General features: G+C 38.3%; 1 protein-coding gene across 1 annotated transcript; it reads right to left on the bottom strand.

Moving 5' to 3' along the window:
* Positions 1-14,339: 14,339 nt before the first annotated feature.
* On the bottom strand, positions 14,340-45,853 carry kcng4a (potassium voltage-gated channel, subfamily G, member 4a). Its single transcript, XM_082181955.1, has 3 exons — positions 45,472-45,853; positions 43,066-43,983; positions 14,340-15,706 (listed from the first exon to the last, which is right to left on the bottom strand). Exons 2-3 carry the CDS (start codon positions 43,813-43,815, stop codon positions 14,840-14,842), a joined length of 1,617 nt encoding a protein of 538 aa, XP_082038081.1. The 5' UTR covers positions 43,816-43,983; positions 45,472-45,853; the 3' UTR covers positions 14,340-14,839.
* Between the last annotated feature and the right edge of the window lie 17,729 nt (positions 45,854-63,582).

The following is a 63,582-nucleotide window of genomic DNA, read 5'->3' as shown; positions in this document are numbered from 1 at the left end:
AAAAAGTATTACCGATCCTGGTTAACTGCCTAGACTGGCAGTACATTGGGAAAAAAGATGAGAACTATTATTACATTGACACTAACATTATTGATTTCTACTAATGGTTAGAATTGAATTTATAATAAAATACTGAAAAGAATACATGCAGCGTAAAAGCATGAAAGCTTGATAATGTGAGTTATGAGTGAAAGTAATATTTATCTTGCATAGATAAAATTACATATTGGCTTGCATCCCTTTACTTTACAATGCTTTTATCTACCAGAGCTAAACCTGATTTCAGCATTGAAAGTCTCAAAACACGTGCATACAAATTGAATCGTCATAATAAACTGCAATTAGACAGTATCCTAATAATCAATTTTACACACAATTTATTTTAGATACTGTAGAATTAGTAACGTCTGACATAATGTCATCAGTAGTTTGTCAATGACTCTTAAAATGAAAATCTGCAAAAGTCAATAGTTGGTAAGAATTTATTAGAGGTCTCTTATGTTCACCAAGGCTGCATTTATTTGATCAATATACAGCAAAAATGTATTACAATTTTAAAATGTAATTTTTTCATGTGATGGCAAAGCGGAAGTTTCAGTAGCCATTACTCCAGTCGTCAGTGTCACATGATCATTCATAAATCATACTAATATGCTGATTTGGTGCTCAATAAATATTTCTTATTATCAATGTTGAAAACAGTTGTACTGCTTAATATTTGTGTGCAAAGTCTGCAAACCATAATATTAATTTTTTTAGGATTATATGAACAGAATGTATATGAAATATAAATCTTTTGTAACATCATAAATGTCTTTACTCTCCCTTCTGATCAATTTAATGTGTTTTTTTTTCTCCTGAAAATAGATTTTGATTTAAATTCCTTAAAAAAAATATTACTGACCCCAAACTTTTGAATGGTAATGTATTTCTATAGGATAACTATATCTAGAGAAACTGATCATTTTGGTTGAACAGCACTGAAAGATAACATACATCAGCTTTGGGGTTAAATGTTGCATGTCCTGTTTAAAGCTTCATTGGTTGCATGTTCTCCAGTCTTGGATGAAATCCAATTAAAAAGGACCAACTGTCAGCTAGTTAGTTATCAAATATTGTGCAGTGCCTGATTAGCTGTGATCTTTTACTCTCTGGACACGTATCAGACTACCCATGGTCAACAGACCTTGGCATCTTGTTTAATTATTTCATATTCCAGACATGAATATGGACGTGTCTCATAATATAAAAACGGCAAGTATCTTAATCAGAATGATTTTAAACTTACTGGATATCACAGCAGGGATTAAATAATGCAGATTAATCTCTGTTTGGGTGCTGTGACCTGCAAGGTGTTAAACAGAAGGTTAGCATTAGCTGAGCAGAGGATCGTTCATCATAATGAGCTCTTTATGTTCAGGATCCCTCTGATAGGATGAAAATGTGAAGACACACTACATGAAACCAATTAGATAATATGGACGAACAAGATTAGATACGTATTAATCCTCTGAATAGTTCAGACCAGTTGAGTTCTATGTTTTTACATTGTCATTGATAGAAGGGCATCCTCTTCTGGCAGTCCTTCCACTCCAGTGGCTTTCACCCAAAAAGCACAGGTGTCTTTGCACTTACCCAGATGGCTTTGCTGTTGATTACAAAACCTGAGTATCATAAAAAGACGAAAAGCCAGCCACACGGGATATCTTTGGAACATGAAGATCATCTAAATCACAATTTTACTGAAATTGCTTTGTTAGATTACTATCTCAGAAGCTTATGTTACAAGGCATATTCTTCCAGAATGAAGATAGAATGTACATCCTTTTTTTTTTCTTGGATACAAAATTGCTGGGCAATTTTGGATACAAATCAATGTAATGTAAATTAAATTGAGGTGTTATTCTTCCAGGCAATACTTCTTCCTTTATTTTTTGGATTAGCTGTCCTACAAGAGAGGAGCAATCTTATCTTAAAATTAGTATGGAACACATGATAGCTTGGAAAAACCTGACCAGTCTATTCAATCTAAGAAAAACTGGTTTAGAATAGTGTAAAACTGGTTTAGATATACATGCATTCTCTTTTTTTTTTTGCCAATTCAAATCATTCAAAATAATTTCTGTTTGTTGGAGTATGTTAGTTTTGATTTCAGAATTGAATTTAGAATTACTTTTAAATTGAATTCAGTTCCTTAATTCAAATGGAATGTAAATAGCATTCCATAAAAAGTAACTAACACAATATTTTAAAAGTAACTTTCCCCAACACAGCTCATATACTGTTACTGCTTGAAATGGACTTTGTGTCATTCAAAATAAAGTCGTCTTCTAAAAAAATGATCAAATAAAAAATTGATCTGAAGATTGTTGAGTGTGTCCTAATAATTACTATATTGCAAATGTGTTTATGCTTCTAACACCGATTCTGTTCTGTTGTTTTCATCTGTATAAGGTGTGACCCCTCTGTTATCCTCATGGTTATGTTTTGGTGTCCATGGTGACCATCTGTGCTCCTCAAGAGGATTTGGTGTCACAGCACCAAAAACATCCCTTCCCCCTTAACTTAACAAAGCTTAGCATTACACACAGATGGAAAAATAACAGACTTAAAGACTGAGCAAAGTTATGGGCTAACATGTCGTGCAGTATAGGAAAAAAATATGTCTTACCTGTAGCCATCAGGTGTGTTGTAGCACTAAGCCTCTGGTCTGCTGTGATGATGTCAAAACTCCATATAGGTTAAACAAGATGATGAGAATGGGTGGAGCTTATGTAAATGAGACAGAACACAAAAGTTTGTGGGTTATTATATGGCTGTATATTCAGAATACTGAGTGATGTAAGTGTTTGTTTTGCATGTGAGTTACTTATGTCATTTGTAATTCACAGCTTGAATTTATTTAGGGTTTGAATTTAGGGTTTCTACATATTACGAAGGTATAATTTACTAGAAGAAAGTAAGTTTTGATGTATACATGCATAAAACATTATATTCATCTCAGCAGCTAGTATCAAACTATATAGTTGTAATTGCTGTGTAAATGCATTTATGCCACCTTTCTTTGTTTGTAATATGTAATATGAATTACATCAAATTAATCACTTTTCTTTGAAAAACTTTCAAGTGTGCTAAAAAGTTAATGACTGATGTCACAAAATATGGTGTAAACAACACCATTTAAGGCTCAGTCTTACAAAACATAGCTTTTACTTTGGTCTTATTTCAGACTTTGCAATCGCTGCACACTTGTGTGTTTTTCGATGTCTCAAAAGAGACAATAACAAAATTAACAAACCAAAAAACAATCTTGGTGCCCTCCATCAGACCTGTGTTTGTCCAACCTTTCTTTCATATTCAAATATACAGTATTCTCAAAAGAATGCAATTGATAACATCTCAGCCAAAAAACAAGACAATGTGTCCAATTCAATATTGTAGTCACAACAATCGTTAAATTGAGCAATGATCTGACCCATGCTTTCAGTGCTTGCAGTTCATTGAATGTTCACAGCATCAACGTCTATAAGTCTATATTAACTGGTTTCCAGTTTGACACAATGCACATGCCAGCACAGCTGTAGCTGCAGGGCTAAATGCCTTCTTGCAAGTAAGATGTCATGCACTGTAATTTGCTCTGGCCCCCTTCCTGTTCGAAGGAGTGATGAGATACTTAGTAGACTGTCCTCACTCAGTGGCTGGCTCAAACCACACCTATGAATAATGAAGCTACTTCAGACAAACCCATTTTAGATTTGCGTCGGGCGCAAGAGTCATTTACCCCGCCGGTATAATAGCAACAGCGCCCAAGACTCGTCCACAAAGTTACTTGCGTTTCGCGCTTGATACTTGTGTTTCAGATCGTTAAAATAGGGCCCATAGTCTTAGAGATCCAACGCATTCTCATCCTAGGGCGTCGCTTTTGACATTTCGTCTACATCCAACGCACATGGCACCCTTTAGCGTCAATATGACACGCACAGAGCTTTGTTCGGTTATGGGTAGGTTTAGGTCTGGGAGGGTTAGGGTTAGACCGCTAGGAGGCGCCTTCTGGCCCATATCTATATGCGTCTCATATTGACGCTAAAGGGTGCCATGTGCGTTGGATGTAGACGAAATGTCAAAAGCGTCAGTATATGACGCCTTGGGATGAGATCGGGCTGTAGAGATCAAACATGACAATCTAGGGCTCAGGTCAGGAAGCAGACAGACTGGCTAAACCCACCGTCTGCTAGCTGTCTCACGTCACTGAGGTCAGATAAATTCCATCACATAGAGACTCTTTCACCTAGACAATAGATGTTTAGAAAAACAACTGTTAAGAATGAAAACTGAATGGAAAAATAACTTCTTTACCTCCTATTTGTGCAAGAATCTTTAATGAGAACAATTACAATGGCCATTATGTACCTAATAAAATGGTCAGCCGGATTGCCATATCTTGACTATCTGTCTAAAGCCATAGAATGATTTAAATTTGATCTCATTGATCTGCAACCCAGTGACAAGGGGAGGTACAAGTTTTAATTTTCCCTTGCAACAAAACAAGTGGCGCAAGTGGCGCAAGTGTTATACTCCTCTGGGAGTGTCAGCTGATCTTATCAGGGAAGTTATTTTACGGGACATGTGGAAATGATTCCTTGACTTATGAAGATCTGACCTGCCCGGAAAACCAAACATTCTGCTTGAAGGTGCCCGAGGACTTCTCAAAAGGTCAGTTAAACACCCTGGGGAGGACACAGATGTTTCCACAAAGTATAATGACACTTTCCACTCACACTTTTTGCTCATGCTGACCAACACAACAGACTTGGTGCAACAAGTCATTCTACAAACTGAATAACAACGCAACCAAGTGCAGGTGGAAGCAAGCCCGACCAAGAGGATCACAGACATCATGTCCCGCTGATGCAGCATCCACTCAGCACAGTACGCCTACACCTAAAGAGACTGTGTGTCACAGAGGTGCATTTTGCAGTGCTTTCATCTTCCATGTTCAACCTGTCTTAATGCTGTTAGTTCAGGTGAGTACTTGACTCCTGCACCCATCGACTAGCGCTGCTAACTACAGGTGTCAGCCCTATGAACACTCTGAAAATAACACCCAAAATGTGGACAGCGGAAATGTCCAAAAATGGCCCCAAGAGGCTAGAGGAGGCCTGTAAGACTTGATTTTCCTGCTATGAAAAAAGCTGAGATCAAACCCCCAACAATAAAACAATAAAACGCAGACCTGGAGAGAAGAACTCAAAGAAAGAGCACAGGACATCGCCTAGCCCAAACTTATCTCCTTGTTTATGCATCCCTCATCTCCCTACTCCCTTCCTTTCCCCCTGATTCAAGTCACTAAATGTTCACTGAGAATGTCTATATATCAGATATGATGTATCTAGTGTCTAAATTTCATTGCAGTCATTGGTATTATGAGAAAGATAGAAAACTTAGGATAATTCTGATAATTCTTTCCTCTCCCCCGAAAACAGGTGTGACCTGTTATTTCTGAATTGGCTTCTAGTTTACTTGTGTAATTGGCATGGTACATTTTTACCTGACAAATAAAATGTTATATTTGATTTATTCTGGACTCTCCTGAAATCATTATGACCAGTAGATTATGAGGAGGCTGGTGCTACCGCGGATAGTTCAAACTAAATGCGCATGTATAAACGGACCAGTAGGCACGTCATCTGAAGACCTTTTGATTTCTGTCTGACTTGGCAAGTTGTATGGAAGTGGCTAAATAAAAAAATTAAAAATTGTACGAGTGAGCAGTAGGCAACCGACTAAAGAGGTATTAGCTAACCCTGCACACTCTGACCAAGATCAGACTGGAGAGTTTGTAACCGTGAAATCCATATTACCCGGGGCGTGTGACTCTGTGCGGCATTGGGTCCTTGTTACGTCCAATGTTATCATTTGTCTGGATTTGTCTGGGGTCGTGTGGAGAAAATATTGTTTATTCTGGGCAGTATGGCAAGCCATGGCAAAAAGCAGGATAACTCGTAGGCTATAGCCAACTTGAAAGGAAAAAAAAATTGCAGAGTAAAAACAGAGTTTGTGTGTTGTTAAATCATTTTTTTTTTCTAGTAGGCTACATCTTAAAATATAGAGCTCATGACAAAAAAAGTTCCAGATGGACAAACATTAAATGCAAAAACCAGTGTGAATAACAATATCTTAAATTGAACTACACAGATACACAGATATGGCCTATTTATGAATGAAATTCATGCATTTATTTGTCATTTAAACTGATGCAAACAGGGAAAGAGAGTACAAAATACTTATTATCCTGTCGTCCCCTCTAGTGGACAGCATTAAGTACGGCCTTCATTGCTCAGATAACGCAAGTCAATGGTTTTTTTGGGGAAAGTAAGTCTGACCAGTTAGAAAAGATATAAGCGAGTCAGACCAGTCTGAAGGTCTGAGCTGAGTTTGGTGAAGCATTAAAGTACTAGGCAGAGTCAATTTCCCACAATAATAATAAATAATAATAAAGTTTAAATATATGCTGGCTTTCTCAAGCCAACATAATAAAGGAAACTCAGAGAAACATCGACCAATTCAGTATGTAATAAAATTGTATTAGTTTTATAATAAAACTAATAACATTTTAAATGTATGCCGTGCTCTTCAACCGACATGATATTAATTATTCCCAAATCTGGTAATTTTGTCAGTATTAATGTACGTTCACTGATTCTAGCTTCTCTCTTTTCTGTCTCTTTTTTTTTTTTTTTCATGTGAACTGAGTAGGCTACACATGCTTACATTCATAAATATAAAATGTATTTCTATTCAATTTTCTAAATTATTTATAGCCTATATTTCACACACGCCAACCTGCCTTTTGATGTAAATAAAAGACGAGAGTGGTAAATGTTACGGACATATTATCATGGTACAGTTCAGCCTATTATTGATTTTTTATTTCCACTTCCCTTTTATCCAAAGAGACAGAACTATTTGCACTGTATTTATCAATGGGAAATACATCATGCTAAAATAATCTGTCATATACTGTGGTTCACATTAATGGGGTCTCTTGCAAGTCGCAGCAGCACGAATTACGTGACCAGCAACATATTTCTGCTTCAAATATTGTGCGTAGTTAACAGTGAGTGGTGGTTTCAGACATTATTTTGTATTATTTTTGACCAGGGGTTTAGTTACCCTTTAAAGTGCATTTGTCAGTGCAGCACTCGTACTGACTCTTATTCTGCCTGACAGAAAGAAAAGCTTGTAGCCCACTGAAGGTAGAATGTTTTGACCAATCAGATGAAAGGGGCGTTTCAGCGCCGCCCACGTGTGCAAATGAAATATCGAACCCATAAACCGATTTGTAAACCACAAACGAAAAATGAATTTGAAATTTGAAAGTATGGGATACCAAGAATAATCAAATATCTAAATTAATCAATAACCATATGATTCGTTTCTAAAAGAAGCACAATATAAATTTGATAATCATTTGAAATTGGTGTCAGATTAAGTGTGGAGCTAAAGTAAAATTGAAACTAAATTCTAATAAATTAAGTGAACTTCATTGGAGCACTGAATAGACATAAACACATTATACCTCGTTGGATTCCACAGTTGGGCTAATGGGTGGCCCTTAAAGTTTACTCATGCAAACAATTTAAATTTGGGTTTTTTATCTCAAGGTTGCAACCGGTTGATATTAAATTTGAATTTTATATTCGTTTGAGCACCAAATGGTTATTTTAAGGGTGTTATTTTCACTACAGTCTGTGTGTTTCACTGATCTAAATTTGAAACCCTTGATTCATTACTCTGGAGTTCAACCTCACCATCTGCCTAGCGTCACAGATAGCACTCAAAGCCCCAAGCTCTCTAATTTACATGAGCAGAGAGATTTAGTCAACAAAAAACGTATACTATCTGTCCAATCAAAATGTCAGAGTGTGGACGTGCACACGGCGTGCATATATGCGTGCACAGGGAGACTAACACAAGATGATGGTTTTCTGTGCATTTCCACCCATGCGAAATGAAGGGCCCATCAGGGGCATATTCACAGTCTGTGCTGATAGTTGATGATTAAGACTCAATCCAGCCCTGTCACAGCTGAGAGGACACAAAGTCTTCTTCTACCGCTTTTCCCTATCTCAGGACTGATCAAGAATTACACTGTATATCTAATATAGGCTTTTGGAAGGAGGGAAGAGGGGGGGACAATTTTTATCCAATTGAACTACTTTCTTTTGTCCAACCATTGATATGTTTGAAGATAAATAGGGCAGTCACACTTTATTGGCAGGCTTGATTGATTCTGTGACATCCCTGTGGACAAGTTTTCTTGTTTTTTTGTTTGTTTCTTGAATGTGGCGTTCGATTTCTTGATTTTAGGCAAGCTAACATCTGGCAGGGATCCAGAGAGAGACTGATGATAGTGATGATATCTCTGCTGGAGCTGCTCAGGAGAGATGAGAGAAAGGAAATGAAAGCCAGTTCTGCAAGTATGATATCAGACTAGTGACTAAAATTGAACGGAATGACAAGATAGCATGATGTATTATAGTTTGTTAAAGTATTGTACAAACAGTTCCCAGACGTTATACTCAAACATGTCTGACATAAGGCATAGAAAGTCATTATATAGAAATAAATAATAATAACATTGTTGTTAAACAGAAAAAATTATAAAAATAAAAATATTTTTAAAATATTAAATATTAAAAATAATTCTAATATTTTAATTCATAATAAAGAAAGAAATACTGTTTTTTAGTACAAAAAAAACAAAACAGTAATCAAATATTTTCTAGTTTGCCTCTAACCATATCTTTTTAAACCAAAATGTCTCCTTATTGCAGCCATATTGCACATTGCAGTTTCTCCCATTCTCTTTTCTATGTATGATTGACTTTTCTCCAGTTCTAATGCACCTGCTGAAAATAAAAGGGAACTAGTGCGGAGTGTACAAACCCTTAGGCAAGGTGATTATAAATCATGAATGAAATCATCAGTCCATTTTTCTCTGGACATTTTATGGATTCACCACCATCCTTCATGAGGTCTCATGAAGCTCATTAATACATTACAGTCTCATAACTGATTCGGGGACATTTCTACATTCCCTGACATCACATCATTCTGGTCACCATGACCACTAGAATAGCTCATCCCTGTCTGTGGGCTATTTAGAGTGGGCTTTGATCTATTGGTTCTAGGACGTTAGAAGTTGGGACTAATTACCCATGGTGATGAGATGATTAACGTGGTCCTTTAATCTGCCCTTAAAGGCAATAATCATCAGTGTTCTGTGTCTTCTTACAATCTCTAGATAACCTCCACCTGTCTGATCTTGTTCATCGTCGGCCTCTGTAGAACATCAGAACAAGTTTGTTATAGCAATTACAGAATGTCACTGCACTTCCACATACACCAGAAAAGCTATAGTTTATGAAGTATACACCTGTACTACTTTAGCTTAAATGTACAGTTTACAACAGAGGGAATATGGAATATATGGGATTCAATGTAATGCACTCAACCTAACCTTCCATTTCCAGGATGATGAATGTATTAATATCTGATAATATCTTATTTAGAGATGATTTTAACATCTCTTTAAAAATGGATTGGATGTCAAGTTTTTCTATCTGAATTAAAATATCAAAACAATCATATTTATGTCAAGGGTCAAGAATTGTGAGGACTCAGGGAGCTTTGAAGGGCTTTATTTAATAAAAAAAAACAACAAAAAAAAACAACTTAAACCTCCCTAATGGGGGAAAACACAGTCCAGGGGAGCAGGCAGCAGGACTGGAGCAAGGCACGACAAACAGACAAGGCGTCCACATGAGGAATATAGATGACAATCTGGCACAGAACAGAGAAGAAAAAGAGAAGAAAATCAGAAGGATAACAAGAGAGAGCAGGTGAGGCAAATTAACCAATAATCAGGTAACAAGAGGGCGGGGCCAAGACTAGAGACTGACAAAAAAGCACATGGCACACAGAAACAAACAAAAATCATTTGGATCATTTGAAAAAAAAAAAAAAAAAAATCAGAAGCAAAGTGTGCACGCACAAACCCACAGGACAGAAGAGAACATGGCAGACATACACACCACAGAAAACAAGACACAAGACAGACAGAAGTGCACGGAGGATGGATGTCAGGACCCCGACACGAAACCAAACCAAGACTAGACCGAAGTGTCAGGATCCAGACACCCACGCCCCGAACATGCAAGACACAGACATAAGAGCGCACGGCCTAGAGAACGCTTACACAAACACATGAGTGTCAGGATTCGGTCACCAAACTAAGAACAAGGCCAATTAAGGTGACAGGACCCTGACAATTTATTTATGAGAGGTCCACTACCCGAATTAAACATGCAACTTGGTGAGGTCATGTGACAACAATGTAGTATATTATTGTTTAAAATAATCATGTTATAATGCATAATGTTTCACATATTTTGTAGTGTTTTCAGTATATACTGTGCAGAAGGCCTAAGATATAATTTCAATCTGAACATACTATAGCCTTTGACATTAAATCTATTTATGGGATAATATACTGAAATTCAATATCATAAATCATCCAGTTTAGCTATTTCAAGCACCAGAGTTGAGATTCAAAGCTTGCTGTCGTGCAATGGTGCAATACAGTGACATTGTGACTTTGCAGTAATTATAAAGTCTCTATTCTATTCTGTTCATATCATTGACTTTATCATATTAGTATTTACTAGCATTATTCATTGACTCTCTTCAACCTATTTCTGTCTCAAATGTCACAATACTTTTTTCTTAAAGAGGAATGTAGAACAACATATTTTGGTTTGCATCACCTTAAAGCAGTTCAGTATATTACAGTACAAGAGACAAAACCACACATTTTTCAACACAAATTACAAAAAAAGTCAAGTATATTGGTTTGTCTGTAAGATGGAAAGCTCAGTTCGAAATCCAACAGTTTGTTGTTGATCTCTGATGGACACAAAAAGACACTTTGTACTGGAGCAGAACATCAAGCAGAACACTCGCTACACAAGTGGATCATTTGATGGCAGGATTAAGACACAGCCACTATGCCCAAACACCTGCTTAAAAGAATAAGAAACCTTAATAAGAAAGAAAATGCACAAAGCATCATCAGCCTCTATATAATAGTAAATATATAAACAGTACTTTGCAGATAGTCCCTTTTTTTTGCGTACAGTGTGAAAGTTTGCAGATAGTCCCTTTTTTTTGCGTACAGTGTGAAAGTTACCATGCAGGTTTATGTACATGTCAAGTAAAGTCAAATTTATTTGTATAGCGCTTTTCACAATACACATTGTTTCAAAGCAAATCACGATGTTAATGTTTATAATATCTTCATGCCTTATGGTTGCAATTAGCAGATTAGAGCTGGGCGATATATATATTCATATTTTGAAAGGATACAATTAATCAAGCATTTCAGATATGCTAAATATTATATATCGCCCTACATGAGTGTGCTGTATGTATTTGGATAAAGTTGGACACACTTATATATCCAACTTTATATAAAGTGCTAGGTGATAATATAGATAAATTTTTCATTTAAGATTTGCTATACAGAATATATTGCTTTGCGTGAATGTACTGCATGTACTGTAACTGTATAATATAGCCTACATCCATATTTATAAACAGACCTGTGCGATAATGACATCACATAATTAAATCCAGCGAGTTTATTAACCAATAGCACATCATAGCACTCTTTAAATGAACTTGACTTATTCTGCATATGAATGATCATAGCATATGAATGCAGTGCTCAAACTGCCCTTCCTGCTCTTTCACTCAGGTTTGTGTGGTATATAAATAATACATGGATACTCGCTGTGAAGTAAGCCTAGGAAAAAAATGCTGAAAATGCCTCCTCCTAGAGTCTTTGATTCATTTTTAAAACTTTGCCTTTATAGAAACACTAGGAATCAATCACAGCTGTCTGTCAAAGACACTAAGGTCTCTGATGTTCAGTGAAACCTCCACCTAGACTGCAACTACTGCAATGATGACGCTTTTGTGATACAGAAAAGAGGAATGCTTTAACTTTCCAAGCGAGACCCTTTCCAGAATTTCATCGCCCTGCACTACATCTATGGTCAAGTTGTCAGCTAAGATTAATGGGAAGCTCACTGCCCCATTGAGGCTCTTGCTATCATGACAGACAGAGGGGGAAAAATTACACCGCATCGTAGCCAGGAGCGATGCAATACGTCTGTCTACAGTGGAAGCAAAAACAGCTATTTGAGGTCAATGAGGCTAAGTTTAGTTACATAACCATCGACCCTTTCTTTAATCTATACTATACCGACTGTGTATTTGAAAAAGCAGTGTTTATGTTTAAACCGGTGTACTTCTTAAAATGAGATTAGACAGTGCCATCTGGGTAATTCAGTAGCTGCTGTATATCTAGATATCTGTATATCATTATGTCAGCCAAAGTTCACAAGATCAAAGCTATTTACAAACAAACATGTTAGACAGACTGACTGACAAGCCAATGCCCAATTATAACCTCACTGACATATCAGATCCAAAGAGAACTGAATAGTGAGAACTCGAACATCTGTTCACTTCTAGCATCTCTGCCAACAGGCAGCTAAGTGCAGTGATAAAGCTAAACGTGATAAAGTGATAACAAGTCACATTAAGCCTGAAATATAGTATGATGACAACATCACATATATACTAATAATTCACTTTGCATATTATGACGTTAAAAACAAGTAACTGAATCTGAGTTAATTGATCATTTTAGTCTGACCTTCAACAGTTTATGTGTCATATTTCAGTGTGGATTCCAAGTGGCTGTTATTAAAAGATTTGCTGTGCATAAGCACAGAAAAGTGCTATTACTGACTGCTGAAATGCTCTGAAGTGTCAAAACACACACATACACATCATTGACCTATTGCTAAAATTGCACTGCAAATGGGTTTACTTGATGAGAGAACTAAATCTTAAATCTACCACAATTTGGAATCTAAAAAGCAACTTATTTATCGAATAGGAATCAATCTTACCATCATGTATATCTGATGGATGGCCTCTTAAACCCTTCTTGATGCTTTCTACATCAATCACTGGTGCCAGCAGAAGACACTTGCCATCTAGATCTGGCCTTCCTTGACAAATAATGGCATATGATACATCATTCAAGCCATCCTTCAACAAGATTTCTCAATAAGCACTGCGGCTAAAAGCATCTTTATAGCTGAGCTGATGGCATATCTCACGATGCTTCCCCCCATCTAATGCTGTTAAATGGTGCAGATGTTATTAAGTTCATATGAATTGTTATTGCAATAGAATATTCCATCAAAATAGTTAAGAATATGGTTTTCTCTTCCAGGTTGTTACATAACCGTTTAAGATCAGTATAATGTGAACACAAATTGAAGCACTAAACATTGGGACGCTGATGACTCAGTGACCTACAACACAATTTCAGTTGAAGCTCTTTACAAGTACAGTACCATTATGCAATATATTCTTATCCTCCTTTTCTGATGACTTGAGACATAGAAGAACATAATATGACATTTCTAGTAAGTAATAAAGTGATTTTAACAGAAATTGTTGACTATCTGGGTAATGTACTTACTAACTTGAGAGTGGACTAAGGCCTGATCCTGGCTCTGCTTGTGTCTATCATAAAAGAAAAACAAATGATAAACAGGTTTAACCTTTACATTAAGAACAAGCTGATGTCCATTTAATGATTCAACCAGCTGGTAAATCCTGAGAAAAGCTACACATGTAATTTGATTGGTCCATCAAATTTGTTTCCTCTGTACCTTTCCCGATTCATGACTCAGCCATCTGGGGCTTTCGGCACAGTAGCAATGCCATTTATGGAACAAATTTGTGATTTGTTGACAAAGCAAAGTCCGTCACAGAGTCTGACTCCAGAAGGACATTTTTATCTCTGAGTATTTATTGCATGTTTAATCCCCAGCCTCATCAAGATCCCCCATCAGCCCTGCAAGCACTGGGCAGTGGGACAATTTTGTGACCTTACAGAGAAGCTTTTCACCTAGAGGCATCAGACTTTCTTAGGGAGAAATCGGTAAGAAAAGGTGAAGACGACGAAAACGGAGTTGACCTCACTGAGGTCACGAATCTCAACTCCAGCAATAAAAACTAAAACAATCATAGATGTATTACTCCGTAACTGCTGCATGTCATAGATGGCAGATGGCAGGGACACATATGTGCTGCTTAAGAGAAGAGAACAGGGTGACTGTGTCTAATGATTGAGCGTTTCAAATAAGAGGATTAGAAAATCCTTCTATGAACCCTAAAAAACAGGACAAGACTCAGAGATTAGTGCTGTTTTATTTGGAGCTGTTCAAGAGCCATTGCATGTTTTATTATATTAAGAAAATCATATGCATTATGCACATTTTCTGGAAGAGCAATTCTTGCATTTAAAACAGTCAACAAAAAAAGCACATCTTTGGATCTGTTAAAAAATGACTGGTAATTAATTTGAGGAACGTGAATTTCTCTGCTGTATGTCTAACGGTGTGGAAAAAGGCTCCAAAGTTAAACTATGTAGCTTAATTTTTTATTTCTATTGCATGGATTTTCATAGAGTGCTAAATCTGGCACAGTGTAAATATGAAGGAAATAGTACTTCAATGAGATGACGTCAGCTTGTGGCTGATGGAAGACAAAATACTGTAGCGTCAAGGCCCTTTAACTCTTTAGACAGAGCCGTCCATGAAAATTCACCCTCTCCACTGCAAAAGGGTTCAGTATGAGGGCATGGAAGAACAGTTTTGATCTAGTGAACAGTACAATGGTTGTGCATCACTTAAAAGGCTCCAGCTGGTAACAGGTGCTTGTTATTCCCGGAAGTCTCTCCACCATTCCCGAGTACAGAAAGGTCTTCAACAGAGCCTGGCGTCTCTGTGTCTGGGGTAATAACTAGTCGAGGAGGAGGAAAGTCCACCCATCCTCCATCCTGCTCGTCCTCGGCTCCTGCGGTAGCAGCTGCGGCTGCCGCGCACTCCTCCTTAAAGAGCCTGTCGTGCTCCTGTTTCAGCTCCTGGTAGGAGCGGGAAAACATGTGGAATATGGAAGTGGCTGGGAAGGCCATGATTAGGATCCCGCTCAGAATGCTACTGAGCGCCACCACCTGACCGGGGATGCTCCTGGGCACCATATCCCCATAACCCACTGTAGTCATAGAGATTATTGCCCACCAGTAAGAGGCGGGAATGCTGCTGAAATCATGTACTCCGGTAAGCTCGCTCTCCGCCAGGTGCACCAGTGGTGAAAAGAGTGTCACCGCTACACAGAGAAAGAGCAGCAGCAAGCCAAACTCACGCATGCTCCGCCGCACCGTCAGCCCCAGCGTCTGCAAGCCCAGAGAGTGGCGCGCCAGCCGCATTACGTACAGGATCCGAAGGGCACGTAGGACCCGCAGTACCAACCCAAGCTTGTCCAAGTAGCCCTTACCTCCAGAGGGTCGCTCATTTTCGTCAGCGGGGGTTTCTCCCACGACAAGAGACACGTAGTAGGGCAGGATGGCCATAACATCGATGATGTTCAAAGGTCCACGGAGGAACTCCAGCTTGCTGTGGGCTTGGACGAACCGTAGCAGAAACTCCATGGAGAACCAGCCCACACACACCGTCTCTATGATGAACATGTGCTGGCATTTCTGGGAGCACACACCCTGCGGAGAGAGAGAGAGAGAGTGTAAGAAACAAATTTAATTCACAATCAATTATTTTTAATAAAAAAGCTTTGGCTCTAAATTTAAAATCAATGTGTTTAGGCTTAGCTTATTAGAAGTTAAAGTAGAAACAATTTTGCGAAAGGGAGATTTAAAATAAAATACCACAGAGAGCAAAAGGTTGGTCAGTAATGCAAAAAAAGGAGGAAGGGAAATGGATAAGATAAAGAGAGCGCAGATAACCACAACATCAAGCCACAACATCAAGAAAATCTTAGTGTTTACTTTTAGTATTCAAGTCACACTAACCGATAAGTCAAGCTGTATCAGTTAATTAGCCAGAGTCAGAGGTCAGATTGAGGCGGTGGGGGAGAAAGAGCTAACAGAAAAGAGAAAACATACCACTTTGACCTTGAAATACCTGAATTAAACACTCGATGTTCAGGCAACATGCTGTAAGAGACCCAAATTGGATTTTTCCCTTCATGTGACATGCCTCTAGATGTCCGAGATGTTTGTTTGAAAATAGGTTTGATCTTGTGAACTGGCATTGTAATAATCTAGATGTGAAACCCTTAAAACTCCCTGATGCAGTCAGATCTAAAATCACACATTCTGTTAACATACTGTATGCATATCATCACATCGTTTTATCATGTTGTTATCATTCAGTGCGAGCAAGCGCCTTGCTAAAATCTTAAAAACTGGGGGAGGAGCAAGCAGAAATACTGGAAAGATGCTGAGATAACAGATTAAATTAATATTTGGTGAGATGCATTAGTTCAAGCAAAACTCAAGGGAATGTATCACAGTCATTCCATATTAGCAAATTAGCCGTTCAATTTGCAGTTGCTTGAAAACACTAGGAGATGTAATGGTTTTGTTGTTGTCATGTGCTGTGTATGCTGGTAAAGCATGTGATGTTATTGTTTCTGTATATGCTCACTCACAGGTACGTTAAGGTCAGCTGTCTGTTCACAATGATGCATGTGTAATTTACAGTATAAACACAAATGTGAACAGTCAAAGAAAAAAGATTACATCTCTCAGCAAATATTCAAAACAGTCCGGTAAGATCTATGATGTGAAACATAGCCTCAGAGAACAAGATATGCAATAAATAATTGATGATGGACTTCTAAACTTCGGGTGTACCACATGTACATGTCTTTGTAATGTGTTTACCTCAAGACATCCAGTGGAAAAGTGGAAAAATGCCAAATATTTCAACCTTAATATTTAACAGGTGGGAAATAATTTTAATATGTAAATATTTAACATATTGGAATAAATACTAGCACTATTATTAATGATAAATAAAAATAGAATAATAACATTTAATGTAGACATTTTATTTTGTTGTAGTGTAATGATTTTTCATTTATTGTTTCAAAAATAAAAATAAAACATTAATTTCATCAGTATTGGTAACATAAAAACAAAACAAGGGAGAAAGTGAGAAACTAATTGAATTCCCAATTCATTTATTGTCAATAAAACCACTTTGCATCAAAATGTATTAAAATATGTTTAAGCCAGCTTAGCATATAGAAGTTAAAGTAGAAAAATGTTTGCAAAAGAGAGATTTAAAGGAACACTCCACCGTTTTTTGAAATAGGGCTTATTCACATTCTTTCATACATTTAGATAGGTGGGGCAAATGCATTTTTGTTTCAGTGCATGCATTGTTTTAGTTTGACAGGGTCGGCGCTAGCTTAGCTTAGCACAATGAATGGAATCCTTTGTTGCCAGCTAGCATGTCCTGAGTAAAAGTGATAAAAAAAAAAAAAAACCCACGTAATTACTTCTTGTGGCCTGCGTATTCACAACGAGTACAAATAGCAATGCAGATTAACACTAGGTGATTTCCTAGGCAGATATTGACTTGGGACTATATTATGGGGAAGCACAGGCGAAGCACAGCTACTTAGGCGAAGCACTGCTACTTGGGCGCAGAGATATCACGCAACACATGAAATCCCACGACTTCCGTCAACATACCGGTGTGAATAGTAGCTGCCTGGCTATTTTCCCTACAGTACATGAATGGCGATGAACATGGCTGATTTTGTGTGAGCCAGAACCATACCTATATGTACAAGAGTTTACAGAAAATGAGTGGAAATAGAATGACAGGAGGAGGTTGCGATCACTCAACAGCCTGTGTCAAAGCTACCGAGGATTTCACGGCGCTGATCCATCCTGCAGTACTCGATTTTTTTTTTTTTTTGGTGTGATAAAGTGAACTGGAAAAAACGCCCCACGCCGAATGGACCAATTGGACAGCTGTCCACAGAGTAAGTGATTATTTTAAACATGACACATGTATAGTAAACTGCTTGTAGCCTTCTCCTCTCTAGTAGTTATACTAAAACTCCTGAGTCAAAAGAACCAGGCTAACTCGGTGAAATATAGCTAACTCAGCCCTCAGTCATTTCATTTTACAGGTAACGATAACAGCGATTTTTATTTTAGTTCGGTTGTTCATGCTAAACAGGTTGAATTCAACATGAGGTTATACTAGAGGAGGCTAACGTTATTTGAACCGTAGTCTATATAAGTTACAGCTTCTCAGCATCTATTTTACAACCGAATAAAGACACAGATTAACATAAGGAAGAGTAATAAAAGACAACTTACATGTGCACTTTGTTCTGCCTGTGCTTTGAAAATAACGTTAGATGGGATGGGACAGCCGTATGTTTCAGACGTAGTACCGTCTTTCTGGGCCCATATTCCATTTTTTCAATGTAACTTAGTCCTCCGGTGCAAAATGCTCTTCGCAAACACGATACTGTTTGATTTTGTAGAGAGGCGTTGAAGTACAGATCTCCAGAGCAGCTAGCCATTTATTTCTCAGTTCCACATTCGATGGAATTCTGTGAAACATTACATTCGTGTATGTCCTTTGCTTGTTCTCACAACTTTTGCTACGCAGGTAATTACCATCTTTGCTATAACCGTAACTTCTCAAAATAAACAATCCAAAAGCGAAGACACTCGGTGCAGGTCACGCGTGTTGTTCTTCTTCTTCTGTGTTTTGACTCGTTGCAATGCACACCGGTATGTTGACGGAAGTCGTGGGATTTCATGTGTTGCGTGATATCTCTGCGCCCAAGTAGCAGTGCTTCGCCTAAGTTGCTGTGCTTCGCCTGTGCTTCCCCATAATATAGTCCCAAGTCAATATCTGCCTAGGAAATCACCTAGTGTTAATCTGCATCACTATTTGTACTCGTTGTGAATACGCAGGCCACAAGAAGTAATTACGTGTTTTTTTTTGTTAGTTTTTTTCACTTTTACTCAGGACATGCTAGCTGGCAACAAAGGATTCCATTCATTGTGCTAAGCTAAGCTAGCGCCGACCCTGTCAAACTAAAACAGTGCATGCACTGAGACAAAAATGCATTTGCCCACCTATCTAAATGTATGAAAGAATGTGAATAAGCCCTATTTCAAAAAACGGTGGAGTGTTCCTTTAAAATAACATATCCGTGAGAGCAAAAGGTTTGTCAGTAATAAAAAAAGAGGAAGGGGAAAATTGAAAATATATCAACTAAACAAAACAACAAAAAATGGGCCAATCTCTAGTTTCAAGTACAATCTGTGAAATACTTCAGCAATGCAGTAGAAAATCCTCACCTTGAAACAGTCAGATCAAGAAACCAACTGAAAAACTGCATACAAATGCTGCAAACCTTGCTCCACAAACACCCTGCCTTCCTATAAGAACGAATCACTCTGACACACTTACATCTTTCAAAATCCTTTCAAAACTCATTCATGCTTTTGCTTGTCAAGTCTGATAAGCCTTTGTAAATTCTCAATCTTTCACTGGAGCAACAGACTCACAGTTAGTGTGGACATATTATCAAACCGCACTAGCGCTGAGGTGATTCATTTGTGTAAATTCAGCAATTTTAAATGTTCAGCACACAATTTGTCCTCCTCCGTCCAGTACTTTGTCCCCTTTCCATCTCTCTCTCTTTCTGTCACTCTCCTCAGTTCTCAGTCATTCTCATTCCCTCCGTCTACTCCAACACCTTCCTCTCATGTAATTTCTCAGACTTTTGCTCCTCGTCTCCCTGCGGTGGGGAAGAAGTGGCTGTGACTGCAGGTGCAGACATTATGCATGTAAAAGAAGGATAACAATTTGCAACTCGTCAAGCTGATTGTCAATTTCTCAGTGCTAATGCACTTAGGGTGACCTTATCTCTCTGCTGCCACTAGAAATGTCAATGACATCCCCCCTCCTTTGTGCCCAAAACCAATCAGCGGCAGCCCCAGCGTCTATACAACCTGTACATTTAGAAATCACCTGCAGAGCGAACGAGCAGATTACCGAGGTTTATACCAGGGCTTTTGAGTTCAGCATTCACAGCATTGGGGCTGCACAATTAATCAAAATAAAACTGAAATCATGATGCGTCTTGTTCTTTTAACCTAAAAATCTAAGAAATATGAAATGTTCATCATTTAACAATTCACAACACAATCACAATAGGATTTTCTGAAAATCAAATAGGATGGTTGGAATAGGTTTGGCTCAACCCAACTGCTGCAGTCCCAGAGTAAAACAAAGAAACGAAACAACCAAACACAGAACTACCATTGAAATCGTGCCAGCATGCATTACAGTCGCAGTCTTTGTTAGCACTAAACAGGTTATATGAACTGACAGCCATCGTTGTGGTATGAATATGTGATTGAATGTTAGGTGGTCTGGCTGGGCTGTATGAATCTAGAGGGAGGGTCTGAGAATGCATAAATGGATGTATTGAAAATGAAATGCAGTTGGGATAATCCAATATGTGAGCTCCTTAGTGAATGAGATATGAGGACCAAGGAGTGGGGATGTCAGGAAGAGACGAGGGGTTGGACAGAGAGTTGAATAATTGAAGCAGTGCTACTGCCACACATACACACACACACTTTTATCTGACTGTACACAATTAGAGGGTCTGATAAACAACTCCAAACACATTACCGGCATGTGCAGAACTCAACACTTGTTAGGCTATAGAGCACATTCTCATTCATACAGCGGGGGAAATAAGTATTGAACACGTCATAATTTTTCTCAGTAAATATATTTCCAAAGGTGCTATTGACATGAAATTTTCACCAGAAGTTGGTAACAACCCAAGTAAGCCATACATACAAAGAAACAAACAAAAATAAGTTCAGAAATTAAGTTATGTGTAATAATGTGAAATGACACAGGGAAAAAGTATTGAACACATGAAGAAAGGGAGGCGCAAAAAGGCATGGAAAGCCAAGACAACTGCTGAAAACTTACAGTAATTAAAAAGCAATCCAGCCCCCTGTCAGTGGAAATTAATAACAGCTGGTTCAGTCCCAAATGATGGCCTACAAAAAGGTCTCATTACCAAGGTGTCACACAAGATACATCTCATGATGGGTAAAAGCATAGAGCTGTCTCAAGACCTTCGCAACTTAATTGTTGCAAAACATAATGATGGCATTGGTTATAGGCGCCATTCTAAGCTTCTGAATGGTCCAGTGAGCACTTTTGGGGCGATAATACGGAAGTGGAAAGACAATAATTTCACCATAAATTTGCCTCGACCAGTGCTCCTCGCAAGATTTCTGATAGAGGAGTGAAAAGAATAATCAGAAGAGTTGTCCAAGAGCCAAGGATCACTTGTGGAGAGCTTCAAAAAGACCTGCAGATAGCAGGTACTGTTGTCTCAAAGAAAACAGTAAGTAATGCACTCCACCGCCATGGCCTGTATGCACGCTCACCACGCAAGACTCCATTACTGAAAAAAAAGCATGTTGAAGCTCATTTAAAGTTTGCTGCACAACATTTGGAAAAGCCAGTGAAATACTGGGAGAATATAGTGTGGTCACATGAGAGCAAAATCGAACTGTTTGGATGCCATAATACACACCATATTTGGAGGAGAAATGGCAGTGCACATTACCCTAAAAACACCATACAATTTGGTGTTGGCTCTTGGACAACTCTTCTGATTATTCTTTTCACTCCTCTATCAGAAATCTTGCGAGGAGCACTGGTCGAGGCAAATTTATGGTGAAATTGTCTTTCCACTTCCGTATTATGGCCCCAAAAGTGCTCACTGGACCATTCAGAAGCTTAGAATGGCACCTATAACCAATGCCATCATTATGTTTGCAACAATTAGGTTGCGAAGGTCTTGAGACAGCTCTTTGCTTTTACCCATCATGAGATGTGTCTTGTGTGACACCTTGGCAATGAGACCTTTTTGTAGGCCATCATTTGGGACTGAACCAGCTGTTATTAATTTCCACTGACAGGGGGCTGGATTGCTTTTTAATTACTGTAAGTTTTCAGCAGTTGTCTTGGTTTTCCTTGCCTTTTTGCGCCTCCCTTTCTTCATGTGTTCAATACTTTTTCCCTGTGTCATTTCACATTATTACACATAACTTAATTTCTGAACTTATTTTTGTTTGTTTCTTTGTATGTATGGCTTACTTGGGTTGTTACCAACATCTGGTGAAAATTTCATGTCAATAGCACCTTTGGAAATATATTTACTGAGAAAAATGATGACGTGTTCAATACTTATTTCCCCCGCTGTATGTTAACAAACAACACACAAACCCCTGAGGTCAGCTGTTTTCTAAAATTCCAATTTGAACTCAGACCTCTAAACATTTTCACATCTTATATTTTCATGAAAATGCATCAGATATTCATCAAAAAAATATTATTCATGAGAAACGAAACTGCAGCAGGAGTCTAGCCCTAAATGCATAAGTACGGCACATATAGCGGAAGGCATGCTGGAAAACCATAAACTATATTACTTTCAATATCTAATATTAAATCATTTATAAAAAGATTCAAATTAAGTTATGGAAAACACTTGCAACTAGCTTTCTACACTTTCAGATATTAGGGCCCTGTAGGGCCTTGGGCAAATTCTTTTACTACTCTCAGAGTAAGAGCAACTGCATGATTGAATAATAAATGGACACAAGATGAAATGTCAGAAAATGTGAGGTATGGAGCAGTTCATAAAGTATAAACTGTGTAAATCTTGGCCAAATTTGTAAAAATTAAATCTTATTTCAGATTAATCAAAGTTGTCACCCTTTTTACATGTTTGGCACCGACTTCATGAGGTGCATCCTGGGATTATTTTCCAAAAGTATGGAAGGAGTTCCCATGTCTGGTATAGGCACATTTGTTCACTCTCTAGTCTAACTCATCCATTAATAAAAACCTTACCTATTTCAATAAATTACAATGTACCTTTGTAAAAGAAGATAAACAACCCATTGCTTCTTACAGAATAATGTTTTTCCAGTAGGCGACACCCTGAAACCTGCTGTGTCAGTGAGTAAGTGAGTCATCCAAGCTGATTCAATAAGGCCAATTCTCCAGTTGATTCATTAAACTGCACCAGATGAGCAACTTGTTGGCTATAACAATCTCAGGTCAAAGATGAAGGCGGCAGAAGAAGTATTTCCCAATAACAGCTAGATTTATTCAACAGAACATGACACCGTGTGCAACACACAAACAATAACAGACAATGAGTAATACAAACAGAGGAACTTAAATAGACAGAGATAATGAACTAAATGATAAGCAGCAGTGATGATTAATCAGTGTCCATTGAAACTAATGATTGGCGGGAAACTAAGACAAAGGAGAACATGTTACTAAAAATAACAAACTTAAAGTCCATGAAAATGAAACTAAGACGAAAACAGCATCCAAACAGAACAGAACTGTGACATTGAAAAGTGTGTGTTACTGATTGATTTATTGACTATTGATTTTTTGTTTTGTTCATTGCTTATGTAATGGCCAAGCTCACAGACATTCCAAGACTGATGTGTTGTCTCTGCTGTTTTTGAGCTTTGTCACAGAAGTGATAACATATGAGGCTGAGGACTCTCTCAGAGCTCTTTCTACAGGCAAGACGGACGAGTAATGGACAAAAAACACATAAAAACAATGAAACACCTTGAAATAGAGGTAAATGGATGTTTAACACGGTTCAGCAGTCCTGCAGTGACAGTAGCTGTATAGTGTGATATGATGTAATGTGATTAAGTCGTCTCCACTGCACTGCTGCTGTTCACTGTGTCTTCCTGCTCTAACACATCAGACATCAGCCTACACAATATGTCTCTTGTTCATAATCTAAGCCCATTATTTATTCTCTGTCTCTGTCTTTTCCACTTTCCCTTGGCAAAATATGTGTTGTCGAACATTCCTGGCGCAGAGTCAATAATGCCACGTCATTCTGAGATCTCCTAGAAAAAGGCCCCTGGCAGGAAATTGTTGAGGTCAGCATATTGCTTTCATTTAAATCGCTGTACTCTCGACTCCCCTGTCTCCTCTCTATTCAATATTCAGATTGAACGTTGTTTCAAAGACATAAAGGATAAAGTAAGCAAAAAAACCTGTAAAAGCGTGCACAATCTGTCATGTTGGGTGTTTACCAGGCTGTGTGTGCTGATGAAGGCGTATGTCAAAATGACCTTGAGGTCATTGCCAGAGATTGAGAGAGAGGCAGAGCCAGAGATGGAGTGATTGGGACATTGAAAGAACTATGCGTGCTACATCGCAGTAACCCAAAAACCCTCACCCTTCTGGTGTGCACTAATACAGTCACAAAGCAGAGACAGACAGGAACATGACAGATATATCCACTTCTGGGTCTTACTGGCAACCAACCTCTATTTTCCTCTCTGGAAAACACATACACGCACACACACAAACACAAACACACATGTGGCCTCCTAGAGAAAATAAAATTATACGTCAAAAGACTTAAGGGTGAAGGGTGAGATAAATAAATAATTTCTCCTATCTGAGCTTAACATGCATTTACATATATATAACTAAGTCTCTTATTGTCAGCGGTGGTTGACTGAACACACACTTGACTGAAAAACACACTTGATAACAACCATATAAACCTGATGAGAACAGGCAATGTACTTAAAGAAACAGAGTTTAAATACAAACAAAACTATCAACGACAATAATGACAGGTGAGCATGATAATCAAAATGTAATCAATGAGAAACCAACTGAAAATTGCCCAAAACAGACATAAACACAGAGAACTATTACGTTTGTGGATTCATAGCTAGAAACAAATAGATATTCACTTTTGTCTTGAATGTTTCTTTTAAAATTCTTTAGAATTCCACAGATGAGAAACAAGAGAACAACAGAAACATGAGAGATCAGATCATTTGGCCTTGGGAGAAATGTACGAGTTCATATTGAAACCTGGGGGGGGGGTTTCAAACTTACCAATGTGAGATTACCGCCTATGTTTTAGCATAAAAAACCCTCAGAAGATTTAAGTAGCAGCTTTCATTTGCTCTCCATTTTATCACACTGCCATCTAGACGAAACAGTTGAGATAAAGTCAATACAAAATCTAAATTAAACCCATTTCTTAATACATGTTTCTGACCTTATTATGCATCAGTGCATGTTTTTTCAAAGAAAGAATGTTTGTCATCATAATCTTTAATCAAAATGTCTGAAACGACTTTGCTTTTCAGCTTACATCAACTCGCCTCTTATTTTTTAAAGTCTCTGTCTCTTTCTTTATCTCATCAGACCTTTCTAAACAACACACGCACATACAGTTTTAGATGCTTTAATCTGTGTAATCCTTCAAAATGCACTCTACTCAATTTCTCCTCCTGAATAATTTCTCCCTCTTTCTCTATCTCTTTTCATCCTAGCCCATAAACCTAAAGTAAAGCACAGGTTTGGATGGTACGGTACAGCTCTGTGCTATAGCAAAAGTACACAGTGAGACGGTCTCAGAATCTTAAACACCTGCCTCTCCATCTCCTGCTTGCTAAGCACTCCATATTTTCAACTGAGACACACTCATTCTCTTCTCCCCACCTTGTGCTCCTATAATGGAGAGTAATGAAGAGATAAAGGGATGAATGAGGCCCTAATTTGGACCCCATGACATCTGATATATTTTTCCCCTAAATTCTGTCTTCCTTTTTATTTATTTATTCTGGAATCAATTTGAATGGTTTAGTTCAATTTTAATAATCAAAAAGGATGTCTAATCAGCTTAATTCATAAAACTTTAAGAATTGAATAATTTATACAAATTTTAACAGAAAACACCATGCACTTGAGTATGTGTAGACTAAACTGTCCAACTCCTTCACAGAGAGACATGAAGATTTAGTTTTTAAATAGCAGTCCTTTAGCAGTTTAATATTCACATACACTAGTCTATATAGTGGTTTGATCAAGTGTACAGCCCTACATTTGATTTATTCATCAAAATATTGGCAAATTTAGTGACATTCCGCTTTATACAGTAAATTCCTTTTATTATGACTGAATTCCGGGATTCCATCCATTCTGCCTTTTGCATCATGGAAATCATAAGATCGTAAATTGAGCAGCCTTTTCCACTCTGTGTGTCTTAATATGAGTGTGTGTGTGTGTGTGTGTGTGTGGAGACAGGCTGCAAAGAGTTGTCCACTGTAGGAGAGCAACTCACTATATATATCTAACACAAAAATAGATTCGCCTGCAACTACCTGTGACTGTTCCCACATGACCTTTGGAGGCACTGGTCGCATACCCACACCTTTCATCTAATGGCTCGTTTTCACCAAGCGGTACGGTACAGTACAGTACAGTACAGTACAGTATGGTACGCAATTATTTACGTTTCGATTGTCCGAAGTTGTGAATGGAACCAAAATACGAACCATACTGTACCACTTTTTTGGGACCCTTCTTTTGGGGTACCTAGCACAGTAGTCTGGTAGCTAAAGGGTGGAGCTAGACTCACTGCAGAATGTGGATTGGTTGACAGAGAATCTTCACTTGTGCGTGCCACAAGGGGAATGACAACACAAGAGGCGCCATTTTTTAATACAGTTGAAACACAATACCGTTGCAACACACATTTTTTTTGTGTCTGTGACAAACAGCCACATGCCAAGAAGCAAGAACAAAATCTGCTGTATGTTCTCCATTGTTGTTTACTGTGTCGCTTTCTTCTTCGCACGAGAATGATGTTGAGCGCTACTTTCTGGCATACACAGCGCCTATCAAGTAAGGGTCCTGCTGGCGTTGGAAGTACTTGTGGTTTAGTTTGGTACTGTACTGTACCGCTCGATGGAAACAAGCCATAACTGCATCATTCTCATTCTGTTCACTCTCTTCAGTGTCATCTTTCCCCCAGTCCCTGGACACCACTGCTGCACTCGGTCCATTTGATCTGTCCTTTATAGCAAGTTACAGCAAATCCTGTCAAGCGAGTTTTACTACCGTAGTCCTGCACCAGCAGTTTTGTGGTCTCCATCTGCCAGAGCATCTCTACATCAGACCATAGAAATCAGAGGAAGCAACCATTATAACTATTAGAAATGTATTAGCTCCAGCTTCCTCTGCTAATTTTTTAGAGATAGCCATATTTCATTTTGCTTGGCTGCAGTGAAAAAAAAAAAAAGCAGCTGGCCACTAAAACAATGACTTACGCACCAAATAGACATATTTATAGCTAGCTACCTGTTGTAGCTCTCTACTTGTTACCATCACAGTAATATAACGCATGAAAAGTATTTACAACGGAACAGTCTGCTTCCGCTGTTGACCACACATTCAAGTATGTTTCTGGCCTAAGTGTAAATGGCACTGTAACATCCTCTCCTTCCCTCTCAGAGCAGCATCTCTAGCTTTTAGTCAGGACCCAGGAGACATTGAACAGACATGGATACCTAACAGCCAACCCATAAACATCTCAGTGGAAAAATAACCAAGAGGTCAACAGATGGGTTTATTCATCATGCTGGCCTGTAAAGAAAAAGTCAAAAGAAAATGAGGGATTGGGGGAAATATACAATGTTTATTTAAAAAATGTTGGCACGCAAAATAAACAACCACATTCAGATTTACCAGCCAGGCATGACGATTATGGACAAAATCTGAAACCAATGCTACCATAATATTAGAACAAACTGCCTAAAAACTCCTGGTACATCCTGGGACTAGTTAATTCGTGGAAGCATTATGGTATGGTAGCCTGGTAACTTAAACGCTGCTTCCCAGAAAAATGTATATCAATGGATTTTAGCAGCTCTTGCCATTCAGACGCACACTATGGGGCAGTGATCTGAAAGAGATAAACTGACAGTAAAAATGTTCAAGCTAATGTTGCTATACTACCCCTTGTGGCTAGCCTAGAAATGTAGACGCACCTTAGCGGCAGCAAATTTTATTTTGCAGCCAGTGTCGTCTAGCAACTCTCCATTGGCTTGCGAGCTGGAAAAACCAAACTCTAGTCAGGCCAATCACATCGTGTATAGAGTCGGTGGGCGGGCTTAACATAATGGCGGCAGAGTTGTGATGGTTCTGCGTGAATTCCCTGCTACTTGAAAACAAAGAAGATGGCTGCTGCTGCTGGCGAACAGCGGTCTTTCGAATGGGCTTTGGCCGCGACTCTGGAAGACTTGGAGTTAAGCTTTTCTTTGAGAAAAGATCAAAGAACGGCACTGAAGTCATTCTTAAAAAAGGAAGATGTGCTCAGAGTTTTGCTGCCCGGATACGGCAAAAGATTAATCTATCAACTAGCACCGCTGGTGGGAAAACGCTCTGGTTGGTTGTAGCGCTATCCTTTTGTGTGTAGAAGGAATTTTAAAGACTACAAAACTCGGATTGAGCCCTACCAATGGTGTGTTCCCAGACCCAACATCCTGATGTGGGTCTGGATTGTCAGGCTATCTTGAGGCAACTCTGGGAATGCATTTTCACACAAAAACTAAAAATTGAGCTTGCATAGCTAGAAGAGTCTGCATACTTGCATAGTCTGGGCGGTATGACTATATATATCGTTACCATGGTATACAATGTCTACTGTTAGAGATTTTGCTATATTGTGTACACAGTATGTAAATACATAGCACTATTTGACACTTCAGAGAAATGCATGAATGAGAATATAAAGAGCAGGACGTGCTTGATGATAAAAAGAGTTATAAGCACAATATATCCTGAAAAGGAACATGGTCCGGTGCTCGTGCTGACTGGCACACAGCCAAAGTGCGTGCACAGAAAGCTGGCTCTCTGAGCATACAATCGCGAATTCAGTTCTCTTTCACGTCTTATTACACTTGAATGGTCGAATACACACGCGATTATGTCAAATTGCCCATCGTGTAGAGTATTCATGTAAACTGTTTGTCTCAAGTGAAAGTAAACAGTTGGGTGTAAACCGGATGTGCATCAGTATAATGGATCCGTATGTGTGTTTGGTCTTAAAGTGACAGCAGCCTAATATACCTACCTTCTGCTCTGGGTCAATATTGTGATTCCAACAAAAGAGAAATATAAGAAATAAATTAATAATTTTATAAGAAAATAACTTACTGCTCTTGACTGAATAACTTTTTTAGCTTTCATAAGCAGTGCATATTACAGTGAAGACTATTATTCAATTTCTGTACTAATTCCAACTATGTTAAATAAACCTATTGTATACATGAAAAACTAGGCCTAATTTGTTTAGTTAATATTTTTGTTATATTGTATTTGTCCTATTGTTGTCATTTGAAATTAGATAAAATAACACAAAATAACTATATTGTGATATATATTGTTGTGAAATAATTTTTTTCGTGAAATAAAATTGCTCATATTGTGAAATAAGAATTTGGTCATATCACCCAGCCATATTGCATAGAGTATGATTCAGGCCTTTGAGTAAAGCATAGTGACCGCATAATGCAATGCCTGTCAGCAGGGGCTGAAAACTCAGAGAGACACAAAGAACAATGGATAAAGCTGAGAACAAGAAAGTCCTAGGAGAAAAAAATGGTACTGTCCTCGACAGCACTAAGACTTCAAGGGTGATTCATCTTCAAACAGGACAGATACCTGAAGCATACAGCAAAATACACACTTAAAACCCCAAACAGTAATGTCCTGGAGTGACCCAGTCATTCTAATTAAGCATCTGTGAAATTACAGTTTCTGCTTAACTTAATAAAGTCAAGTTGGTACATTGGTTTCTTTTCGATAGACACAGTAATTGCTGCCAAAGTTGACTCCGTGGCACTTAACTGTAGAAAAGGAGGCAAATACTATTATATTAATATATATATATATATATATATATATATATATATATATATATATATATATATATATATATATATTTTTTTAATAAATATAATGATATTTTTATATAATACATAAATAAATTATCGTACAAAACTTCAATAAATAACATCGCAAACATGTTCTTAATGGACTCATTTAAAACAAAGGTGGAAAAGTTAAAAAATGTGATTTTAAAAAATGTGTTTGTATGTCTATGCACAATAAAGTAGAAAGAGAGAGAGCACCCACAAAGTGTGGCCAACACAAGATGAGTTGTATACATCTGAGTATCTTGCAAATTTAATTCAAGAAAATTATAGGGGAAGATAACAAGCAGGCGGGCATTAAAAATGCATCTTTAACTTTGGGATGAAGCTACTTGTGGAATGAATCTTTTGATGGATGACACTATTTACTCCATTTACGATCTCGGCATCTGCTAAATCAAAAATGAGTATGCAGCACAAGTAGAAAAATGATCAAACAAGCACACATACATTAACGGCCTTGCAACATCACACCATGCATCCTCTCACTGTTGTTTCCTTTTGCTTCTCTTCTATTTTATAAATTAAAAGCAAAAAATCCAATAAAATATTTTAAAAGAAAAGACTAAACAAAATGTAAGGCATTCAGAACAGGAGTTTTTTGTATTGTGATGCAATCTGAACCAGTGGACTCCTCTTGAAGCAACCTGGATTTGAGTGACTTCTGGTTACCATATGCTTGTAACCATTTCCCCAAATAAAGACAAGAACCACTGCATAGAGGCAGCCACGTGTCTGTTTGTTTATACGTACACTTGTGAAACACTCCAGAGTATCTTTTTGTGAACTCTGTAACCTTGGAACTGAAAAGATGTTAGTGCTCGGAATAGTAAACAGCAGGCAGGCATAAGCACAGCTTCACTTCGGAACATTTTCTTTCAAGTCATGCTGCTCATTTAAGGAGTTCAAGCAAGTCAATTCGTTCAGGACCGCAGCTCCAGCTTTAACAAAGGTGATTCTGGTGCAATAACCCTTTTGACCTACACTGGCACTTTGTGGCTTGGAAACTCCTGCTGTTGAGTGTCATATAAAAACCTATTCTGTAAGCTGCATGTGAGGACAATCACCTCCCAATTTCTCCTGCATCAATATTGGAGCACCGCAGGGTTGCCAGCTCTCTTATTTCCTTCACACTTTTGATAAAAGCACGTAGAACTACAACAAAAGTCAATTTGCAGTAGAGAGACAGTCTGCATTCTCATAAAAGGGAAAAACTAAAACTCAACTCTCTCAAAGCCATGGAATTAGTAATCATCCCTCCCACTTAAGCAGTGTTTCTTGCACCATTATTCCACTGCTGAATTTCCTGCCCCATGGCAAAACCAAATTAGATTTTAGCTGAGACGTAAGCTTGCAGTGTGAATTTAATATAATGAAAGTGAAAGAATAGGTTCTGCAAAATAATATATAAAATTAAAAAAGAAATTGTATATGATATAACATAATATAATAATAGTCATGTTAAGATGAAATATAACTTCTTAACACGATTATAAGGCCACGCAGAGAAAGTGCTTTTTGCGTACGTGCGTTTGCAGTTGTTCCTACATTTATCCGAAATTTTGAATGCATTTTAGTATGAACGTTTTTGGTGAATCGTGATTTGTTCATGTAAACGTTTCCATGCAGATTTCATGAACAAAATATCAATGAGTTGTAATTAAGGTATTTGAAAAACAACAGTGCAAATGGAAAGAGAAAGGGCAATCTATATTATTTCTCTAAATTAAACATTTGTATTTAAGCCACAAAACAAACCTATTACTAAAAAAAGCACAATACACAATTTCCTAGGGTGAAGTCAGTACTTAAAATATATTTGGAAAACTATGCGAGTGACGTTGTCAATAAAAACAGTCAAAGAGATTCATGGTCTGAATCAACGTCATGACTTATCAGTTTCAATAGTTGCAATAACTCACTGAACTGAATTTTATTTCTGTCAGTCATATCTGGTTCAGAATAAACCAACAGTTCTCAATCGAGTCCCACTAGGGGGTCTTAGCAAACTTTCAAGGGAGCCTCAAGATGACTTAAAATGATATCAAATTAGACAAAAAAAGCATTAAAATAAGTCCAAACAACTAAAAATCCATCATGCATAGTTGTAGAAGCAGACAATGATGAAGAAGATTAGGTTAAAAGTCTTTAACATCAAACTCAGACGGTAAATCCAACAACTCCAGACAAGATTCAGTTGAACTCCAGTTCAACTGATTCATTAACGAGAACAGACAACAGAACACTGAAAAGAGAGCAACTTAAATACAAACCAAATGAGGGAAATAATGATGAACACCTGTGCAGATCAAATTAATTACCGTGACAACTGATAAAGTGGCAGGTAACTGAACAAAGAAACACATGTGACAGTAAATAACAAACTAAAAGTCCATGAAAATGAAACTGAGAATTTAACGAAGAAACGCAGAAAGTTATGAGGCCTTTGAATATTGTTGTGAACAATGGGGTTATCAACTGGAATACACAATCACTAGCCTAGTTTCTATTACAGATTTGCACAAAACTTTTGCAATATTTCCGAAATGTCAATAAAAAACTATTGCAAAATGACGGCGTTTCCATTAACCGATGTTAAAAAGTACATTTTACTCCTCGCAATAAATAAAAACAAAGCCTGAGGCTAACTTAACGTCCACTTTACTTGCATTAGCCTGTTGTATTTTAGTTTTACTAGCGCTCATCGATGTATTTCGTCCTTCGGATGAGACGTTAAACCGAGGTCCTGAATCTCTGTGATCACTAAAAATCCCAGGATGTTTTTCTAAAGAGTAGGGGGTAGGCTTTTATGATTTTAATAAAGAACTCTGTATTGTCTTCTGTTCAAACATACTGCGCCTTCTTTAAAGAATGATTTAGTGACTTTTACGTTCACGTTTCCATTGCAGTTTTGAGAAATATTTGTTTTTCAAATTATAAGAAAAACCACCTCATGCAATATATGGGAGTTTTTGCGAAATTGACGTGTTTCCATTGGGCATATTTTCAATTCGCAATTTCAATTTTGCAGTTTGAAGGGTAATGGAAACGCAACCACTGTCTAACATGCACATTTGTAAACCAATGTTAAAAATTCTAATTTGTATGGTCTGCATTTTTTAAATCAGTACAGTTCTAATACAATTTCAATATGGTGGTGGTGGTGGTGGCGCAATGGATAAGACACATGCCTTTAGTGTGAGAGACCCGGGTTCGAATCCACTGTGAGACACCAATGTGTCCCTGAGCAAGACACTTAAGGCCAATTTATACTTCTGCGTCGGGTGCGCGTAGAAGGTACGGCGTAGCATACGCATTGACGTGTACCATACGTCGTACCCTTCGCCGTACCCTCACGCGCACCTCCTCAAAAATGTAACTACGCGTCGCGGCGACGCGGACAGCAAGATCTGTGATTGGTCGGCTGGATAGCATCGCGTTTCCTCCTACGCATTTCCGGAATGATCTTCTGCACTCTGCACCGCCCGCCCGCCATTTTTTAATTCCAAAGATCAGTGAAGAGCCATGGAAATAGACCAAGTGACCGAGAGATTGCTTGAAGAAGTGCGGAAATACAGCCATCTGTATGACTCCTTCAGTCGCCATTGCTCGTAGAAACCTAAACTCAAAACAGCCGCGAGGAATGTAAACACAGTGGAACTGGAACATTAAAACCCACCCGCGCCAACTAGCGTTTCGGCGGTGTAACTGCAGAGCAACACAGACATTCGCAGAAGTATAAATGCTCACGACGGCGTCGCCTACGTGCGTAGCCTACGACGTACACTACGGCGTACACTCGACGCAGAAGTATAAATTGGCCTTTAACCCCTAGTTGCTCCAGAGGCGTGCGACCTCTGACATATATAGAAATTGTAAGTCGCTTTGGATAAAAGCGTCAGCTTTTTATATATATAAATTAATAAATGTAAAAACTACAAGGTCCAATTATATATGAGTTTGGGTGGTTTCTGCCCACTCAAGGGGAAACCTACGGCACATTGTTAGGATTGCGCTGTGTATTGTTCACTCTCTTCTGTCTTATATTAAGGACCCAGGCCAGAGAACAGTGGCTAAGATCATTGCTAACCCTGCAACACCACCTGTTCCAGGAACTCCCCTTCTGGCAAATCATACAGCCAAAATGCAAAACTGCAATGCAACACCGAAACCACTCACGACTTGCACCTGTACCGACACCATCTGGCCCTCTGAAATACTTTGTCCAACATAGCATGGACATGTACTGCATTAGCTAGTCTGTCACTGATGGGTGTGTGGAGACTATGATCGGTCACGAGGAAAATGAAACTAACTTTGGTTTGAACTGCAAGACTGGCTAAATCTCATGAAACTCACAGAGATGAATGTGATGCAGAGCTGTAAAATGGCTTTAAATGTTCCCTTACTTTATGTGCTTGAGCACAGTCAGATGATTCATTTATCAGTTAAACATTTTTTTTTTCCAGCACTTTCATCTAGCATATGTAAATTATGAGCTCAACTTTCATTATCTCTTGCGTGTAATCAAGTGAATACACCTGCAATATAAAATATTCTGATGGGTGTAGCGGTAAGTAAAATTCCAGGTAAAGCCAGCTCTTTTTAGAAGGTTTCCATCAAATAACAAGGATTATGTTGTCTTTTTTGTTGCAAACACAAATCTACTCTTTGCTTGATGCATTAGCAGGAGACTTTTAGCTAAATTAAAAACACTGAGTTCATGACATCATACAAAATATTTATTCCCCTTCAATTCAAGCCAATTTCAACATGCATTAGTGTATAATTTTAAATGAATAAATGTGCCAATTAATCTTCTCTCTTGGCAAAACAGGTCAATTTCTTTTGTGTAGTCCGATACCAGCTCTTTGGAGATCAGATCAGTACTGAGTTTTGGACTTGGAGATATGGACTAGGGCAACAATGATTGACTACTCATCTAATCCTCCACCTATGACAAGTTTATTATATATTGTCATTATGTATTATTTAACATTCATATTTTTAGTACCAGTGATTTAAATGGGTCATGGCATGATAAATCAAATGTTCCTTGATCTTTTGACATATAAGAGGTCATTTAAATTATTAAAATTATTAAATAATTAAAGGTATAGCGGAGGATTTTCCCGAATTTTAGAAAAGAACTGCCCTCTCCACTTTTTGAAAAAATGCACATGCGCAACACTCTACCTGCTCCCGAGAGGGAACGCCTATTAAACGCTAGCATCGCTAATCATAGCTTACATTAACTTTTACTAGCAGTGATTTTAAATGGATTTCTCCAAATAGCATGCCAAACTTTACCTGTCGAGTAGAAACTTGTGCTTTTAGCGCACGCCAGCGTGTGAAATATTCTCCCAAAAACACTGGTCTTGTTTCTTTCTTCAGAGGCCTTTCTCTTCTTGTCATACAATTCGTAGACACTTTTTCTCTTGCGACCCTCAGACATTTTGAAAAAACCCGGTGAGAACGGCAAGCTTCAATGAATAGCTGAAACCATAGCTCACCACACATATACACCTGAAAGTGCGCATGCGCAGAAAGGACGAGCACGTACGACGGCCTTACGTAAACATATCACCAGAATGATTGACAATTAGGAGGACCAATAGTCTTGATGATCCACCCGGAAAAAGAAAATCCTCCACTACACCTTTAATAAATAATTGTTTTATTATTTACAATTATTGGCACCCCTAGAATTCTTTACAAGTAAAATATCTCTGAAGTATACTTCCATTAATAATTACCTTTTTTTTTTTTTTTGCACACCAGGGTGACAAGGAACATGAAATTGTCTAGCTATGACTTCTTGTTTCACAGGAGTTTAAATATGAGGAAACACAAAGGCCAAACTCCCTTAATCATCCGTCACAACGAGTAAAACCAAAGAATATAGTTCTGATGTGCATCAAAAGATTGTTGAGCATCACAAAATAGAAAGTGGCTGTAAGAAAATAGCTAAAAAATTGAAAAATCCCCATTTTGACCATCAGGGCAATAATTAAGAAGTTCCAATCAACTAAAGATCTTACGAATCTGCCAGGAAGAGGACGTGTGTCTATATTGTCTTAATGCACGTGAGGAGGAAAGTTTGAGTGGCCAAAGACTCTCCAAGGATCACAGATGGAGAATTTGCAAAGATTACTTGAGTCTTGGGGGTCAGAAAGCCTAAAAAATATATATCAAACAACCCCTACATCACCACATGTTGTTTGGGAGGGTTTCAAGAAAAATCCTCCTCGCTCCTCCAAAAATAAACTCCAGCAAATTCAGTTGTCAGACATGACTGGAAATGAAAGCTTTGGCGTAAGTTCAACTGGGAAGACTCAATTGTTATGTCACTTATTACCTTCTCATCTATCCAATCGTGTTCTACTTGTAGTATAAAAGATCGGTACTTACACATGTCTGAGTTCACAGATAACCCTAACCCTACAGTACATTCTGTACCGTAACCCTAACCCTAACCCTAGTTCTAAACCTAACCCTCCAGTACTCTCCACCACCACCAGGATGGTCCCTTTCCATACCTCCCAGGGGGTCGACTGCGACCCTGCCTTCGTCTTCAGGCAGGAAATGCAGATTCCGTACCCTCGGACCCGTACCCTTTATATCATAATACTTGCTTGCTGGGCTGTTAATAAATCCATACTTGTTACGTTATTTTGCCTCCTGAGTCTTTCTGGTAGAACCTCAAAAGTGACCGGGTCCTATGGTCAGATGAAACAAAAAAAGGGCTTTTTGGCAGCAAACCCAACAGATGTGTTTGGTGCAAACAGGGATAAAAAGTACCCCATGCCTACGGTTAAATATACTGCTGGATCTTACATGTTGTGGGCCTATTTTTTTGCTGGAGGTCCTGGACATCTTGTTCAGATACATGGTATTATGGTTTCAAGCAAATACCAACAGATACAAAATCAAAACCTGTCTGCCTCTGCTAAAAATCTTATTTTGTCCAAAACAAACATCAAAGTCAACACAAAAATGGGTAACTGAGCACAAAATGAAGCTTCTGCCATGACCGTCCTAAGCTAACCCAATAGAAAATGAGAGGGGTGAACTGAAGACATGAACTTGTGAATCTGAAGGATCTGGAGAGATTCTGTTGATCTCTAGTTAGTTGTTCTCCAAACTCATCAGGCATTATAGAAGAAAACTCAGAGCTGTTATCTTGGCTGAAAAGCATTTTTTGGAGAAAAGCATTTATTTCATAATGTGATTTACCCCCCACTTTCAATTCTTTTACTTCAACGAAAGGTTAGATTTTTGCTAATTTTTTTAATGAAAGATCAAAAGGATAAACAATGCAGATTTTTTTTTTTACAGCCATTTTTGATCATATTTACCAGGGGTGCCATTCATTCTGACCACAACTGTATACTATATACAGTTCTTACTGGCCTCCGTCCATTACATATGTGTTTATTGTGTTTGAACTTGTTTGGAGGATGGCATTTGGCATTGCTCGGGGATCTTGCTGCGGGTGCTCCCAGGCTAGAGCGCGTCATGTTTGCTGAGAGCGACGAAAGGAAAGGGTGTGCAGAAAGCCTTTATATGGACATGGTTTGGATGTGTTTCATGCAAATTTCTAACCTCGGGCGGTTGCTCATTTAGAATACTCCAAATTCATTAACGTACAAACGATGTTAAGAAAAACATCTTGTTGTTACTTTCAATATATCTTGTTTTGTGTCCCACAGAAGAAAGACAGTATGTCATACAGACTTGGTATGTCATACAGACTTGGTATGACATGCTAAGTATATCAGTACTGGGAAAATACAGGTATATATTTTATTTCAAATGGTACGATATCATGATTTTGCTCATTTCGGTACTTATGCTGCTATTCCGAAATTCACTGTTAGGTGGTAGTGTGCTACCCAAACTGATGTGGAACCGGCAAATGTGACAACATAGAGGAACAAAATGGATAAAGCAGTTGAATCTCACTCAACACGGCCAAACCTAATCAATAAAGAGGGCAGAAGAAGTGAAATTTGGAATTACTTTGCTTATAAAACTGATGAAGAACCATCAAACCTTGCCAAGCATCAGTCACTTGCCCATCGTGACTTGTATAAGACATTTAGAGATCGACAGGTGAGTGCATCTAATTTAGACATTTATTTTCTTTTAACACTGATCAACGCACATACATAAGATCATATTGTTTAAATAACACAATGTTACAGCGTGCGTTTGACATGCTAGAACCAATGATGTTTAGATCTCAAAATATTTGCCCTTAACTTTAGGTAGGTCTAACAGAATAAAGTAATCAAATGTAAAATAACACTGGATAGTCTTCACTTTTAATACATTAAACGGGTAAGTCCTTACAATTAAAGTTACAAAAGTTATTTGGTGACAGACAGCAGCATGTATTAGGCTGCTGCTGTCACAGATCCGATATACTTCATGCGATGACACATATACTTACACTATTAACGCAAGACATAACCGACTGTGTTAATGTGAATACTCAATAAGACGGACAGTTTGACAATTATGTGTGTATTTGACCGTTTGAGGAAAAACAACTCACTTTGAAATGCGCAATCTCTTTATAGGTGACTTGTGTGTGTGTTGTTGGTATGAGCGCAAAGACATTTTTTTGTCTTTCAAAGAGCTCCAAAGTACTACTGAATGATATAAAATCGATTGGATGTTCAAATTGGCAAGGTTTGAAAAGACATGGGCAAGTGATTTGCGTCATCTGTCCCGAAACGCAAGCGAAAGTGTTGTATTGCAGCACGCAGCTCGTTTACAGTGCAGGCGTGATGTCTTTTTAATTTGCTCATTTTGAGAGATAGATAGGGGAGACTCAGTAGACTACTCACAAGAAAGTTTTCAAATTACCGATTTGATGTGATAATCTGTGTTGATTAATTTGCTAATTTGCCGTACCTTCCTGCTTTCTAAACGCATTCAGACCCATATGGTATCGTTTTAATATCAATACTACGGTATTAGGTTGTACCGTACCGAAGCCAAAATTGTGGTATCGAGCCATCGAGGGTGTGAATAAATTTATGTCAAAGACCGATTAGTCGACTAGTCGTTCAGGAAAAACATTTTTTAGCTTCACTTTCACAGGACACTGTGTATAAGTGTGTGTCTCTCCAGCACTTGGTGAGTGAGAGTTTGCAGGATGCTCATGGCATACAAACACCCTCGGTTCAGAGTCCTTGCTGACTCAAACAAAGGAAAATTTACACCTGCAGCCCTGGGGAGGAGAAAAGGAGAGAGAGTATAAGACAGCATGGGGGAAGGACAGGGCAGAGAGAGGTAACAAGAGTAAAGGTGAGAAAAGGCAGAAAAAAGAAGCTCAAAAGAAGAAAAGCAATGGTAGAATTGAACATTTAACTCTTTCCCCTCCAGCTTTTTGTTTTTTAAAGTTGCCACTGCTAGCATTTTCCGGAAATTTCTAATGGCCCCCAGAATATTTTGTTGTATGAATATCTGAACATGCAATAAATCAAAAGAAAGAACAGAGAGTCTCTGCTTTAAAAAAGAAAGAAAAAAAAGTATTATTCTACCTTAAAGGTGCTGTAGGACATCTGGGAAAATGCTAACTTTAGCCTGATAGCGTAAAAGCGTACGTCCCACCCTCCCTGCAAATCGCCGTCCAAAGCCACGCCTCCTGAAAGCATGAACGTGCACAGCCAAGAAGACCGGAGACATTGTTACTGCAATACCAATATCATGTGTCATTCACCGGTGAGAAAACTTTATAGTACAGTTAGTAACACTACAATACCAAACGTAAACAAATTCTTAAAAACAGAATTAGATGCAGCAAGTTTTCGGTTTGTTTAGCTAGCAAAACTTGTTGCTAGCAAAACTTGTGAACGCGCTGACTTATTATGTCTGTGTGAACAGCCTGCGCAGTCGTATGCAAACACACATTGACCGAAAGGGAACACATGCTAATGACCGTTCGGACCAAACGATACGATTGAATGAACATTTTATGGTCCTACGCTTCCACAGATCGCTTAACAGAGTGATTGCTATCAGGATATTAGGAGACTTTGAACCAGCATAACAAAATAAAATTCTGCAGAGAATCACCTACTTTAATGCACCTACTTTAATGCACCTTTAATGCATTCTTTTTTAATCAACCCTTGAATGTGGGAAAAATGCATTTTTCCATTCATGAGTCCAGACCCAAAGCTTGCACAGTCCTATACCTCGTCTTGGTTGACATTTCATTCGGTAACATTAGGCACTTTTGATTTTTATGCCGTTTAATGCTGATGATCGTGTTATTTTACATATGCAGCTGCTTACATGCTATTGCTTGTTTCTGTTTCTTCTTCACATGATTTTGATCAGGAGATTCAGTACTCTTTCAGAAGATGTGTCATAGCTCCCCCTACCATATAACAGTGAAAAAACAGAAACCCAGGAATTCCATCAATGGCGGGGAGAGAGTTAAGAAAGCAAAGGGAAAACTAGAAAAAGCAGGGCTAGAGTGCATCTACTGTAGGACAAGAGGGGAAAAAAAAGTTAAATATCTATAGGAAGGAGTGAAGCACAGATCCATAGGGAAGATCATATGGATGCTCAGATTCTCTTGACTATCTGATGTTTTATCTCAAACTAGTAGAATGAAGGTTAGTTAATTTTTTTTTTTTATACAGTATATAATAAACTTACAAACCTGCAGAAGGTATACCCATGCGTACACATAATACCATGAGCACTGCTTCAGACTTATCTAGCTGCCGCAAAGATAAAGGGTATTAGGGCATATGAATCCAGATAAAACTCATCTTATCACCTTACAATAATGTATTTATTGTTATCTAAACAATATAAAAAAGGTGCTGCTTGGGATTATGAGAATACAGCCTGCTCTCAAACACACAAGATACTTAACCTCTCTGGATCGATTCCCAATTGGTTGTCAGATTAAACAAGTTCAGATGCTACTCCATAAATGTTTTGTAGCCTATCTTTTATCTATCCATATCACGCTTAAAACACAAAACACAATTTCAGTTGCACTACAGAGTTCAGAATTCACAATGAGGGTGTACAGAGGCCCCAAAAGTTTTTGGACTCTTAAATCACACTTAAAATCCCTGAATGATGTAGCATTCGATTCAAATAATCAAACCAAGTGGCATCTACAAACAAATTATGCTAGACCTTACAATAGATTTTACTTCACTTTACTTCACCAATGACTTTCAGTGGATAGATTTTCAAATAGATTTACATACAGTAATTGCACAACTATGGGCATGTTCCACTAATAATTGACAACTAGAAATTGTAAAAATACTTATTTTCTTGATTTTTAACAAAACAATATATCTATTGTTTTATAATTTCAAAACTTTTTGGGAAGCATTTTGAAATTTATTCAAATTTATTTAATAAAATGAATTTTATGATATTTTGTTGTCTAATGCAATGTCATTCCTATATATTTATGTATTCTTCAAGTATCCAGATCATTTCTGAGACCACTGTACATTCACATAGATTATTTTAGATCTAGAACTGCATAAGCTACATGTCAAAAGTTCAGACAAGCCTGTGGGTTGTTGAATTTATTCACTGTTTTTCTCTATTAGCTCATTGTGAGTTTGCTCATAGTGTTTCTCACTTCTGTTCATGTTTCCTGTTTACTAGAGATTTGCGGCCTTGTCTTTCCGGATCTGATATTGAGCTCTAAACTAAAGTCTTGTTGTATATAATTTATAGGGGAATAAAACTAAATAAAAAGTTTTATGCCTGTAAACATACAGAAGTGTGAAACATCAATCTGTACATCTTCACATTCGACTGCACAAATAATTGAAAGTGCTGTGAGAGACAGAGGAGGTCATCTTTTTATCACTCAGTGAACACATGCATACACACACACACACACACACACACACACACACACACACACACACACACACACACACACACACACACACACACACACACACACACACACACACACACACACACACACACACACACACACACACACACACACACACACACACACACACACACACACACACACACAAATATATGTGCAGAGATGAATGACTCCATGCTCAGGCCATTCCTTTTCTACCATGCTGGTGACACTGACAAACGGCCCGGCAGTGTGAATTAAATATGACAGTCCTGCTGCTTCCAGAGGGACTCTGCTCGTTGGATGCTATGCTGGCGTAACTGCATAGACACTGCCAGATCTTACCTTGACATATACACAAGCACACCCAATCACACACAAAGTACTACATTTTCCATTCAAAACACATGGAGCGAAACTTCAGGCAAATGAAGCTACAGTCGGCGGCCTACCCCTTACACTTTGGACAGTGTGAGGTATCTGCCTAAGGGCGATTAAAATTCATAGTCATTTAACAGCAAAAAGGTCTAGTCTTCTCAAGCGGACCCCCCTGTGTGCCTGCTGACATTCGAGAGGTCTCTATGGAGCTGGTTCATTATTCTCAATGTATGTTTGCTGACATTGTGGAGGCATTGCTGGTCCAGTTCATTACTCTCTGGGTATTTACTGACATTGGGGAGCCCTGCTGAGGTGCATTCATTATTTCTTACTAGGAACAGCACACACATGTCTGTTTGAAGACCAGAAACTCACCTCCAATGACAAACTCGCGGTTCTACCTGAGGAGAAGGGGGTCTATTTTATAGGGGATCTAATTTAGCATAGAATTTATTCAGATCATATAGGCTTAAAGGCTTTCAATCCCAAAATTCAATCCCAAAATCGAACATTTTGTCATCATTAAAATAAAAACTGTGCATCATATAAAGCAATCATATCTCTTCATAAGACTTAAACTGCTCGATTCATATATTCATTTTAAGATGCTTTTATGACTTTTTTGGATCTTCTAAGCTTTGGTTACCTGGACTTTCACTGGAGAGACAGAAACCTCTCAGGTTTCATTAAAAATATCTTACGTTGTTTTTCAAAGCTTACCCAACAAGAGGGTGAGTAAATGATCATCACTTGCTCAACCCTAATGTTGTTTCAAACTTGTATGACTTCATTTCTTTGTTGGAACACAAAAAAAAAAAAAAAAAAAAAAATCAGAATGGTTTGGAACAACATGATGACAGACTTTTCATTTTTAGGGTGACCAATCTCCTTAATCAGGTTAAGATATTTTGGATGCACTCACCCTATTCTCCTCCTCTCTGAGGTCCGGCATGGTGCTGATGCACAGGCTGATCACTGTCACCGCCACCATCACCACAGACAAACAAGCAAATATCTTTCCTGGCAAGCCCGACTGAGGGTTCTCCACCATGTCCCTCAGATCGTTCATGAACTTGTGGTAACGTGTCTCCACTACAGGTGGGCGCAGCTGCATATTGCGCTGACGGCGCTCCTCTTCCCGCCGCTCGAGCTCGGCGACCTCCTCAATACGCGTGTACATCTTGCGCTTGCAGCAGCGTTCCATGTAGGTCATCTCTACGCCCCAATAGTTGAGCTCCTCGTGCAGCGAGAGTGCGCACATCTCCCGTAACATACGTAGCTTTCCTGCTGCTAGGAAGTTGAGGATTACACGAAATGCACTTGGGCTACGGTCGAAGAAGAATTCACGGCAGGCCTCGTCGTAATCGTCACAGACGCGAGCGATTTCCTCAGGGCTGCTGCAGGGTTTTAGACGTCCTAAGCGTGTCAAGGGGAACTGCTCCAGCGTACTCCAAGGGAATGTGTAACGGTTACCCCCCACATTGATGAGGGCCTGCAGGCCGTGGTCTACAGAAATCAGATCTTCTGGTCGGCGGATGAACTGAGCGCGCTGATAATACTCTCCCTTGATGGTCTCGGTTTCTGGGATCTCAGTAAAGATGTGGTCCAAGCTGCTGTCGTCACTGACCGAGAGGTTGCTAAAGTCATGATTGGCGTTGCTGATGATTGGCATGATGGCATTGAAAAGGAAAGTTTATCAAAGTGATGGGCGAAGCTCAGGTCGTTTCAGTGTTAGCCTGATACCTGGGTGCTGGGCATTGAGGTGTTTATTTGAAGGTAAATCCCATAGGATCTTGTGCACAGTTCAGTGAAGAGCCAAACAGCCCACATCATTTGCACCCTGTTGGAGACAAAGAGACAACAAAACTTAAAGAGGTCCAATAGTTGTGTTCATGAAATCAGTTTGATATAGAAGTTTGAAATAGTACTATAACTTTGTTAATATTACGTAAATTGAATCATATCCATATTTACAGCCTTGCTTTTCGTATTTCAATAAAGAAGGACACTATAGTGTCTGGAGGCTGGATGTAGCAGAGACCTCCAGACATCCCACAACTCTTAACAGAGATTAAATATTTTTCTGTTATTTCATTATGCTAGGGTGGGAGTGATAAACTATTTATTAATAGAAGCATATTCCCATTGGGAGCGAGGCTTGCTTTATTGTGTGGAAAGTTAATTGAGGAAAGTGTGTTGAGCAGCCCGGTGCGGTGGCTCTATCAAGAACATTCTCTCCAGTACAGGCTGATGAGCAGAAAGTGAGGGGAGCAAGATGCTTCATAATCACACATAAGCAGGTGTTAAAATAGGGTGGAAATTAGTAAGGATGTGAACCAAGCAGACAATGCATGATAATTGCAAACGTGTCTAAACAATGGCAAAATAATGGACATACTTTTATAATAACAGACAGCATGCAAGAAGGGTCAGGGGCCTCTTCTGTTGCCTTTAAAAAGCTTATTTAAAAGTCCACTACACTCCTGAGTGATTTATTGACTGTAGTCCATTTTCAAAAATCATTATACTGTAACTTTAACCATAAAAAACAAACACCAAAACATTTCCATAATGTCTATGTCTGCCATCTGGTTGCAAAGAGCATTTTTGACAACCAATCAAAATAGTTTATTCCAACAAATCCTTTTGCAAGCAAAATTGTAATCCCTATATTTTAGTATACATATAGTATACAGTCACATAGACTCAAAAAGTCTATGTAACACATCTAGCAAGAGTTACATTAAATGTGTTCCTTACTTATTATGCTAGGCATAATAGATCTGAAACGATCTCATCATTTGTCAACAGACTGCTGAGGGCTGCACAAAACTGCATTTTTATATTCAAATATTTCTTCCTCAAGTAGTCTATAGAATCGTTCATGGAATTGTAATCGTTTAAGACTAATCAAAATCGTTTAAGACGAATCGTCACTACCTTACGATTCCAATAGCCTATACATATCCTATCCCATCAATACATAATTTTATAGGCTAAAGAATTTATGAAAATTCCTGACTCAATCACAATCAATAATATAAAAAAAAATCATACAATATGATAAAGTTCAAACGCTGCTGAATTTAAATGTATTATCTCCGAAAATACATAAAAATGCTCAAATAACATTATTCTGAAGACATGTGTAAGACTGTATGTCAATCTATTAAAGCATGGACATCAAATAAAGCTAAAGCGAAACCAAACGCACCACTCACATCCTAAAAGTTGATAAATACGCAATATAGGCGAAATGTACAATGATTCTATAAGTTTAATAAATAAAATCTACAAAAGCATCAAAGTAGAAACTCCCTGTACTCACCGCTCGCCACGACTCCGGTCCTCACTTTCTTCAGCAGAGACATTTTCTGTGCATATTGCTCCATAACAGGATAAACGAACTCACTTTAGTAGTTACTTAACGCTTCTTGGTGGAATGCTGAAGTTAGAGGCGGAAAATGATCACAGCGCGAATATTCTTCGCTGACACATCATCCCTGTCCCGCGCGCCGCTCAGAGTCACTATCACTGCATAGACCCGAGCGAGAGTGTGTGTGTGTATGAACGCCGGTCGGTCGCGCGCCCCTCTCGCTCCTTGACAGAGGCACTGTAAGTTTAAAGGGAAGTCTAAATCATCGTGGGGATGTACTGAAATCAAACCCTGGTCCCGTACTTCTTCGCACTCCGACAATAAACAGCAGATTATTTTATTACAGGTTTCGGTTTTAAACTAGTTTTAGATGTGCACGTCACTGAGCGTCACCACTGAGACATGATTCATTATTACACTCGCAATGGACACTTGAACCTCTTCCCTGGTGACAATGGCGTTTTCAACCTATTTCTGAATCCGGTAACTGTATCATAAGGCAAAATAGTCTGATTTCCTAATATTAGAAAATTTGTTTCATGGCTCATGATGAGGTTGTTTCATCAACAGTAATATTCCATTACAGTTCATAGCCTATATCTACAGGTAAGTGCATATCTGTGTTTGCTGATATTACGATGTCTATTTATGCACTGCAGTGCAAACACCCCGGGACAACCCAATTAGTTTGATTCAGTATTTGCATACATGCTGTTCACCTGGCAGCACTATTATGGAGCTTACAAACAGACGCATACAAAGTGTGCATACTGGACTCATTAGGTTGGGCATGCCTAGGGAAATACTAAAATAACTAAGCCGTTTGCACAGGTCCTGGTGGCATATGAATGGAAAGTGAGACATCTGGCATTGTGCACTTGGCCTCTCCATCATTGGATGCCAAGGGTCTGCAGCACACATAAAACCCATGAATGATTGCACAGATATGCACTGCTGATGTGCATATCCACCCCCTCCTGACTGTCAAATTTTTTGTACCCCTTCAATCATACATTTATGTATATTTGCCACAAAATAAAAGCCATTCTGAGGTTCAGTGTATTTTCTTATATCTGTGCACTAAAAATTGATACAATTTTCACTCTGAAATTTGTAGTAAATAATGAAATAATTACAAAGAAAATATGGCACGTACAAAGTTTTAAAAAACAGACTGAATTATTATTTATTTACAACTTCAAAAATATCCTTTTTCTTACTGCTATTAGTACTGCTTACTGCTATTTCTATTATTATAAACTATTATAAACATTTGAACTGCTTTAAAGTTTTTATTTTTACATTTGCATCATTAAATATTCGAGTAAATTGAAACCCAATACTTACATTTAAAAGTGTAATCGTCACCAGCGTGCAATATATTCTGGGGTTGGCTTGGACGTTCCATCTTTTGTATCCTTCATTGCCCGGGAAATGAAGGATGCATTTCAATGCAATTGAAGAAGCCCTTGAATTGGGATAGCCTTCGTCTCTCCGCTGTGATGCAATCTGCTTTTGAAGTTATATCATTGTGAACCCCCTTGTCAAAGGACAATGTTCCTTGTTGTCTGCCAGATTTATGCATTTATACAAAAAGGATTTATACACACACACAAACGGGTGGCATCATCAAGGATACAGTGGTTAAAGTGATGGCCCTACAACATTTAACAGAGAAAGAGACTGTTTGAGAATGAGACAGAGTGGGAAAAGTAAAGGAATCAGTTGGAGGATTAAACTGTAATCCCCAGCGACAAAGGGATGGGGTTAAACTGATGAGAGTGTCAGGCTGGGGGACGGGACGTGGAGTAGCTCTGGCATCTGATGGGCAGTTGTGTGTCCCAATGACATCCGTTTGATCCAGTGTATATTTTGATCAACATAATTGCTCCTCAAGCCGATGTGTGAAGCTAGATTACTGCCAATCAGTGTGGAGGAGAATGAGTTATAGAGCTGTGAGACTTTCTCAATCCCAATAATATAGGTGTTTGATGAATTCCCTCCCCCGCCAATTGAATCAATATAATCAAAGATGTGATTTTTGTTGTGCTTAAAGCACCATGACTAGGTGAGATGGAGCAGGAAATGCTGGTTCGGCATAACCATGCTGTTTTGTCTATCGGACGGCAATCCTAATCCAGGACGATTTACATAACATTCAATTTTGTAATCAAATCCTTAGGGCAGCTAAGGGAAGCAGGTTAAATGAGTTTTCTCCTGGGGGATGGCAGATGTCAGTAAAAAGGAATTTGGGCTGGTTGTAGCATTGGAGATTTCTAAAGAGAAATATGCAGTCTGAAGCTTTCTATGGTGTTCTGTATTAAACATTAATGCTGGAGGATGGGATGTATAGACCTATCCCTTTATGCAGACATCAAACCTCCCTTTGAGCTTAAATTGGAATTTGAGAACAGCCAGGAACGTAGAACTCCCTCGCAGTTACACCACCTTTCTGAGTGTGTGTCTAGTGTGCATGTGTGTGTGCTTGTGAGAGAGTGAACTGCAGACCGGATATCCCCATACAAGAGGGCCAAAAATAGAATGGTCTTCATCATCTGCACAGGGTGAAGAACATCTGAGCCTTTCCTGTACCAATATACCCCATCAGCATTTCAAGCAAAACCTCATGTTCTATAGAATGAATCCATCTCCCTATCAATTAACTCAACATGCAACTCTAGAAGCGTCCACTTCCTGTCAACAACATCAAATGATATAGTTTACAAGGACACATGGCATTGCCAATAACTGCAGCCAGCAGTGAAACTAAAGGGACTGTCTTGTCTTTCTCACGCCGAGGGACTTTCTGTGGTCTCTGCTGTGCGTGCAGTGTTTTATTTCCACATTAATTGAGCCTATTTACATCAGCAGCCCTTACCCTGCTGCTCAGGTTACCTGGATAAGAACTTGAGCGCTCAACCTGATCATCTCACTTCCCTGATCTCTGATCAGTTTACAGACGCTGCGGCTCAATTTCCCAGCCCATCATGAATCAAATCAGAACACTGGGAAAACTTTCTTTTTTTTTTTTTCTTTCTTTGAATGAAAGATTATCAATGTCTCATATTCTTTCCTGTTAAAGTCCGCATAAAACTGCTTTTCCAATCCATTAAACTTAAAACAGGATGAGGGAAATGGGATCACTGATTTAATGATCAGAAACTGAATAAAAAACCGGACACTGAGGGTTTTAACTTTACTGAAGCACCACCAGAAACCACTTTTGAGGATGGTTTTTTGACCCTAAAGGTCAGTTTTACTCAAGTTTTGTTCTTTTCTTCAAATGAATTATCTTCTATAAGCAGTGACCTTAATTACATAAAATTACTGCATGAAATTACTGCAATACAACAACAATATTTGGATATTGGTTCATTTTTTAACAATGGCCAAAGACTCGTTGGAAAAATGTGCCTCTACCGAAATTTGCTTGGTAGCTCACCTGGTACACAGTATTCCACTTACAATGTGAAGTGTTCGGGTACAAGTTCCGTGAAACATGAGTAACGACAAAAGAGATAAAAGACTTGCAGAAGCAAGCTAAAATAACATGGTTTCTTTAACTCATTCGAAGTTACACTTTTACACTATCGGTTAGATATATGGTAGGGTTTATTAAGGCAGAAACAGTGAGCTCATTGAAGTCATGAATACATGTTGTTAACAAATGATTAGGATATATAGTAAATTTACCATTGGTGCTTGTTGATTCAGAGTTTGCTTCATCTGTAGTCCTTGCAGGTGCTGGGGCATCTGAAGTCTTTATATGAGGCTGGATCCAAACTGTAGTTGACGTACTCTCTAATTATCTTGGGATGGGCATCCCGAGATAAAACAGAAAAGCAAATGGAAAATAATTGCACTATACAGAGCAAATACATATGCAGTAATGGTCGCCACAGAAAAGTTTTTCAGTGAGCTTGGGTTTGCGTAAGACCTTGTTTGTGTCAGATGAAAAATAATGTTTCAGAGGCAGACAAAATTATTACTTTGATAAAAAATTATTTTGATAAAAAATGATGAATACCAAAATTTTCCTTTGGAATAATGTGCACTTATGAATTATACATAAGACTAGGAAAATGTGTACAGATAGTGTACATTCTGAGTTCATGTTGATTTTGAAGACAAGAGGAGACCAATCAGAGCCTCTCAACAATTCCCAAATACCCTGACCTGTCAACATGCTACTAAGAATAAAGAATAGAGAAAGACAGGACACGAGCGCAGTCATGGAGATAACAGCTTCCAGCAAAATACACAGAACATGAAGCCTAATATTTTTCTGTTGCAACTCACTCACCCAGAGGCTATACGGGTGCCTGCGGACTGAAGGACCACGCAATCCTGGGACAGATAAGTCAGCTGTATCTGGCATCCCCACAGACAGTCATCCAAATTGAATCGCCATTCCTGCAAACAGTGCAAATAATCATTAACTCATTAAAATGAATTCCAACTTTCAAATGAAGTTGCTTCTACACACCAAGCAGCCATCGACACGCATCATAACAAAACCAATAGAGTGAATCAGTCAGCCTCTCTCCTCCATACCTTTTCATGCTCAGGGGCAAGAGAAAAAAGGGGGGAGGGGAGGGGGAATACGTTTTCAATAATTAAAACCCGCCAGGAATGATATATTTTAATTTTAAGGGAGAACTAACTCTGATAAGCAAACACGTGCGGGGCTGTTACATTGCCTGGTCCAATTAATCATTACACTGCAACAGAATTCAATATTCTTGTCAGGAAGTATTTGCTAGCTAGCTGAGTTAATAGAACTCTTTCTCACTCCTCTGCCAATACACTGCTTACAGCGGGAATATTGATAGTATGTTAGCACACCACAGCATCAAACACGGGGAGCAAAGCTTAGTTCTGCCAAGTCAGATTTATGTTTTAGCGTGAAGTTGCTTTTATAGGATCATAATAAATTAAAAAACATGATATTTAAAGTGTTGGTTCACCTGAAAATATAATGTATTCACTCTCATTCAATATTGTTTGACTTTTTCTTACATGGAACAAAAAGGAAAACTTTTGCAGAATGTTTGATATAAACATACAATGACCTAAAACTATCAAACTCCTATACTCCTAAAGACTGTCGTGGCAGGCTCTGGCTTAGCTTCTGTTGGAATGATGTATGTGGATGGTGTGCTGAATTCATCCTCTCTCTTGCAGATGGTAAACCCAGTCTACATACTCTTTAAACGTCCCTCAAGGTCCGTCTACGGGCAGGCGCGCTTATGTCTCCGCGTTGAGACCTGCCCAACACAACCAGGCCGTTGTTGTCATGGTGGACGAGATGGTACAAATCCAGGAAGGCCTGTGTGTCTGTCTCTCTCTCTCTCTCTCTCTCTCTCTCGGGACTGTATTTTCACTGTTGCTAAATCTATTTTGCTGGTCCGTTCTTCTGTCGGAGCTGGTTGCAAACACAATGAAATAAAAGGCTGGATTTTTAATGAAAACAAAATAACACTTCTCAGAATACTGGATACAAAAACACGTAGAACAGAACAACCAACATACTATTGATGAGAACGGACAATGAACGGAATGAATAAGGAATAAAATATAAAGTTAAACTATTCAGCGAAATGGAGAACAGGTGCAGATCATAATCAATCAATGAAAGAACAAGGAAACCAAATTCAAAAGCAGGAAATTGAACAAAAAAAAAGTGCAAAACCCACCCAAAACAGACATTAAACCCAGAATACCCGTAACAGGCATCTATCTAAAATACATGAGTTCAAAATACTAAAATTACTGAAACTAAAACAAAAATCAATTAAGCTAAATAAAAAAAAAAGCTATTAAAATGACAAATGCACATACCAAGATTATAACAAAAATTAAAATAAAAACTGAAAATAATAAAAAATAAAAGCTAATTCAATACATTCTATAATATTTTATAAATAATACTATAATAATACTGCTGAAATGTCAATTTCTCACAAAAAATTTAAGTACATTTCAGAACACTTTTTGGAGCTCAACTGCCTCAGACCCTATTATGAAAAAATTGTGCTCTGGACCTTTTGTGAAATATCTTTGTTTTAATGGAACACCATGATGATGGTTGTAAATTGTGATCACACACATACACCACATATATACTGCAATCCCACAAAATGATAGCCTTTGTATTCCTTTGTCATCAGCACACAGTCCATGTTGAATGCTATAGAACTGCCATAGCCTATGGAGAAAAGTTCAAGACAAACAGAACAAGGCTAATGAATGACCTCTAAAGTACATGACAAAGCTCCAGACCTCATTTAAAAAACATGTGCCATTGGCTGAGTCATGTTCTCTTGTGACAGCAGTGTACAGTGCAGCCCTCAGTGATCAAACAAGAGGGAACAGGAATGGCTGGTCTAATAATATGGAGGGAAAGGATCAGTGCACTCAGCCCTGCTTGTTGAATATGGAGCAGCTGCCTCATGCTTGAAATGTAATGAATCCTGCCATACATACTCCAAAATACATCTATAACAACAAATACAGTATGAACATAATCCAAGCACTTTGAGGTCACAGAAACCAAATCTAAACCAAGACAGATATTATTGAAGCTTTATCCATGTTTTACCACAAAGAAGGCAATCATTTTTCACAAATGTGGCAGGTATCTATTCTAGTTACATTGTTCTGTTTTAATTTGACCACAGAAAAAACATGGAAAAATGCATTAAAAATGTAGAAAATCTAGTATTACAGTTTTTCTGAATTGCTAAAACATTAAACCCCATTCTCTGAACCAAATTCTTAATAACCTAAACCAATTTGTCGAATAAATCACTCTTTCTGTAAAATATTAAACAAGTTCAGGTAGTTAAACCACTGTTTGCAAATCTCATGCACTCTTTTTTCAAAACTCTATACACATTTTCATTCACTAAAACACATTTCGCACAGGCAGGCAAAAGTTAAACACAACTACAACACAGTTGTCATCGTTTACACATAACGACTCAAAATTGTTCACACTTATTTCTAATGATGTGATCAAACCAACTGTACATAATACAAGTCAGTTCAGAGTCCCAAAATTGACTCAAAATGTTGGACTGAATGTTGATACCAATAATGGATGCAAACAATATAAGAGGGAGAGAAGGAAGAGTATGTGTGTAAGAGGTGGTGAACAAGGAGGAAGAGGATGAGGACGAGGAAGAGCAGGTGTGGAGAATGTTGTCAAGGCTGGATATGCTTTAGGGTTTTTCCCTTTGCCTGCAGAGATGACATTGTCTGAGATGTGGAGAAACTCCTCCGGCCGGACCAACATGAAGACATGATGCTGAAGCAGAATCAATCTCTCTCACTGACCTTGATTCTGCCGTTGCACAAATCTTCTGAGTGACTATAACATGCTTTTCAGCTAGAGTTTTTTACTGTAACCTTTTTGGCTTTTGCAGTTGGGTCACTGTATTTTACAGTTTTTCTCGATTGTTTACACACATTTTCTGGTACTTGAGACACAATGACCACAACATGTAACTCATTCACCAACCCACTGAACCAATTCTGCTAAACTACAAGCACAATTCCTGCTTTACGCTCAAATTGTACTTCTAAAACACACTTTTTTCAAAACACTACACACAATTCTCTGCTTTTGGCACAATTTTCATGCAGAAAATCTCTTGTTTTCACAAGGAACACACTGCCATTCAAATATGCACACTGACTCATCACATGGGCAAACACCCGTCACACAGTTTTACAATTAGCAATCAGAGCTTTAGCATTAAAGGGCAACAGGTGAGCTCTTCAATGGTGCAATGGATGCCAACATTGGATTTTTTTTTTTACTGTAACTGTATACAGTAAATTCTTCTGTTGTTTTGTATGTAGACCACTGTATGTACAACTTTGTGTTGGTTTGGGATGTACACTGTGTACATTGTTTTTGTGGGAAAAATAAAATATATTTGGTACCATGTATTTGTGTGTTCTGAGTATAAAAACAATATTCTCAAATATTTTACAACACACATATGTATGTACTGTCTGTAGTAAGTGTAACACTGAACAAAAAAAGGCCTAAGTCATTATGATGAATGGAGAAGAAGTGTTTTCCATTCATCATAGTGTTTTACATTGAGCACATCAGTGTTCAACTGGTTCTTATAAATGTCTATTCATATGATGGTTTGTGTGTGTCATTTGAAAACAAAATACCATTTTGAGAAGAAATAACATTGTTTTGAATGTAAAGTTTCATTTTGCAGGAGAATTGAGGGGTTTTGCCCATTGTGTGTGTTTTTTTTGGATTTGTGTGTAGAGTTCTGAGAATATGAGGCATGCTTTCAGAAAATGTGTGTAAACAATTGAGAAAAACTGTAAATGCTACTACACAAGTGCCGAAGTAATGAAAGTCTCTAAATATTGTGAGCGTAAAGGTATCTTTGGTAAACATTTCAAAGCACCTAAGCTATGATTAGCTGATGTCATAGCTGTATTGTGAAACGTGGTTAGGATTACAATAAATGATAATGCCTTGTATTTGAGGTACATTTGGAGAGTAGCAGCCAGATTAAATGCAGGCACACAAAAACACACCACACCACACCATCTTAATCAAATACAGGTCAGTATTGGCCAGCATCTCTGTTCTCCTTTCATCATGGGTTGTTCATGCTTCCTTTGCTTTTAATCTCTCTTTACACACACGCACACACACACACACACACACACACACACACACACACACACACACACACACACACACACACACACACACACACACACACACACAGTAAAAGTGTAGTTCATCCAAACAAGAAAATTCTGTCATTATTTACTCATGCTGAACCAAATTCCTTACATCTTCTTTCCTCTGTGGAAGCAAGACTTTCTGAATAATATCCTGGTCATTTGAAGTAATGAAAGTGGATGAGGACATGTGCTTTCAAGCTCTAAATAAACACCATAAAAAGTGACTCATAAGACTTTGTGTGCTAGTGCTATATTGCAAGTCTTCAAGTCATACTGAAGTCAAATAATAGCTTTGAGTTAGAAACAGGCTAAATTTAACTTCCATTCCTTCTCGCCTTCACAATTTGAGAACTATAATCATTCTTTTGAGTCAAACCTTTTGAATTAATTGCTTGATTCACATGACAGTGAGTTAGTGGTGAAAGAAATATTTTTGGGTGGACTATCCTTTTAAAACTCAACGGATACACATGCACATCTGCACACAGTTGTCAGCCTCATTCGCACACTCAAACTGAAAACATATTTTGTGTCTTACTGAGTGAAATAGGAAATAGAAAGCTGAATACTGAATATTCAACATCAAAGTGTGGGTCTAAATAAATGGTTGAAAAATAATAGAGGTCAGAAAGAACCTCTATTAATAGAGCTTTATATCAAAAGGAAATGAAGGAATTGCAGCTCAGGGTGAATGATATGGGAGTAACTGACCTTTCAAGTAACTAAAGTCTTCGGTTAAACCGAGAGCCAAATTTCTTATCCACAGAACTTGACAAAACTTTATTTCAATGGTTCTCACCCTGGTGTGGCACGCCAAGGTTGGAGAAAGGAGCCCAAGAACAAAGAAGTTAGTCCCAGCTGGGAAAAATCATCAATTATGAATACTTCAACCTGTTCACCCTTCAAACAAGGAACCACTCACAGCTGTAGCCAATAATGGCCCATGGAGGTCACTATAAATCTGGGGATCTATGCTTCACTTAAAAAAGAGATGGTCCTGGGTGCAGACAACCCCAGCACAGGGTGAAGAAGCACAGGGTGAAGAAGCACAGGGTGAAGAAGCACAGGGTGAAGAAGCACAGGGTGAAGAAGCACAGGGTGAAGAAGCACAGGGTGAAGAAGCACAGGGTGAAGAAGCACAGGGTGAAGAAGCACAGGGTGAAGAAGCACAGGGTGAAGAAGCACAGGGTGAAGAAGCACAGGGTGAAGAAGCACAGGGTGAAGAAGCACAGGGTGAAGAAGCACAGGGTGAAGAAGCACAGGGTGAAGAAGCACAGGGTGAAGAAGCACAGGGTGAAGAAGCACAGGGAGGCCTAGAGTGAGACTGGCTGAAGATAAAGAAAAGACACAGTTAACCTTGTAACCTCTGCTTTACCAACTTTGCCTTTCGTTTTTCCTGTCTTCCCCCTTCAAGGAGGCCTAGGGTTCAAGCAGATGGTAGGAACGCCGCTGTCACGAGTAGCCTAGACCGGGAAGAACGTTCCAATTCGGATCCCTTGGCCATCCTATATATTTTTTTGTTAAATAAAAGACAGTTTCTGTTAACGCTGCCCCCGTCGCTCTTGTGGTTGTGTTTTGTGGCAGCTGAAACCTCTCCTTGCTTTTGGGCGTGTCACTATGTATATGTATATGTATATGTATATGTATATGTATATGTATATGTATATGTATATGTATATGTATATGTATATGTATATGTATATGTATATGTATATGTATATGTATATGTATATGTATATGTATATGTATATGTATATGTGTGAGAGAGAGAGAAAATATGAACATTTGATCTCCAATTTGCTCCAGTTCAACTTCAAGCGCTGTACAGTACAGTCAAGTTAATGTATGACTGAATTAAAATCCTTCTGAGCAAATAAATATTTCTTTCCTATCAGATGTGATCATTACCCGTTACTTCTGATGCTGATGACAGAGTCCTCTTTTTGTGATCTGCTTTTACTGGAGTCTTTGTGTTTCTATGGCTGAAAATGTTCTGGTAGTGAAGCATGAGGTTAACTCTATAAATGGAAAATAACTTAAATCCACTGCTCTTAGTCTCAAAGGGCAGAACTGGAGAGCTTTTTCTAATCCATTGCTGATATGGTTACAGTGCATTCGCCTCCACTCTCAACACAATTACCACTATCAAATGTAAAGCTGGCCCATTCTGACATCACGACAGGAAGACTAATGCATAGTGGACAGAACTGAGTGCAACACATATGGTGAAGTGAACATTTGCCTACAGATATTGAAGGGTGTAAACAAAGACACATATGGTTGGTCAGAAAGCACATAATAGCCAGCTGTTGTCATGGTGGGATCCAAAAAGGAAAATATTGGTGTTGCGAGAGAAAATAAGAAAGAGAGAGAGAGAGATGGGGGCTTTCAGTGGCGGGCCGTGCATTTTCACACCTAGGCCTTCAGTGGTGTTCTACCTGAATTAATCACTTTTAATAGTGTAGCAGCGTACATACTCTCTATAATTGTTGTGAAATTGCTGTTTTTATTTTGCAGTTCGGAAAAGGCGGGGTAGAGAAAACCGAGCGAGTGAGTTTGGCTTGTGCGTTAGTGTAAAGTGGTTCTAGCATTCCGATTATAAGTTCAGAAACGAAGCCTCCCTTGTCTTGTCCTTCAAGGGAATCATATTCACCATGGGAAAAACAGGGGCAAAAAAAGCATTATACTCACCAAAACTACAGATTTTTTGTAATTTTTTTTTTTTTTACACAAAATCCATCCTAATTTCTTTCCTCAAAAAGACTTAAATTACTCTGTTCTACAGGTTATCTGTGTTATCTCACACAGATTTTAGAAGGAAATTGAAGGCCTAATGAACGTTTGAAGGCCTTGCTGGCCCTGACGGCTCACCACTGGGGGCTTTTAATGAGATCTCTCATTTTCAAAAGCTCATTTTCTTCTTTTTATCCTTCTGGTCTCAAATTAATCCCCTCATTGGTATTCTCAAAACAAAAAAGCATAACCAACAAATATAAAGAAACAAGGTTTATGAAAACAATTGGATACTCTATACATTATTCATTTATTCATACATTTATTAATTCAATAAAAAAATAAACTTTGATTAATAAACTTGTTTTTACTATATATATATATTTGCTATGCTAGTTAACAATACAATAAAAATGTCACAATCCTCAGTTACCAGACCAGTCACCTCAACACACTACATTTCCCATCATCCTCTCTGGCTACCACTTGTTCACACTCAACAATCACCACTGTCTGCCATCAACCTCATCAGTTCCTAAAAGCCAGTACCAAACACTCATCTTGGTTTGGTCTCGTCATTCTACATTGAACCTGTACCGGACTATACCACCTGTGGAAAACTTTCTCGTCTCGTCTCGTCTCGTCTCGTCTCGATTCGTATCATCTCGTATTGACTCGTCTCGTCTGTATCATCCTCTGCCAGTCTTCAGCCCACCAGCCACTTCTCTTCACTTCTTGCTGCAAGTGGTACCTGTACCTTCTGTTCCGTGACAAAAAATTCTTAAATATAAATAGAAAGAACTTTTTAAAATGTATTATTACACAGCTCTCATGAATACATGACTTTTGAATTACTCCACAGCCTCTTTTCTCAAAAAATAGTGTCATTTCAGCTTAAATCAATAATTCATGTGCATTTATTTATTATTTGGAAAATGGCCATGGAACAGTCCATTTAATGTACACTCAGACAATCATTTGCACAAAATAAACCCCTTCGGGATGATACAAGATACAAGTTTATTAGTGATAATGACTGTCTGCCTGAACATTATACCTACATACATTGTCTACTGTACTTATAAACTCGCATTAGGATTCTACATGTTTAAAATGGAATACAATATACTTAGGAGTATTTAGAATATACAGTTACTTGCTACTTTGGTTGGTTATAAGTGCCCACCTGTTGGACTCACAGGCATGGACAATTGGGATTTTACAAAAGTTACCAACAACAGCCACAGCACTGTTCAAGTGGAGGATCCAAATGCTTTTTCACATTCCACTACTAATAAAAACTAAAGAAAGAGGGAAATCAGAGAAAGGACACTGAAAGGTCACAACTTCAAAGGCTTTATGTTGGTGGTCCCATCAATCTCCCCTTAGTTGCGGGAGAGCCTGAGTGTCACCATAGGCCAGCCTGTGATAAATCACTGGGTTTGTTTAATGCGTTTTCAGTGTTCACGCTGCACTGTGAAGAGGGTCATGGACAGGTGAGAGGAAGTGGAAAAAAGAGAAGCCGCCCATCCCATGGTCAATTTCAAGAAGCGAGGGAAGTACTCATGGTTTTTATGATCATCTCTGCCCATTTATAAAAAAAGAATGCTATTGCTAAAGTCTCACTTCTCTGTCTGTCATTACAAAGTACTAAATAACTCTGTAGCTTCCTGACAGAACATTTTTAACAAGGCAATGAAATCCACTGTGGTGCCACTGCACTGCCTGTGAGGGAAGGAGACCAAGAAATGAAAGATGGATGTAAGTGCATATTATGTATAGAATATACTTGTACACTCCCGTTCAAAAGTTTGGGGTCAGTAAGATTTTTTTCTAAAGAAATGTACAGTATACTTTTATTAAGCAATGATGCACTAAATTGATCAAAAGAGGCTGTTTATGATGATTCAAAATATTTTTCTTTCAAATAAATGCTTTTCTTTTAAACCTTCTATCCATCAAAAAACAATCCTGATTTGTTTTTTTTTAATATTATACAGCACAACTTTTTCAACTCTGATAATAAGAAATGTGTCATGAGAACAAAATCAGCGTATTATAATGATTTCTGAAGGATCATGTGACGCCAAAGACTGGAGTAATGATGCTGAAAATTCAGCTTTGCCATCACAGGAATAAATTAAATTATAAAATGTATAAAAAAAAAAAAAACAGATCATATATTCAGCAAAACTTTAAAAAAACTCTTACTGGCCGCATATTTTTGAACAGTAGTATACTGTATGTACACACTTAAATATATAATTCATAATAGATGTAATTCATCACATATATAATTCATCAGTCCAAATTGCCTGTGCGCTGATTTGTAGCAAATAGAAAAAAAAAAAAAAAACTGATTATGCAGGAGGAAATGGGGGGAGACGAGGGGAGCAAGGATTGTGTGTTTCTGCAAAGAGAGTTGGGGGCAAATAAATCATTTGGCAATGTGCTGCTGCTCAAGCAAATGTTTGTGCTTTGTTTCTGTTTTATATAATTCTAAATATATCTATTCAAATACTGATATTCTGGTCTAGCCTATAACTCCTCCCACTGTATCTTGCTCTCTCATTGGCTGTAGGTCATCGCTAAATTAGTTTTCAGTCAAAACACATTTACACAGCAGGATTTTGAATCGCCAACAGGTCCAGACATTTAGCATGCCAAATATCTCACGGGCATCTGCGACTTGTCGGGCTATTCTCTCAGATCGCGTCTTTGATAATTCACACTGCGTGATTGTCACTCGCGTGAACGAGCACCGATTTGCCTATGATTTCGGGCATTTGACGGTGATCTCCCAAAACCTGTCGGGCTTAAAAATCGGGCTTAAAATCGTTCAGTGTGAACTCGGCAGTTGTTACTTTTCCTCTGCTGACCAGTGTTTAAAACTGCACTGGAACTTAACCCACAGTGCTCAGGATCCCTTTCAATGATCTCAGTCTTTCCCAAGCTCAGATTCTCTTACACAGGACATTCATTATTTAAAATAAAAAGGGGGAGGGACAAAGACAGAAGAAAAAGAAGGAAGAAGGAACAAACCACTATACATTTCATCCATTCAAAGTCACCATCAGCAGAGAACTGGACCTATAGAACAATCTGCAAAGTGAGTCAGGCCCACTGAGTGAACAAAATAGCATCAACCACCCGGTAAATGTTTCATGATGTCACAGTTATCTGGATTCATTCATCTTTAGTTTCACTTTCATAGACTTTCAGTTAGTTTTCATTCATCACATGTGTTCCTTTGGTTAATTTTCCCACTACTCATCAGTAACCATGGACACTAATCATCATCACAGCTGCTCATCATTCAGTTTATCACCATCATGTATTTAAGTTCCTCCCTGTACACCCTCAGTTGTCGATGTTTGCTTGTTGTGTGTGTTAACCTTTGTTTTACGAGTTTATTGTATTATTATAATCACTTCAAATTGGATCCTGTGTACCTTCGTCTTCATCCTCATCTTCATCTTGTGACACATGAGGTGTCCTGTATGGGCTGCAAAAAAAAAAAAAAGTAAGTCCTCTGAAATCTTCTGAAGTTTCGTTTAATCTTGGCAAGATTTTGACCTTCTATGAAGAACTCTGAGCCAAGACCTGTCTGACCCAAAGGATGTCTACAATACCTCTTAAAAGCTATCGGTTAGCAGCATTCCCATTAATCTCAATGTCGGTTTGCCGTCAGCGCCAATCAGAATACACAGGCTGTCAAAGGAAAAAAAGTTGTTTTGCCCTTCTGCCAAGAAGAGTATAAGAAGGGTGAATATATATCAAATGAAGAAATTATGCAAATGAAGCAGATGCTCATAGGTTTCTTTTTCTGTCAAAATGGAGTGAAGACCCCTTCAATATCCAGTGTTTTGAAACAGACATATCCCCAAATGCATATTTCCAGCTAGTGATTCTGCTATGCCTGCCAGAGTTGGATTTGTTGGAATTAATTGAAAACTAACTTTACAGAAACGGTCTTGGTTTCTCATGATTGCATTTCCTCTCATTACTATATTGAACGAACTTGTTCTTAATGAGTAAAGGACTTTGACTGATGGCCAGTTTAGAGGTTCTGACTATACTGAGCTTTTTTACATGCTTCTTTAAATCAGTTTCTGCTTGCATATTTTGTTTTGGAGACAACAAAATCTTGCCTTAAGTCAGAGATACAAATCATACAAGAGCCCTGTTGAAACTTAAGTGGTGAATTCTATACCATGTAATGTGAATCCATTTCTATTTGAGACGGCAACATGAGAAGCAGTAAATATCAATGCTATGGAGACTGAGAATGAAAGATAAAGCACCTCACAAAATACAGATAAATAACTAAATATAATATGAACAAGCAGAGCCATATGAAAATTATACATTTGGTAACTTTATATCTTCATCCTGAACTACCAACTAAAAGAAGCTACCATCACGAGCTGCTCAGTCACCTTCAGCGTTGACAAGGAGGGTCCCATACATGCGCTGTAATGGTTTTGACCCTGTTAAATAAGTCTGTGTGGGATTACAGCCCAGGGGATGGCCAATAATAATCACCAGGGGGGAGGTGGTTGGAGCAGGCCATGAGATAGACCAGGATGCCCTTGATGTCCCTTGCCATGGAATGAGAGACATGCCTAACAAAGGGGGCCTATACCCTGGGGGAGACCATGTATAGCATTATAGCAAGGACACATTCGGGCAGCCAGTCACCAAAAAATGGATTTGAAATGAGGGGGCATAAGGAACAAGCATGGTTGAGGTGACAGAGATGGAAGCGGTGATTAATAGAAGGAGATAGAGCTCGGCAAGTGGGGATGTAAATAATTATTAGCCTTAGAACTACATACAGGCTTTGGCCATAGCATGAGCATTCCTTCAATGCAGGCAAATGCAAGGGGTTTCAAGGACATTGGATTAATCTTTCCATTCACGGAGACGATACACACATCGTCAGAACAATAAACACAAAGCTGCTCATAAATGTTAATTAAATGGAAGAAAGTAGAACTAAAATGAACTGAAACTGAAATGCACATTCTTATTTTAACTAACTAAAATAAGCAAAGTTAATAGAATGATAGCTATAGAGAATAATACTGTAGCTAGCTAGAATAGCAAGACATATATAGTACAGATAGATAGATAGATAGATAGATAGATAGATAGATAGATAGATAATTTCACTCTCTATGTAATGCAGCAGTGCAATAATCTGAAATCATGGGTAACTCGACAGATTGTATCAGATACAGTTTCATAAGATCCTTCCAGCATTGCTGTCCGTGTCTTTATATACAGTAGGCATGGGAACAGATTGGAAATAGAGTGCTTGGTGTTGTTCCTGAAATCACTTCTTTTTTTTTTTTGTGATGTGAGGGAGGACACAGAGACACATGGGCCATTTCTGAGCTCGGAAACACCAGTGTGACTCAATATGTCTTCTCTGCTGTTTGAACACTCTTCATAGCAGGTTAAGAGAGGTCGTTCTTACCCTAAAAATTTGTTAGCTAAAAATATATGTAGTTTAAAAAAAATCTAATAAATAAATAATGGTCTATTCTTTAATATAGATTATAGCACACTAAGGTCCTTTTTTTTTTATCATTTATACTGCTTGACAGCCCCTGTCCCAATTAGTTTTCATTGTATGGAAAAGAGCAGTGCAAAAAATCTGCAAAATATCTTAGTTATAGAACAACGTGAGGGTGAGTAAATATTGACAGAACATTACATTTTGGGTGAACTGTCCCTTAAGGGTAAGGGTTCGACCATAAAAAAGTGATTTTCCTCTGTTTTAATCACACAGATGCCATCGAACCATAGTTACGCTCCATTTCCAACGCTTTCCCACGACTTTTTGCAATTCCCCAGTTGGATATTTTACCCGCTCTGCCTATGACATGGATGAGAAGACAATGACAGTTATGATTTGTATAGTAATATAGCTATGCCTCATCATTATGCTAAAAACCTATATCGATATTTCCCCATTATTAAATGGATGAATGTAAGGGAAAGGTCCGTGCCCATCGTAAACTTACAGTGGTAATTTAAAATGACTCATAATTACCTGTGAGCAGAAAATAGCTCCACTGCCAAACGGTCCGATTAGTGATTGTTTCATTTGAATCGCCAGTAATGAGAAAAAGTTGTAATCGTAGGAGAGAAACTAATATTGATTTAGATATGATGTAGCACAGTGATTCAGGTTGGAGATGGAGATGGAGACTGCCCTCAATTAGATTGAGGGCTAATTGCTCTGGTAAAGGAACCCTGGGGCATTCAGAGGAAGTCATTCAGGGAAGTCCACGAGTGCAGCAACTCTGATAATCATTTGGAACCGCAGCAGCAGTGCACTGTATGGGTGGCAGTGAGTGACTCATTCTGATGACTTCTGTTGGTGCTGCAGTTTGTCTGCAAGTCTGTGTGCGCTGAAAGTCTGACTTTACACAGAAAATAATGAAAGAAAGAAAAATGCAAGGGAAGCAAAATGACATGTCCAATAAACTGTTTATTGTTTCACTGCAAGTTACCGTACCATATAGTTTGTGTATATATATTAGGGATTTGAAAAATTAAGCGAGTGTGCCGGAGTTGTGTTTGGGACCA

This window comes from Leuciscus leuciscus (assembly GCF_965113295.1).
Source record: "Leuciscus leuciscus genome assembly, chromosome: 10".
Taxonomy (NCBI): Eukaryota; Metazoa; Chordata; class Actinopteri; order Cypriniformes; family Leuciscidae; genus Leuciscus; species Leuciscus leuciscus.
This window is presented reverse-complemented; position numbering and strand designations above follow the sequence as displayed.

Coding starts and splice junctions, on each gene's coding strand:
- kcng4a (XM_082181955.1), bottom strand. CDS start 43,815: ATGCCAATCATCAGCAACGCCAATCATGACTTTAGCAACCTCTCGGTC. Junction 15,707..43,065: donor TCAGAGAGGAGGAGAATAGG/GTGAGTGCATCC, acceptor CTCTCTCCGCAG/GGTGTGTGCTCCCAGAAATG.